The following is a 70,772-nucleotide window of genomic DNA, read 5'->3' as shown; positions in this document are numbered from 1 at the left end:
ACTCTGACCATCACCCAGGCCGTCATTTTCCTAAACACGAGAAGAAAGGTGGACTGGCTGACTGAAAAAATGCACGCCAGAGACTTTACAGTGTCCGCACTGGTATGAAAAAAACTTTTTTTTTTTCCCTTTGTTTTTTTTGTCAGGTTTGGCTTGTTGGGTCGGGTATGAAATGATGGCATACCATCTTTCGGGACTGACTACACTGGAGAGACTTTTCTTACTTTACTGATCATACCTCTGACCAACTGGCACAGTGTGCAGGAGGTAACTTGGGGTTGCACAGCAATAACGGCTCGAGGAGAAAAATAGGTTTTTCATTTCAAGTGTTCTCTGTAAACATTTTATAAATCAGGTTGAAAGTTCAGACTTCAGTACGTGGCCAAAAATTAATGTAAATTTATTTAGCTATTTAATCGTTTAAATGTCTTGCCGTATGCTTGAAACCTTATTCTTTTTCTGACTCGTATTTGATCAAACTTCAAAACCAGTTTGATTTGGGCTCTAACTTTGCCTCTACAGTTCAGGTTTTGTAGTAGTCCTTGATGTAGCTTCCGTGCTAGAAAACAAACAAAACTAGCATTGAGCATCCACGTTTTCCTCAGTGCTGGACATCTAAACTTAAAACGTCAAACATCACAGTGCAGGTAGTAGGCAGTTTTTTTCTCCAGATACGAACGGACCACAATTCTACAAACGATAGATGAGAACAAAATCGCGAACATAGCTCGCCTGTGTTGTACAAGAAATGCACTGCACCAAATACCAATATTTACAATTATATACAATATTTTCCGTGTATAAGTGAATGTATAAAATGTCTAAAGCCTGGGTATATTGTGAGGGAGAAATGAGTCGGCCTCACCTGTTTCAATGAATCAGTCCAGGAGCATGATGAAATGTCTGTCCTGTAATGGTGAATAATCCCGATTTAGTCTTTAACAAAACAGAATTCACAATGGGAAAACGGCTCTGAGTCAAAATGGTGCCTGTGATTCCGTTTGCAATTTAAATGCGCAGAGCCGACACGGTTTGTGAGATTAATTTCCTCAGGTGTGTTACAGCTTTTGGCCACATGATGGCAGTGTGGGGAAAGGAGACAATTAGTCTAGTGGATTGGTATTTACATTGTATATTCGTGTCGGATGCGCATAACTTTGAGTTCAGCACGTTCTTAAGTTGGGGACTATCTGTACTAATACCGCGCCATTGGGGTGATATGGTGCACAGCATTTGGGTCAGTTTTTAATTCAGAATCGATTCACGTTAAAATTAAGTTGACGAATTCCATAATGTATTTAAATATCTCACTTTTTCAGGAAGAAAAATGTTTTATTTATTTAAATACTTTAGGAAGAAACATAACAGACAAATCGGACAATACAGATCAAAGGGATCGTTAAAAACATTACTGAAGGCAGTAGAGCTGTGCATGTTTAACATCATGCTTTAAAATGAGACGACTCAATCTTTAACCTTTAAGGTTACATCACACCCATTTTGGTGTTTAATATTACATTGTTACGTTTTTAAAGCCGTCTCTTGATCGTGTGCCCCAAAAGTAATCTCCCTGCACCAAGATTGGTGTTTAGATGTAATTGATCCTAAATAAATAACCAAACAGCGCGCATATTTCTCTTACAGCATGGAGACATGGATCAGAAAGAGCGTGATATCATCATGCGAGAGTTCAGGTCTGGCTCTAGCCGAGTCCTGATTACTACAGATTTGTTGGTGAGTCTTGATGATGAGCTGCTTCCTGTACAAGTTTTTGTCTGTGGATCTGAGTAGATTAATTCAGTAATTTTTCCCCCCAATCTCCCAGGCACGTGGTATTGACGTGCAACAAGTTTCCCTGGTTATTAACTACGACCTTCCGACGAATCGAGAGAACTACATCCATCGGTAAGGAGCATTCTCTCCCGCACACAGCATGATGGTCTGTTAAAATGAAACAACAAAATGCAAATAAAAAAAATGCGCTCCCCTTCCCAGAATTGGCCGTGGAGGTCGTTTTGGCAGGAAAGGCGTCGCCATCAACTTCGTCACAGAAGAGGACAAACGGATCCTTCGAGACATTGAGACGTTCTACAACACCACCGTGGAGGAGATGCCCATGAACGTGGCCGATCTGATTTAGACCGCCGGAGATTTGTTTTGTTTGTTTGTTTTTTAAATGCAGGGATAGCTACAGAATAATCACTTGCATTTATTTTGCGCTTGTTTTATCGGAAGATCTAAAAAATATATATATATATTTAAAAAAAGCCTGTTTCTCCTCAATGCTGGCTGCGGATCAGACGTGCGAATTCGATACGTGACGTGTGACTTTCTCTTGCGGACAGCTGTGGGCGTCGTACCGGTGTCGACCCGGTTAGTGGCGTTTACAGAAGAAAAAATAAAATGGGTTCTTTAAATGTGTTCTTTATCAGGTATTTTCTTCCTAGTATGTTCAAGATATCTGTGTTAGACGTTCTTCATCGTTTAGTGATTTACTTGTGGACTAAAAGATACAAGTGCTGCATCAAGTCTGCCAATTATGTTATGCTAACACATGTGTGCAGTTTAACTTTGTTCTCTCTCTCTCCTATCTCACTCCTCCCAGTCAGTAAACGCAAAGGCACTTTTTATCCTTGTTTTTTCCCTCCTTTTATTTGTTTTCCTTTTTGAATGTATTAATTTAATTGTATATTATCTAGTACTTTGTGTGAAGTCCTCTTTAAAAGTGGGTCTTAAAAGATTTAAATGTTTCATGTCGTGTTTGGCTCATTTGACAATAAAGAGAGGATGGTGATCTCTTTCAGTATATTTTGCATTTGAGCTGATCAGAGTCTACAAGGTGAAGCGCTAAATGTAAGCTGCCTTTTTGATGCACTTTTATTAATTTACTTTATTTTTGTTTAGTTCCCAATTTAACAAATCCATCATATTGTGGACTTGGGATCCTTATGTTCTTCCCCATCAAAATGTCTTTCTCTCTTTTCCTCTTCAGCATGTGGTTTCACTTAAAAGGTTCTTTTTATTTCAAGCTTCATTCAGTTTGTTACGGTTATTTAGTGCACAAAGTTCCAAATTTATATATATATTTATAATGCATTTATGATAAATTTGCTTTTCCTGGGTGGAAACTTATGGCCCACCCTGTATAAAATGAGCAATATGAATATGCAACCAGAATATGTTTGAACTATTGATGCCAAAAAAATCTGACAAACTTACACTTGGAGATTTTTAACAATTAATCCTCATTTATTATATAAAAATCCAAGTTATCCTACAAATATGATAATTATTGAACATCTGGCAACACGCCTACATCTGGAGGGGTTCCTTTGTGCACTTTACAATGAGCTCGTTTCTCCAAAACCTTGCACCAGAATAGTGGCCACCTTCTTGCGGTCAGTGTAACACTGGATGCACTACTTCAGCTGTCCCTATTTGTGATAAATCCCTGGTAGAAGAAATGTCTTTCACGTGCTTATAATCTACGGAAGCTGATCTGAATCGAGGATTTTAAAGGGGCTGTGTTAGTGTGTGATTCCTTTGAAGCTGTTTTAGGAAAAAAGTTGAACTACATGAACTGAATGTTCTACATTATTTAACAGCAGTTAAAAATAGTGGTTTATTTTTTGTAATTGAATTTATTTAAATGGTACTAGAGTATTTTTTTTAATTTTTTTTCCCCCCTAGTATTTAGTTTTTATACTCCTAAAAGACAAAAAAAAATGTTTGTGGTAGAAAAATTTTTGTTACTAAAAGTCCACATGATCACGGGTCAGTTAGAGATGCAGACTTGGAATATGTGTACATGTAAGAAAAAACAGGATGTACAGGGAGTAAAGGCCTTGACCTATCCACGAAACTCGGTGTCAGAAGATGTAACTCGCCTGCTTATTAACACCAGAGAGAACAGCTCTGTTGTTTTCTTGAATGTTATGTGTTTTATAAGATGTCACCATGACCTGCTCCGTTAGAATATATAAGGCACTGTGAGATAAGGGGGTGTTGCATCTCTCTTGCAGACGCTTTTGCGGTGTGTAACAGAAATGTACTTAATGTAAGAAAGAATCTTTAAGCCAGTATGTGATGTGAGTGGATCGGTGTGGCTTTCCTGAGAAAGAATTTTTATTTCAAGACAGCTAGATTTGTTGAAATGTAAGCTGCAAAATGCAAAAATTGGAATGTGGAAAATAAAAGCTGAAAACAGAGAAGGGCTATCAGCCTTAGCATAAAAATGTTCATAAACTTGCACATAACGCTGGTTTGCAGGGTCCTAAGTCTGTTTTCGATCTTGACCTGAATGGACTGCCACCTCCCACACCGATGGCACCACCGCTACCCGTGGAGCAGCCGCAGCAGTCGCAACAAATACCTCTACAGCCAGCTCCACCTGCATATGATGCAAGTTTGGAGAAGAACTCACTCACTTCTGTTAGGAGTTCCGCCCGACCTCGAACGAGCTGGATAAACAAAGCCTTTCCAGTGTGAATGGACATGACAAAGATCTCAAACTGTACAACTTGACAAGTCTGATGGAAGTCCATGATGCGCACAGCGGGCTGGAGAAACCCCCCAGCATGACGGGGACCGATGTCACAGCTTATTAAGCAACACTTGAGAAACAGCTTCATGAATGGACTTGAGGACATCAAGAATAAGGACACGTGCGTCACATGGGACATGGGGAAACTTACATTGATTGAGCAACATGCCATTCATGTAGAGAAACTTTTAAACCTAGAAAGGCAGAAGAAACAAAAAACGCAATAATGGGAGTCATGCTGCACACCAGGCCCTGCTCTAGATGGTCACTATTCAAGCAGAGCAGAGGAAGTGGACAGGGAGGACCGTATTGATGCTGGGTGTGTGGCTTCAACAATGATTGGGCGAAAGACTGCGCCAACAAAGTGGCAGGTTGATGAAACACAAAATGGAGATTGGAAGGGGGCGGAGGGAGGTGCTCCAGAAAGGTTAAGTGCTTCGCAAAGAAGATGAGCTTCAGCGAACCCTTTCCTATCCTGTTACTTAAATAGGTCACATTTAACTCTCTAAGTCTCTATGTAAATAGATACCTGTCTCTGTTCTGGTTGATTCAGGAGTGGGCAGATCAGTGATTAAGTCTAGCGAGTTTGTTACAACTCCTAAGCTGAACAGACGATCCTTGCACTCTATAGGGGCATCAGGGGTCCCGGCGACTGTGCAATTCTCAGTACCACTTAAATGCGAATTAAGCGGATTGGAGCCCTTCAAACTTTCCTTTGTCATTTCTGATTGCTGTGCAGTAAATTTCTTAATGTGTAAAATTAACCTTTCAATCACTAGTGATCACAGAGGTCTGTCACCCATCCAGAGTAAGCTGATTACCACTGTGTGAAATATGACTCAAGAAGCCTAACTTATGTCTATGAATGGAAGCTGCCGCTTTGGAAGCAGTAAATCAGATTCTCACAGACAATGCACATGATCTTACTAACCCGTATATGCACCCCGAGAGTATGATACACTGAGTATGAGTCAGAGTGGGTTAGACACCTGCGGAAACCTGATGTTTTGTTGTTAAAAACTCTCATATGGAACGCTCACTATTGTGCAGTGGAAGTAGATCTGTCTCGTGTTTCAGTCAGGGCAGACAAGCCACACCCTTTCACAATCTGGTCATCATGTCCACATGTCACTCTATCTAAACCAGACACCTCAGAGTGGAAGGATGTTGGTCCCTGGTTGCTTGGAGTGATAAAGAAGTGGGACTGGAGACCCACTATGGATCCAATGATCCAATACAGCATAACAGTTCCATGCAAAATCTCTCCAAAGCGCACTCCAATCTTCCCAGTTAAAAAGATTAGAGCTTCAGAGGAGCCGGAGGAATGGCGTTTTTGTTCAAGATCTAAAAGCAGTAAATGAAGCTGTAATTGCACATGCACCGAATGTTCCTAACCCATGTACAGTATTAACACAGCTCACACCTGATTGTAAGTGGTAGGATCTAACAAACACTTTTTTTAGTCCTTCAGTACATAAGGACTTGCTTTTCTATTTAACGGTAAAACCTACACATTTTAATGTTTGGGACAGGTCGATTGTGAGTCACTGACCATTTATTTGACCTTTATTTTCATCAGGAGTTTGTTCTGTAATGAAAGAGAATTTCCCCACGGGATCAATAAAGTAATTCTGATTCTGATTCTAATGAAGCGCCTAGAATAGCCTAGATACACTTGACTTAACAAAAGGATCTCTTCTTGATGATTGTCTGCTAGCAGCACCAACTCAGCACCAAACACCATGCCCTGATATCTGCCCTTCTAGATGCCCAAAGCTATTGCCTTGTAAGTGCGTCTTACACTAACAAAACTGATTCCGTCTCAGGGAAATGCGAAAGCTGATGCAGTTGCCAAGGCCGCAGCCAAACTTCCTCTTTCCTATACCCATAACGTGTGTATCTGATACTCTCACCCCCACAGCTAACCTCAAAAAGCTGCAAAGCACAGACACTCCAGTAGAGAAAACAGTCTGGAGAAAAGTAGGATGTGTTTTTACAGAAGGAGAACTCGCATGACGTTTGCCATGTGCTGTAGACATGCCTTGGTAATAAAACAACAATGAAACAAAACTGTAATTGTACTTTGTCTTCACGTTATAATGCCCCGTTTAGAAAGTGCTAGGGCCGTCAGGACGCGTCAACTGGGTGCGACCTAAGCAGATGTCTCCGGAAGGTTTGGAGTTGCCGTGGAATACCATTTCCAGGCTGCGGAACAGATTCCACACAAATGGTTCCACTCCTGATCAACCTCTAGTCGTTGCAAAGTGAACACGTCAAGACAAGATTGCGGTGTCATTTGACAAAATTGTACAGAGAACTCTGCCGGTGCTGTTGCTGGTATTCTAGGGTTACAAATGAAACATCGTCTGACTGGTCTGACTGGTCAAGGATGCTTGGCTGCTGCTTTACGTGCAGGGAGATTGTACCGTGGCTCATGTAGGCTCTGTGTCATCCTCAACATTGTCACAACTTTCTTACTTATTCTAGAGAAAGCACTGTTTCTTTTGTCCTTGAGTATATATTAAATACACCATGGTTGTATGATGCCCAACATACAACGAACATTTCTTAATGTGGCCTATCAGAACTAATAGACTTCAGACATTTGTTTCGATGTCATCTTGTGTCTGGAATACAAAAAGAAGAGGAATTAATTTCATAAAATGAGAACAAATTGGCTATGGATCCAGACTTCTGTGGCTCCCAGGATAAATCTCACACACGTAGCCTTTTAAAGCCTGATTGCCAACAACGCGTCCCATTTTCTCCCTCCTTCAAGAGCTGAACGGAATTATAACGGCCCTCAGTGAGTTCCTCTGATTTTGCAAAACTCGACAAGGGTGTGGTAAGAAAATGTGTCGACATGAGGAATAAGAGGAATAAGGGAAAAGGAAATGTGTAATATAAAAGAAGAAAACATTTGCTGCGAGAGCTAATTTGAAATGCAAAAAGAAGGAATTTGAGCTGAGACGGAGCAACAGGCTCGAGCCCTGGAAAGTCAAACAGAATTTGCTTAACACATTTGACGGGAAGATGTGGAAGTACTTTTTTGACTCCAGGAGTCGTACTTTTTGAAACGCAATTGCGACAAACTTACTGTAGACAACAACACAAGAAATGTCAACACAAAGGCGCTAACTTTTGCCATTATGCAGGAGACGTTGAGACGTTGTATTTGTTCGGGGTTTAACCTCAAAATCACCATAAATGCTTTGAATACTTTATGAATCATTAAAATTATTTGAACAATGTCACTTGTCACAGTGGTGTACACACCCTGAACAAAAGTCTTGTCGTCTATTCTAGTTGTAGGAACAACAAATAATAACTTGACTTCTAGTTGATCATTTGGAATCAGAAGTGGCTTAAATGAAAGGCAAAGGCCTCTATATTACACTTATTTAACCAAAATAAAATCTCATCATGCCGTGATTTTCATTATTTAATTAGGACAGAAAGGTCAGACTTTGCTTAGACAAAAGTCGTCACATCTTTAAAGGATTCAACCGATCACAGATTAGTGCGTCACCCGTGACAAATGCTGTAAATAAAACAACCTGACAGCATACCAAAGATTTCACCACAGACCAAAGTGCTGATCATCAAGAATCTGAAGACCAAGTCTTCTGCGGAGGTGGCAGACATCTTTAATGTATCTAAACTTCAATTCGAGAGGATAAGAAAAAGATTTAAAGGAACCGGTGAAGTTCATCACAGGCCCAGGTCAGGCTCAGACTGTTGGTTCACAGTCCAGGGCAAGCCCTTTTTCAACTGCAGCAGAGCTACATAACAACTGGTCACCAGAAACCCCTGAATCTACAAGAACAGTTTGTCGAATTCTTTCATGCAGTGGTCTTAATGGCCGAATCAGTGCTCAGAAACTAGCATTATCAGAAGACAACTTAAAAATCAACAAGAAGACAACAAAAATCGTGTTGCATTTGCCAAGGCCCACAGCTTGCAGAAAGTATGGACTGTGGAAAAGTGGGAGAAGTTAGATTTTTCAGATTAATCATCTATTGAACTGCATCCCAATCTTTGCAAATACTGCAGAAGACCTATTGGAACCCACATGGATCCAAGATTTACAGAGAAAACAGTTAAGTTTGATGGAAAAGTCATGGTTTGGGGTTACATTCAGTATGTGGGCATGCGAGAGATCTGCAGAATGGATGGCAACATCAACAGCCTGAGGTAGCAAGATATATACGCTCCTTCTCATACTTTAGTACTGTACTGTACATTATTTCTGTTAAACGACGAGACTTTTGTTTAAGCAAAGTCTGATCTTTCTGTCCTAATTAAATAATTAAAACTCACAGCATGATAAGATTTTATTTTGGTAAAATCAGCGTAATCTAGAACCTTTGGCCTACATTTAAGCCACTTCTGATTCCAAATGATCAACTGGATGTCAAGGTATTATTTCTTGTTCCTACAACTTGAATAAGCGACAAGACTTTTGTCAGGGTGTGTAGTGGTTAGTACTGTCGCCATGCACCTCCAGGGTCCCGGTTCGATTTCCGCTGGTGTATGCATGGAGTTTGCATTTTCTCCCCATGGTTGATGGGTTTCCTCCCACAGTCCAAATACATGCAGATTAAGCTAATTGGCATCGTCATGAGTGTGTGTGTGCCCTGTGATAGATTGCCACCCTGTCCAGGGAGTACCCACCTCGATCCCAAGTCTCCTGTGATAGGCTCCAGATACTGTATGGGATTAAACGGTATAGACGATTAAGTGAGTAAGTGAGATGTGTGATGTGTGTGTTGGCCCAAAGAAGCACTCAAAAAACAAACTTTTACCTTAACTATAGCTTAAAGTCCAATTATATTTAAAGAAAGATATACATTTTAAATAAGTAATTAGAATTGATGTTAGTTATATTTACATTAATAATAATAATAATAATGGTTCGAGAGTGAGAATGCTCCCCCACACCTACACCTCTCAAACCATACAGAGTGAGGTAATGCAAAACCCGCTGTGTATTTATAGTGGGAGCTGTTTTTTTTTTTTTGCGTCATCCGCTGTACTTGAAAAGTGTAACCAAATACAAGAAGGGGAAGTGCGGGCAGAAGAACTAGACCTGAGGCCAGGAACAAGGAACAGGACAAGCTTTTATTAATTGTGGGGGGTTTATGCGTTCCTTAATAGTGCTTTGAAATTAGATAACATACATTTGAGGTTGTTAAACTTCAAGCTAGTTTGTTATTTACACATCTTAACCTGCTGCTAATCCTGACACCATCACCACCCAACTTGGTCAACTTGTGGATGGAGTTGTTTTTAGCTGTAAAATGCTTTGCACTGTATTTGAATGCTTTTATTTCTTTAGAAAATTTATGGAGATGTCTACACCAGTGTACAAGGTTCACAAGGTGTTTTTTTTGTTTTTGTTTTTTTCATCCTCTGACAATTTTCTGAAAGGAAAGGGCATGGTTCAGAAACTTTTGTATGTTTAATACAGATGTGGTCACACACACACACAAAATCCAGCATGCGGGTCCTACGGGATTCTTGCTATTTGATCTGCAGGTTAAAAATAAATCTGTCTAGCCAGAAGGACCTCAGAAAGCGAGGTTCTTCAATGGCCTACGTCACAACCAGACGCTACTCGAATGTCAAGCGCGACAACCTGTTTTCAGAGAGTACACAAATCCGAAAGCCTGATCAAACAACCTTTTATCACAGATGAGTACTAAAGTGAATGAACCTTTATTGTTCAACCGAATACACAGTCATGGGGCTCTCCGACAGCATCACAGACTTTCGTGCTTGAAATGATATTGGAACAGTTTGTTGTGATGCATTTAGCTCACAACACTTATTGTAAGTTCGTCCTTATTTCTAAGCTTATCGATTTGAGCTGGCTTGCTGAGAAACGCACAAAAATACATGTAGTGATCATTGTTTTAGCAGATAGTTACTTCCTGTTGATGAAAGGACTCGAGTAGAACAAAATTCGATCTGATTGTAGATGACCTCGGCTTCAACAACTCCTAAAGCCACTCTTTACAACCGCGTTGAGCAGAAAAACATCTCGCAACGCTAAAAATTGGCGCTTTATTTACATCATTATGAAGGTGATGTAGATTAATTCATGGTCGTTACATTTTCTAATTAAAAAAAAAGTTTTTAGTTAGCTCAAAGAAAAAAAAGCATATATTAAAAGAAAAAGACCACGGCTCGCGGAGTACCTGCGGTAAAGTATTAAAACCGCAAAAGATAATTGGCCAAGCTACAGGTGAGTCAAACTGAGACTTTTGATAACGGAACACAGTTCTGACTGTCTAAACTCCATTTTTTTCTCTATATAAACCATTGCTACACTTATGGACTGCTTGGATACCATTAAGGTAAAAAGCTTTCTCTGTACGCCAGAGCTATGAACACTAGTCCAGGAACTCCTTTAATCAGGATTGTACAATGTACGATATGGCAATAACTCAGGCGTACCGCCTTCTTTGAAGCGTTTGCACCGTTCAAATGTTATACCGCGGCTAAGAGTCTCATCACCGTACTGTGCCTACACTGAACGTCAATTGGTTTTACACCTTCATTTACCAGAAATTTTATCACTGGTCCCAGTTTGACTTTAACTGAACGCGCTTTGATGTACAAATTGAACCTTGAATGAAGGTAGATTTTGTTTGCCAGGGAGAGTCGAGAATCAAGAGTGTACGCATTAGATCAGTTTTTTTGATCTAAAAAAAAAATAAAAAATTCAAGAAACCCAACACAAAAATATGTCAAAACATTTATTTTAGTATGCATGTACAAATCCTAAATTGTAAATCTGAAAAAAAATTTTTTTTAAAAAGGTAAAGAAACCCATGGTGTCACTCATACCCTGGAAGAATGGCTTCACGATAAACTTTCTGCAAGTTGTCACACTGCTTGTCATCCAGATGAATATGTCACAAGCGTCTACAGGGAAACCTATCCAACCTAATGCCTAATTTAATTTAATTTGCATAGATTATTTATTTATTATAAATTATATGCAAATAATGTGTATGCCCCCAGCAAATTTGTCATTCGCCACTTCCCCAAAAAGGTTTTTATGCAACAATCATGCACAAATAAAAGGTGGTTCCTTTTTTGTACACATATACCATAGGAGTGAAGAATTATTTATAATGGGGAAGCAATGTTTAGCTAGATGTCATTTTTGGAACGTGGTATAATTTACACCCAATGTCTGGTGTACATGGATCATGTCAGGTATAAAATCTCAATCAATATTCCATTGCTTTAAATAGCACCATGCTTTAAATTTTACTTTAACTGCTGCCACAACGTAGCTTGATGTACAGTTCAAAATGTTCAAAAAGCTCATTTTTATCCCAACAATTCAGAGCACAGCCTGTGTGTGTGTCACCATTATAACCATTTGTGTGTTTTAAGACATAGTCTTCTCATTGCTCTAATAATAAGCTCTACTCATCTATGAAGGCTTCCCACTAGACTGTGAAGTATGTCTGTAGGGATCTGTGTATTGTAGTTGAATAAGGAACAATGCTGTAATGTTGAGGGGGCACTAGTCCCACTTCATCCCAAGTTTGATCGGGGCTCTGTGCAGGGCACTTGAGAACCCAAGAGCTCGCTTTGCCTGCGTTGAAAAGCTAGAATCGGGTTAAGTCCAGTAAAACCATTATGTAGCTTGTAGTTTGGGGAAAAACCATATATGCATGACAAAGGTTCCAAGGTTCCTGTTCTCAAAATTCTAGAGTATTGTTGTTGTTGTTCTTTTTAAAAGGTTTGGGGTAGTGGAAGAAAAAAAAAAGGTGCAACTAGAAGGTTTAGCAAAAAGACCAACACTGCAACGTATGTGCAAGGAAATAAATACATTTACTTAGGAGTACGGACGTTGTTGCATAGTTTACTAATCATTTCAACATGACCTAGCAAACCCTAAAGATCTTCTCCGAGCACAAAGGCAATGGTCTAAAATGGATAGTAAGGACAGGGAGGCTTTTCATACAAATTAATGTCTCATAAAAAGGCTGCTTTACATGGGTAGGTCTTTACAGGATGTAATAAACAGAGAAGCCTGATTTTAGCTATGGTGCAGTAGAGCTTTCCAAAAAGTCCAGAAGAAACCTGCTGCACCGCGGGATCCGTTGCAAGTTTCCAAAGTTCGTGGAAATCCTTGACGTGCCCATGTGATGTCATCATTTGGTTGTAGATGCAGATGTGGTTGGGGGCCCTATCCTCTCCAGAGAAGAAGACATGTTCCTGGGGCGAGACCCCGATGACGTTGGCGCAAATACCCATAAAGACATCGTCGATATAAATGGAGGCATTTAAGGTAAGGGAAGCTTGGTAGGTTCTTGAGGCCACATCTCTGGAAATGACATAACCAGCTCCAGGGGTGTAATCGGGATAGAGTGACCAGGGGTACATCTCATGAGACACATAGTACTTGCTGTCTTTCTTACGAATGGGTGGAGCACCTCGATGCACCTTGCCGATCCAGAAATCTTTGACGCCGGAATGGTCGACCTCCTGCAAGTAGCGGATCAAGTTAGGCAGGTGGACAAAGATGTCATCATCTGCAGACATGAGAAAGCGTGCGTGTTTACAGTAGGCATTTTTCCAGCCGAGCTGAAGGAGAAGCTTGATCGTGAGGTTGTGAAAGGTATCGAGGAAATCCTGTTGAATTAAATCCTGGTATATTTCGTCTTCCTGAAGCAACTTTTGCTGGAGCCTCTTCCTTGCAGTTGGTTGAGGGTGGACGCCGAGAGCAAATAGCACTCTCACGGTCACGCCAAGGTTCTTCTTGATGTAGACTTCGTTGCCCCATGTCGACCGGATGGCGTGCCTCCTTTCAAAGTTCTCTGGGGAGCTTTTTACAAGCAGTAAGAGTAGCACATCTTCCTCGACACATTTCTGCTCATGGTTTATCAAGTAACGGTGGTTGCTGAACTTCCGCGCTTCCTCTTGACTGATTGTTAGGTTAGCACTAATAAAGTCTAAACTGTTGAGCAGGCGGAAAGAGTAGGATTTGACGTGACTCGTTACATTGTTGTCAAGACTTTCCCAGTACACCTTGATCACTGATAACAAAAAGCACATCATAATCAGCTGTCTTAATTGGCATTTTCTGATCCGCCGGAAACATACAAACATTCTGGACCCTTATAGACATCCGGGTGAGGGTCCAAGAGTTGGGCTGAAACGAGCTCTGGCTATGTTTTATGCAAAACATTGTTTTTCACAATGTCCTGTTATAGTCCATCCTGCGGCAGAAACCATTTCAAGAAACTTCAAGCAGCAGCGTTGTGGTCATGTCTGAAACAGAAATATTAAATATTTTATCTAAATAATTCCCAACATAGATAAATACTGTGCAGTCCAAATACCATTCAGATAAAACAATATTCAAAAAAAAAAAATTCAAAAAGAAAACTGGTCACTTGTACAAACCCTCACCAATAGTGCTAGTCTTGCACCTGAATATTTTCCCCCCCTAGATGTTCAGCCTGACAAGTCACCTTGACAAGAAGGGGCCACTTTCTCACTGAACATCATCAACCTAAAATGAGTGTGATGTCTACTGTGAACTGAAAGTGTTTGAGATGCTTGTGTGAGAACTTTGAAAGAGCAAAGCATGCTGTAAGTTTACATTCCGTTCAGTGATGTTTTCTTGTTTTGGAAAGCTAGTAAGTGTTTAAATGTTTTGTAAACATTACAGAAGCTGTAAAAAGGAAACAATATATATATTACTGGAACGAGCAAAGAAGAGCAAAGAGATCCAGAAGCTTCCCGCAACAACTGACAAGACTAGGAGATAAAAATTGCTTGTTTTCACAATGCCATGTAATTCCTACTGTAGGTTGCAGGTTCCCAACTGTTGACCTGAACCTTTTCATGTTTCCCTGTACTATCACATGAAGTATAGTTAAAAAAAATGTTAATTGTCTGATTAGGTAGGTCAGGTGTATTGTGGGAAAACAGAAAACAATGATGAAATGGTTCATCTAGATGGATCCATGCAATCAAGAGTCTAATATAAAAACATTTAACCAAACAAAACAAACAAACTTCACCAAAATGTAGGGAGTAATGCTGTGTAGTCCTGTAAAACCCTTCACACTGTAGACCGGTTTTGTTGCATCAGTATAAAGTCAGAATACAAATCTGGATTTCTATTCTACGTCCTAGAACAACATTATTTTTTCCAAACTGTAAAATAACACACATGGAATTAGGTAATTAAGTAACAACTAGTCAGTTGTCCCTTTAACCTCTTTAGACCTAAATGTCATTACATCCATCTTCATTGTCTATATCCTCATATCAGGACTGTTAGGTTGCCACCATGATGAAACAGTCCCTCATGAAGACCTTAACTTACTTCTGCTGCAGAGGAGAAGTTCATTTAGAGTTTCAGTCTCAGAAATCAATTAACAAAAAGCACCTCAATCTGATCATTCATACATATTTTCTCACATTCCATACACACGTCCTAAAATTTCTTTTTATTCTGTAAGGATGCTTTGTGGCAACGACGTTCAATATATGTTTTCATTAAATATTTATTTCTTATATCATGCACCTTGATATTAAAAACATTCTGTTGAACTTGAACAGCTCTAGCATATACACCACTGTCTGTGCTTGTAGTTTTTTTGAACAATCCCTGCAATGTAATTGTTGACAATGTTATCAATGTAAAAGCCAACGCAGCAAACATGCCACATAATGGAGGGCTTTAAGGGCTCGGTGCAGTGAAAAACTGCTGAGCACGATGGAAACTGGGGACAAAGACCAGCATCTACCAGGCTTGTGAAAGAAAAACGAGGATGCAACACGCAAGAAATATTCCACTGTTCATGTTTCCTTTTTTTTTTTTTTTTTTTTTTTACACTAAAGAGCAAAATATTGCTGCAAACTTACATAGGCTGTTTTCACTATAGTTTTAATTCTCTTTGGTTTAGCTAATGGGAATATTTCTATACTCTACTAGCGAAATCACCCGTTTTGTGCACAGAGAGAACTATAACACATAAGAGAGGGTTTCTTACCATTTAACAATACAAAAACAACCATTGCACCATTGCAGACCCCGTGTACAGTCATTTTGAGAAAGATACAAATCCAAATTTGATTAATAATTATTAATTCACTCAATTACTTTAATTAAATTCCATTAATTCACCCTTATACATTTCAAGGAGGCAGCAAAGAAGCCACTTCACCCTGGAAAAATCATCAGGGACAGACTGATATTCTGCTAAAAGGTTTGGGGGATTGGAGTGCTGAGGACTGGGGTAAAGTCATTTTCTCATACGAATCCCCTCCCTGATTGTTTGGGGCGCCTGGAAAAAAGCTTTGAATAAAGAATGGTACAAAACCATCCTCAGAGAGCAACTTCTCCCAACCATCCAAGAACAGGTTGGTGATGAACGATGCCTTTTCCAGCATGATGGAGCTCCTCGACATAAGGCCAAAGTGATAACTAAGTGGCTCGGGGAACAAAACGTGGAGATTTTGGATCCATGACCAGGAAACTCCCCAGAAAACTCCTCACAAAGTCTGCTGCTTCAACTCAATTCAATTTAGTTTGTATTAGCGCTTGCTTCAGTGTCTTTAGATCTTTTTGTCAGATGTTACTCTGGTATACTCAAGTATAATTACAAGCATTTCATTTCAAGTCAATTAAATTAAGTGTTAAGTGTGCAAAGAGTCAATATTTATAGTGTTGACTTTTATTATTGACAAACTTTAAGCATTGATTATGCAAGAATGGGCTGCGCCATCAGTCAGGGTGTGGCCCAGAATTTGATTGACAGCAAGCCAACTGTAGAAAAATCTTTCTTGAATTGTAGAAATCTTGAGTGAAATCCCTTTAATTATACTTTAGTATATCAGAGTAACATCTGACACCAAGATCTAAAAACACTGAAGGAGCAGAATTTGTGGAAATAATTATTTGTTCAATTCCTAAAACTTTTGGCCCCCGGCTGACACATCAAATAATCCACGTGTACAGGAACGCACCGCATGTCTCGCACGTCAACAATAAATGCTGGTTTTAAGACTAAGATGATGATTTTTTTTGTAAACCGCGCTCGTTAGAAAACTCTTCAGACAATGTCCTTGCAAATGTGACGTTTGCGTGAGTACTGTGCATCTCTAAGCGCAGCTTTTCAATTTACAAAACCATATCGAACACCTACAGTATATGAGAGATGTGTGTGTGAACATTTCATATGTATGATATACAGTATATACAGTATAAATAACTGGTTGCACGGGTGGCAGGAATATGTACCGTGCCCAGCTATTAGCTCCACCTTATACAGGTGTAGAACATTCTTTTCATAACCAACAGATTCAAGCTGCCAAGTTTTATAAACCTGTTGAGAAATCCATTATGGAGTTACTAACATTCAGGCAAAATATAGCCACCTTTTGGATTAAACCCTGCAGCCCTGTTAGGTAGCACGCTTCAGAAGAGACAGGCGGCTGGTCACAGGAAAATCACCCGGCTGGTACAATGATAAGCAACAAGGCTTATGTGAATATAAAACACAGGGAAATTTAACTCTCATCATCCTCACACTCAATTCTGTCCTGCGTTCGCGTCCTGCTTCATCTTCTTAGGGCCCAAGCACCATGACATGACTATGACATCATCGCCACGGATTATTTTTCTTGCTTGTATACTGAACATGTCAAGTTCTTCGATGACTTTCTTTTCAATCATCCGGGACTTTCTGTGGTCTTAACATGCTCAAAGAAACCCGGCACACAGGTTGGAATCTGCTGCCATTTGGACACCTGCGGGTCTGAGCCCTGGGTGTGGCTCAGAGCCTTCACTGCTTAGCTCAAACATTCACATATACACATCAAACTCTTACACGCCTAGACCTCATTGAGCTGAGCAATTTTCACTTTGCATCTCATGGGCTCAACACGAGGTCAGAAATTTTAGCAAAGTGCACATTTATGACATCAGCCCTATTAATACACATCCTACACACACTACACATCCTACACACACTACACATCCTACACAAACGCACACATCCTACACAAACGCACACACCCTACACATTCTGCACAAACAATGACCGGCCCAAGCACCTGTGTCATCGCCACCCGGCCACACCAGAAAAACACGTCCAGCCGTTTTAATGGCTTAAACTTATTATACCCCATGTTCAGTGACATCAGCGTCCAGGTCTTAGCATGCTAAAACGAGGTCTTAGCGTGCTCAATCGGCACACAGGTTGTGCTGTGCACCCAGGCGGCGATGCCACAGATGCTTTTATGGTTGCTTTTCTTCTTTTCTGGGTACCTGATAGGTTAAGTTCACTTAATTCTTTTTCCTCCTCAAGTGATAAAAAATTAAACAAAGCTGGCTCTTGGAGCAGGCCTCTACTCAGGGGGTTTCCAAAGTGCTAAAGCTTTGTGGCTGCTCGGGAGAATGATGCAAATCGAGCGTGTCTCAGTCTAGCTGTCTGTTGTCTCCTTAAAGCTCCGGGCCGGAGACAATTGCCTGCATTGCCGGTCCTGTTGCTGCACCTCTACTCATTATGCATGTAACAAAAATATTGTCGGAGTGACTAAAGGCGTTCTGTCGGCTTGGCTCAGACTGACCGTTCTCCTCTGCTCATGCTGCATATACTCTACAGACATAAACCTATATAGATAGCGGAAAATCCTATGCGGTTTTCCAACTTTACTGCCGCCAAATGTAGCAGGTGGGTCACCCGCCTTTTTATAACAACGCCATAAAATAAACCTTTTTTTTTTGTCTGCTTCTGTCAAACGGGTCGCCATAGCGGACCATCTGATGCGAAATCGTCCCATTTTTCTAACCAGGCTAAACACTGCGTGCAGTGGCTGGGTGGTAAGGGATGTGGCAACCCAACGATGGCGGGACTCGAACTCGGATCCTCGAGTCCTCAAATAAATAACCTAAAGGCTGATGGCATGGTCATCGGTGTCTGATGCTTAATTGATCTTAATTAAACAAAGCTTCTTGCATGTCTTTCTTCAGTTGTCTAAATAACTTTAATGTAGTGGTTCATTTTCTTCCCATTTTAATGAATCACGAGAAGCAATCAAGTCAAAGCAGGAATTTTGATTGTGAAAAATAACACAATTCTGAGAGTAAAACCTCCCCAATCCTCTCTATATAATCACCTTCTACACTAATGGACTTATCCCAGTGTTTCACCAGTGCTTGTACACCATTACGGTAGAAAGTTCCCGAGTACACTAGAGCAATCATCAGACATGTTCATGTCAGAAATGTCGTCCTAAAACTCCTTCAAAAGCCCAAACACGTGGAAATGACTTGCAGCGATTTCAGGGCTGTACGGGGGATGTGGCCTTAACACCCACCTGGCTTGTATGAGGTGGAAATAAGTTATGAGACCAAAGTAGAGCTTCATGCGCATTACCCACAACCCTGAATATATCGTATTCTAAATATATAAGAAATCTGAAATATTCAGCCGTTAGTTAGCAAACCTAACGGTATCATGATGGACGTCTGAACTGCGCGGTGTCTTAGCGTGAGACGCACCTCAGATCCATTCATCTTCAGGGTTAATCCTCAAGAAAAAAAAACAGCGTTCCTCGACGCTCAGTGCTTTTTTATGATCAAGCCTTGAGCTCTGGACTTTAAAAGGATTCCCATTCACGTTACGCAACAGCACTGACGAGACAATATCACATGTCACGCTGTAACTCAATTCATCTCCAAGGCAACAAAGGCACGTGGACACGCTGGAAACATTAGCAGACCGGCGTCTTTCCTGATAAACCTGTAAAATGATACCGAAAATAAATTGAGAGAGTAAATCACAGAATAAATCCTCTCCTGTGTGTTTTATTCGCTTAGACTGATGCCCAGTAAGTACCAAGTAAAAGGGAATTCGAACAATAACGTTATGTGAAACCAGGGGACTGGGACTAAAAAGTGGCCCTGGACTTCCTGGCCCACAGCAGCCCACATCATAACACATCATTAATGTAGAGATATATATTTTTAGCACCAGTTACTAGTATAAAAAATATAACACAATACAGAAATCAATGCTATTTAAACATATTTGAAGTATCACTGAACATATATTGGGTCATATTAGTAAAACAAAGGAAAGGACAAGGCTCAAGACAAAAAAACTATAATTATAAAACTATAAAGGCAATATTTCAAAAAGAATGGCAATAAAACTGAATAAGCCGAAATAAAATCAGTGGCTAATCAGTTAATTATAATGGAAGTCAATATCAATTTAAAATAATGCTAAGAAACCTTATTTCGAATTAATATTGACTACCATAATAATTACTAGCACAAGTTAATGCTGCTACTGATTTTATTTCAGCTTACCTGTTCAGTTTAATTGTGGGTGGCGATTGGTTTGATTGATCATCGTGGCGTCTCTCGCACGCCGGCGGGTGGCGTCTCTCGCACGCCGGCGGGTGGCGTCTCTCGCACGCCGGCGGGTGGCGTCTCTCGCACGCCGGCGGGTGGCGTCTCTCGCACGCCGGCGGGTGGCGTCTCTCGCACGCCGGCGGGTGGCGTCTCTCGCACTGCATCATGATGCGAAATGTTCATGATATCTCACAAACAAAAAGGCCAATCTGTTTCAGAACACGGATAAAATAGTAACTACTTATAAAACTTATTAATATTGAGGGAGGGCAATACATGCGCGGTAACAAACACACGCTCTTTGTCGTCGACGGCGTCCATGCGATCGACGCACTCAAATTCTAATTCTAGTTTGATTTGTCACATACACAGTCATACACAGTACGATATGCAGTGAAATGCTTGGACAACTGCCCGTGACCTTAAAATAGAGACAATGAATTGAAAATAAATATGAAAAGAAAAACAGAAGGTAAATTTGACTAAGTAAAAATAAAATAAAAAATAAAATAAACTATACAGTATAAAATATACAATATAAGAAAAGTATTAAAAATATGGAAAAATAAGAGACAGCTGTACTGTACAGGACAAAATATACAATATAAGAAAAATATCAAAAATAAGAAACTGTTGTGCAATATAGAGATATAGAGTTTATGGACTTTTGTGGGAATGAAGCTGAATATAAATTGAATATAAACAGAAATGCCACATTTTTAAAGTGTTTAAAGTGACTTGTGCATCCGGGTAACAGAACGTCCAGAGGGTGTGCATTGAAATATGCTTAAAATGTGTAGAAAAGAGGTGCAATATTATGGTTTCCTTCATTTTTAAAATATATATATTTGCGTACTGTCTGCACTCCAGATGGCCAGTCCGCCACTGTATAAAACGATCCAAACTATAAAATGTGGTACCACAACTCGATGAAAATTTAACCATTATACTTTGTTTTATTCTTATTCTTTACGTTTATCTGTTCATGGTTACATTTACTGTTGTGGAACATCTACGAAACGAGATCTTTTTATCACTTAGTAACAATGAACAATTGCTTCCCCGCAACCTGCTCTTTATGTTTAAAATAACGTGTCAGGTTACCAAGGAACAAAAAAAAAAAAATAAATAACAACAAGAATTAAAAACCCTGACCGTCACAACGCGCAGTGAGGGATTGCTATGGAAATTACAACGCGCCTCCTAGCATATTCGCTCTTACCACACAGGGCGTCTGCTGTCTGAAACCACAAATGCAAATATCCAAAAAAAATATAGATAATAAAGAATTGTTATACATATACACAGTTATACACAGTATGATATGAAGTGAAATGCTTATACAACTGCTGATGATCTAAAAATTCAACAACAACAAAAAAATCAGTATAAAAAAAGAGAATTTTAGAAATAAGAAATATAGAAAAATATGGAAAAAAACTTTAGCTGTAAAAAGAATTTTACATTTACATTATGTACAAATAATAAAGTACAAAATGTTTTTTATAGTAGAATTGAATAGGAACCATGTCCACTTATGGGGAAGACCATATGCAGTGTCTAGTGTCATAGGACATGTCAGGAAGTGTCACACAAAAGAACTGTTATATGCACCTAACTTTGCATATAACCCCTCACCCCCACCCCCGACTTTAGTAGGATTTTTAAAGAATTTATTTAGAATTATTTATATAGAACTTAAGTGGCTCCTCTGTCCTCCATTCATTACCTGTATTAATGGCATCTGTTTTCAGTATAATTTTTACTATAAATACTTTTTTGTCCAACTGTTTTAAATATTCAAATTTTATTTGTCACATACACAGTCATACACAATACGATATGCAGTGAAATGCTTACACGACCGCCAGTGACCTTAAAAGTAAAAGCTTATTCATAAGAAATAAATATGAATAAAAAAGAAATACGGTAGAAAATAAAATCAAATAAAAAAAAAATTAACAAATAACAATGGCCAGTTTATAACTATTTTTTTTTATCCTAAACACTTTACAAGATTAGGACAATTTAACCTTTATGTTTCTCTTGTTTGCGTTAATAACTGCCATAATTTGCTTCTTTGCATATAACCAGGATATAAATAGGAACTTAACTGTGACAAACAAAAAACCTATTCAGAGGAAACTGACTCAACATTCAACAGCAGTAACACAGCTTCTATTCAGGTGTTGACTGAAGGGGAAAAAGTGCCCAATCAATAGAAGGATTTTTTAAGAATAAATAAAAGAGAAAGATTTTTTAGAATGAAATAAAGAATGTAAAGCATCTCTCAATCATGCAGAGCCCTGAGTGATCACATCACATTTTTTCCTAGTTTCCTAGAATGATTATTATTTATTTATTTATTTAAAATCAGGGAATAAATTGTATCTCTTGTGCTTAAAAATACCCGATCAAATTGCATCATGTAACCAAAATGCGGAAAAGAATTTGTATCATGTTTGCACGAAATAACAAAAATGAGGGAACAGATTGTATTTAGTAAAATTCTGTAACGCTATACAAATAAAATGTAATTTTATTTAAATCTCATGCATAAGTTTGGTGCAAAACCAAAACCTGGGAAAATACAGCATGTATCTCATGTATATGTATACCGAGTATATACTCCTCACGCCTTCACACACACCACCCCTCCTCCTCACGCCTTCACACCCACCACCTCTCCTCCTCACGCCTTCACACACACCACCTCTCCTCCTCACACCTTCACACACACCACCTCTCCTCTTCTTGCCTTCACACACACCACCACTCCTCCTCACGCCTTCACACACACCACTACTCCTCCTCCTCTCACATTCACACACCCATTTTGTATAAATTATTTTTATGTATTTATTTTTTTGGGCTGTTTAACGAATAATTTTCATTATTTCTTATGGAGAAATTCGATTTAGTTTACGAGTGTTTCGAAATACGAACACTCTTCTGGAAAAAATTATGCTCGCAATCCAAGGTTCCACTGTATTTTTATTTGTATTTATTTATTTATTTATTTATTTTATGAATATATAAAAAAAAAATCAGGCCAGTGAACAAGGGTGCACAAATTAACCAATTCCTGCCAACAAATTATATTTAGAAAATCACAGAATCTTCTGTGCACAAAATAAACAAATCCACCCCCCCTCCCCAACCCAAAAAAAAAAGCCCATTACAATAGTGTTTGACTGATGCTGCTTCTATAGTAATCTTAGAAACACTTTGTAAGGATCTATTCAATGACAGAAACTTCAAAGCACTTTTGTAAATCGGTCTGGATAAGAGTAAATATGTGTGTATATGTGTGTGTGTGTATATGACTGAATGACTGATTCAACAAATTAAGCTCTTCATCTATTCTTATATATATATATATATATATATATATATAAAACTATAAGTCACTGAATGTTAATAAAAAGTTATAAAGCAGTTTGTCTCAGGCTCTGTGTAATCAAGTCAAACAATCTGTCGCATCTTTCATGTTTTGATACAAACTAATATATATATAATGTGGAACTTATGTTGCTTTTAACAGTTTACTTATATATATATTATATATATTTAAGTAAAGTAAACTGTTAAAGCAACATAATTTCCACATTTCTGTAGCAAACACATTAACGTTTTCCACACACACACACACACACACACACACAACGTTGTAGGAGTCGCACTCACCGACTTTTCTGCTTATTTCCCGCGGGCGCGTGGAGCTGTTACAGCCTGGAGTTCCTCAGGTGTGTCCCCTGTGTCCGCTCTGTCTGCTGTCCTGGGCCGCGGGGACGCAGTAAAAGGCGGGTTTGTGGTCCTTCAGGATGCCTGAGGAGAAGCGCAGCAGGTTTCTTCCCCTCTGCCTCCTCCTGCCCCAGTGTTTGGTTCAGTGTGTGTGTGTGTGTGTGTGTGTGTGTTTGCTCGGCAGCCTAAAGCCTCCTGTATGGGCGGAGAGATCTGACTCCAAGTGACCCGAGCCTTATTTTCCTCCTCCTTACACACACACACACACACACACACACACCTCTAAACACACAAACACTCCAAGTGTAACAAACTGGGCAGTTTACATACTGTTTGCATGACCACACACACACACACACACACACTACTACTTCATATCAAATTCATTCAGGCGAAATCAGCCTCCGATCCGAGTGATGTCCTGTCCGAACATCAATGATTCGGTTCTTTGAGTCGGTTCGCAAATGAGTGAATCTTTCCTTTCAACTTTCTGTCTTTCTTTGTACAGGGCGCGCGCGCACACACACACTCAAAAGCAAGGGCATCACACATAGTGATGATAATGCGACTTACTGAGCCTAACACACACACACACACACACACACACAGTAATCCTGTATTCAGTCTAGTGATGTAAAGGGATTTTTTTTGCCTAATGTACTACAAGTCATATTTTGCTGATTTAATTATGAGCTTAAATAATCTTCATACACACAAATTATCATCAGTTCCTGTCAACTCTGAGTCTAATGACAGTAAATGACTTGCTTAAATAAACCTGATCTTTTCTCGTCTATCCTCAGTCATGATTAAAAACCATCTTACATTGGAATGACACATTTTTTTGCCCGAGTGTTGTTTGTCAACAAAGTAGTTTTTCATAAAATTCAGCTCTGAGCGATTTACACATTACAGTTTAAATGAAATTTTTTTTTTTTTAATGGAGCCTCTAATGTCGGTCTGTTTCATTCACGGTGAGGATTTCCCTAAGGTTTGCTGTATTCGTGTTAACCTAATCAGCTTAAAACAAGGACTTGGAAGGTAAAATTGTAATGTTATGCTAACAACTCAGACACAGTGTTTTTCATGCTGCTTTGCATAAATTTAGATGGCTTGTCCCTTTCTTTTAGAGGTAAGGTCTTACTTCTTCTAGACTCTCCAACAGGTTCCAGTTTTGGTTTGTCTTTTGTTTTTTTTAAACCAGAAGACTCAACACTCGGCTTGATTTTGACCGTACATACGTTTAACCATTGCTCAGACTAGGCTGCTGTGTATGGGGCCATTCACGTGTCGCATCTTCAGCGTGATAAACTGTGTTTTTAAAAGGAGATGAAAAGTCCCAACTTTTTAGAATGGCGCAACCAATCAATCAGCTTCACTCTTTCTGTCCTCCTGGATCAGCGGGTGAAATACTACATTTCCTTCCTCTTGAGAGATCGAAGCACCTGATCCTAGCACTCGTCCGCTCCTCCTCATGCACAAATAAAGATGGTGGTAGAGCTACTGCAAGGGATTTTACTTTAAAATCATTTTGCCATTCCAGTGACCTGTGGTGTTTTGTCCTTTAATTTCAGTTTCTTTAATTGTTTTATTCAGACATCAAACCAAACACACTTTGCTTATTTAGTTTCTTCTATTCTATTGTAGAATTTCTATACACAGTTTTGTTCCTGATCCTCCAATCATGAAGAATATTAACTTCTCCTGTTATACTGAACTTCCAGCCTCCTAACACACAGTATGAATGCAGATCAACCCCTGCTATCCGTTATCACCCAGATGAGGATGCGTTCCCTGTGGAGTCTGATTCCTCTCAAGGTTTCTCCCTATTGCCACCTCAGGGAGTTTTTTTTTTTTAATTAAATGCATGTTGCTGTTAAGGTATAAGCAAGTTTAAAAAAAAAGTATTTTGCTCATCACCAATCATTCCGAACCTTTGATCTTGAATGGAAATTGAACTTTGAATAGATTTAGTCTTTTGAATATGAAGATTGCAAACCATCAGTCCAGATTTTATATTTGTTGCTTTTACATTAAGCCTTTACAATCCCTGGTTAACTGCTGGGGTATGACAGAGGAGAAGGAGGATCCTGGGTAATTACTGGCAGTCGAACGCATTTTTAGACAACAAATGATCATCAGAGGGTTGAAACACCTTTCTACAAGTAGCACTCCGATTTATGGCAAGTTACTTTTGCTTTTACATTTAAATGCTGGAGGTGGAGGGTCCAAACATACCATGTCAGCTAGAGATAATCGTGGAAAAAGTGCTGGGTTTGTCATTGCTTTTCAGTCAGTCCAGAAAGCGAAGGCCAGCCATGTTCAGACTGCTTTGTGAGGGCTTGCAGGGATGGGGAACCAGTTTTTGCATATTTTACATGTCAATCTAAGTGGACAGATTTTAGTCATTAATAAAGGGAAGGCAAAGAACCCACAACTGGCACTATTATCAAAATATATTTTATTCTGGACTTTTTCCCATTTGATCGGGCTAAAAAAAAATTAAAAATTCAAATCACAGAAAGTCAAATCAACTTTGCAGGAAACTGAGCAAGAGGGGGAAAAAATGGGTGAGGGAAGATTAGGTCAAAAATGGCACAAAATGAAGGGGAGGTGTTGAACAGGTATTTATTTACATGGTCCACTATATTTACGATATGCCCGTGTTTGTATTTTTATTATTATTTTTATATATTTTGCGCAGATGACTACAAATAAAGCAGAATTACAAAACGATTCCAAAAGGAGTACAAAAAACAAAGGGAAAAAAAGAAAGAAAAGAGACACGGCGAGGTGAGTGCCAAGACCAAAAAAAGTCGCCGTGAAAAGCGTGTCTTTAAAAACCAAACACGTTATAAAATACCATTCCACTGTCATAGACAATATAATAAATAGGCGTCTTTATGGTACAATCTATGTAGTATCGATTAGTTCAAGCAAGCATCAAAATACTCATCTCTTTACAAAATTTTAGCGACAAAAAAAAAAAAATCAGCAAATTATGATTTAACAAAATAAAAAACAATTGGGATGCTAGAAGAGTTGGAAATGAACATCCTAAAGAACATAGCGTTCAAGTCAATACATGAGTGATAGATTTCTGTAAAAAAAAAAAAAAAAAGCATCAGGAATTAAGTGCTCGCCTGGTTTCTCGCGGGCGTTTTTTTACGCCCATATAAAGTGCAGAAAAGAAACGACTTTCCAGTCCGTCCCTTCACTTCTGCTTCTGGTGGAGGAGAGAGAAAAAGGAGAAAAAAAAAAAAAGACCGTCTAATGGTATTTTATAAAGAAACTCGCAAGCAGGTGATGTAAGCAAGAACGTCCGACTCACGAGTCAACTTCCCAAAACTCTGCATCATCAGAGTTGCGCTTTAGTCACGATCTCGAAGTAGCTCCGAAAAAACTTATTTACACTCAGAACGTTGAGTTCATAATGTAAACTGATTGAGATTTTATTTTAATTGTTTATTTATTTTTAGCATTCAATCTGTGGAAAAAGTTTTTTTCTTTTTTGGAAGAAGACATGATATCTGAACCGTGTTTACCGTGACAGGTAGCCAAAGATTTAAAAAGAAACCGCACTTGATGTTGAGCTTTAACAGCTCGGTAAAGATTAATGTTTTATTATTAACCGATTTTACTGTCTTTTTTGTTTATTTGCCTGAAATTTCAGTCGTGGGTTGTTTTCCGTATTCTAGCTATCGATATAACGTTTTTGTGGAATAGATCAGATAATAGAGTTAAAATGATCAACCATGTTTTTTTTTGTCTGCTCGTAATGTTGCATAGCTCGCATAAACAATAATAAGCTGTTTGATAAAAAACTAAAATCGGTACATAACGGCCGTCTTTAGACAGATCAAGTTATAAGGATGTCAAGTGTCTCACAAAAAAACAAACAAACAAAAAAAAATAAACAAGTCTAACTGCTTGGTGTTCAGTGTTATCAGAGGTCGGCCGGATGCTCTGTGAAGCTGGAGATCTGTCGCATCCTAACTTTTTGGATAAAAAAAAAATAAAGGGAAAAGTGATATTTTGGTGCGAGTTATTAGTCGTGTATCCCGAGTGAGAACGGAGAACAGTTCGTGTGATTTTGGCGAGGTGCACATTCCTTGTCGATGCACGGCTTCCCTCTTCGGCAGAGTCATTTCCGCAAGTCTAATACACAAACCTGAAAGACAGAATTAGCATTTGTAAGTTGAATGGTCACGTTTTTGATCAATTCATGATTAATAGTTAATCAGTGCGTTCTTGTGTAACATTACAGCAGTGACTGGAGGAGCCAATCACCAAAATTATTAACAATGAATGAAACGCTAACAAGACAGACATTATATTTATTTCAAACACTTTTAGTGGAACAATCAGGGGAAAAATAGTCATGTCAGACAAACAGAGTGTAAACAAACAATAATACCTGAAACTTCTATAAATACTGCTCGTCTCTCTGCTCTTATTTAGGAATGAGGCCACTAAAATTACAGCCAGTACTGCACACAAACTGAACTTCAAGGGCGCCCCCTGGTGTTCACATTGACTTACAGTATATGTTAAGAAATATTATAGAAATCATCATAGCTGTTTATCTTCAATCGTTGTCCTTTTGTTTTTTTAAAGCAAGTAATTCATAATTTATAATTCGTACATCAATTAATTAGTAACATTCCTTATGTGTGTCAAAGCTTTGATGATAAATAATGTAACTTTGTTTGGTGACTGTCAAAAGGAAGGTAAAAATCAACTTTTGCTTGCTACAATTATGCTAAGGGGAAATACTTGTAAAGAAGAAGATAACAAAAAAGATTAATTAATAAATAAGATCCACTTGACAACATGATCCAAAAATTAGAGACAAGTGAAAAGGACGAGTTAAAATAATATACAAAGATAAATGCATAAAAAAAAAAAAAAAAAAAAATTATATATATATATATATATATATATATTTTTTTTTAGGCATCTCTTTGGGCACCGCCTGATTCTGTACACGAATCAGTCGAGATTGTATAAAAATAAACAAACAATTTGGAGGCGTATAAAACCTGCCTAGGTTGCTTTACATACACTTTTGTAATATTTGTAAATAATAAATTGTAATAAAATATTAGAATCAGAATTGTATACAATCCTTGTAAAAATATCGTATCGAGAGGTGACAGTTATTAGGGACGGGAATCACTGATGTGGGTCATCGTTTAGAAAACACCTTTGACGTTTTGTCACTAAACAGGAAAGTCCACGTCCTTCCGCTTGACTCTCATGACCTTTTCGACAGCCATGTTGGATTTAGTCTTCTGCTAGGGGTGCAGAACTGGGAAGTGATCTGTTGTGTTTCCAAAACTTTCCTTGGGCGTGGTATTAATATGGACCTCAAAATGCCAGTATAATGATAATAATAATAATAATAATAATAATATAAAATAATAATATAAAATAATAATAATAATAATAATAGGAGTGGCCCCTAATAATGTCAGTGCACTAAACACTTTTGCATACCCAGGGTAAATTAATACATGCTGCATGTTCCTGTAAATTTGCAGAAACCTACCGAACCATCCGACGCACTCGCTCCTACTTTGTCTCCGCTGGAGTTCCAGCACACCTCGAAGATCCCGCCCGTTCCCCTGTAACTGTTCACTAGGGCGCCGCTCTGTGGGCACATCAAGAAATGCACACTCGAAAAATTATTGAAAAAAAAAAAAAAAAAGAATTAATGTCGAGTCTCGCCTGTAGAGGTCAGCATTACCTGTGTGTTCCAGATGTGGACGCATTTGTCGAAGGAGCCGCTGGCGAGGTGACGGCCGTCTGGACTGAACGCGACGCTGTAGACAGGCTCCTGGTGCCGCGTCAGCGTGTGTACGCAGACGCCGCGCTCTGCGTCCCACAGCCGCACCGTCGAGTCGAACGACGCGCTGCAGGAATGATGCGAGGAAAGGTTAGGTTAGGGTTTGCAGGAGCAGACGAGAAAGGGGTTTTATATCTATCGAGTCGTTTCAGCACATCTAGGGGGTTGTTTGGTACCTGGCCAGCATGAGATTGGCGTTCGGGTTGTTGGTCCCGGGTCCTGTGGGACTCCATTTGATGGTGTAGATCTCTTTGCTGTGAGCTTGCAGGTCATGAACGCAGGTGTCCTGCTTCATACTCCAAAGCTGCAAAGAAAGCCAAGTATGTAGCGTTACAGAGGAACATATACACGACTGTGTCTTATATCTCCAGGATGAAGCTCTACGACACCACCGTGCATGGAGTACGAGTAAGATTACACAGGATGGCTGTGAAAGAACATCTCATGTGTCCAAGTGATACAGATATAAAACGGGACGTTATTAACAGCACTGTGCCGTCACCTTTAGCGTCATATCGTCGGAGCAGGAGGCCAGAAGACTGCCGGTCGGATCCCACTTGATGGCGTTCACTTCGTTCTACAAAAACAGGGAAAAATTTTTTAAACAAGCAACAGGTGTGTTGACACGACAGACAGGTTTAAAAGCTAAATTTACAAAAGGATTGGAAAAAAAAAAAGCTGTAAAAGGCATTACCGTGTGACCCTGGAATGTTTTGACCGGTCGGTCCTGGCCCAGTTTACACACGTGGATGCACATGTCTGTGCTGCAGGACGCGAAGGTGTTATTGCTCTGCCAGTCCACGTCAAGGGCGGGAGCTACACACAAAATATAGACATTCGATTCATAAAGTAATTCTAAACAGATACGCAACATTACACAAGTTCACTGTATTCACAGACAACACTAAAATCAGATTCTTTTAGGGGGCGGAGCCACAAAAGAAACCACACCCACTCGTTTATTACAGGACAACAGTTTCCGTCAGGTGTTTAGATTTAGTTTGGGGTTAGTTGTTTTAAAAGAGACAGATGTAAATTCGCTTGGGTATCTTTTAGGTTTTGTAACGATACCGGTGCCAAATCAATATTTTTTAAATGGTGTCTGAAGCGATACTTATATCGATTATAAAAAAGGGCCACAACGAATGGTTGATGATATGTAATGTAAATACATTAACACAACTAATTTATAATCTACCTACTCCAAATACAGGTATTCCCCAACTTAGGAACGAGGTCCGTACTGGAAGCACATTTGCAAGTCGGATTTGTTCTTAAGTCCGACAAAGTGAGTCTTATACACCTTTGACACGAATATACAATGTAAAGTATACCAACACTACCACCATGTGGCCAACAACCGTAACCGCATCTAAGAAAATTAATCTCACAAATAGTGTTGTCTCTGCGCCTTAAAATCGCGGAGGGGAATCCCGGACGCCATTTTGTCCCAGAGCTGTTTTGTACTGTAAACTCTTTTGTTGATGATTTTCAGAAATTTGGATGATTCATGCATCGGGCTGTGTTGACCGAAACGTGAGCCATAAAAAAACTCTACATTTAATCTTTTAACCGAGATTCATGGCGTGACTTACCTGAATGGAATGGGAACTGCTGCTTCGCCTCTCCTGTGTGCGCGTCCCAAATAATTGTGGTCTGAAAGGAAGACAGGCGTTTTTTGCTTACAACACACAGAGCATCACTCAACCGATCATTTCTGCTCAGCACACAAAGCCATCGGTGTTACTGTACCTTATCGACGCCGGCGCTGAGAATAAAGTTGCCCTTCTTGTTCCACTTAAGGGCAAATATGGGTCCCTTGTGCTGGCCTAAAGTACTGGCGAGGTTACCTAAGAGGCACGTACGAGGGTTATTACTTATATAAAGGGCGTATGTTTAAACATTTTTATTAATCAATTTTTTAAAAAGTGGACGAATTTAGGTATGGTTTTGGAAAAAGACCAAAAATAAATGAATAATGAGTCTCATTGTGGGGTAGATAAATGGAGACATACCATCTTTAGTCCATATTCTGGCAAAGCCATCATAGGAGCCGGTAGCTAGCAGTGTACCTTCACTCTGGAGAGAGAGATAGAGAGAGAGTGAGAGAGACCGTGTGAAAAGGGAGATAGAGAAATACGAATAAAGCAGGAAAGGAGAAAGAGAGAGAAACATTTAAAGACAGACAGTTAATAATGCAAATCTGACAAAATGTCTGACTCTAAAATAATAGTGAGGTGGAGTGTGGAAAAAAAAAAAGCAAGCGAGACACATAACGTTGTAAAATTTCTAACAAATGGATCACTGCAAATCTACTTAATTTTTATCTCTATTCATTCACCCAACACACACTCTGCCTAGCAGGTACGAGGTTAACGTCCTGGCTGATTAAATAAACACACTACACAGTGTAAAGTAAAAAGGGAGGGGGGGGAGGGGTTTGGGCGGGGGAGTCGTGTGAAGGTTCTTCTCTCTAACCACGTTTCCTCTTCCAGAGAGAGGAGAGAAAGCTATGTTCAGCTTGTGCTGCGTCTCTCACATTCCAGTCCAGTGAGGTGACGTCTTTGTTGCTCGGCACGTCCTGGCCTCCCTCTCGGATGCAGTGGCGCAGCACCAGCTGGGTGGAGCCTCCCGAGCTGCTCTCGCTCAGGTTCCAGATCCTCGCCGTCGAGTCCCCGGACCTAAACACGGACACGGCACGAGTTAGCAAACAAGGTTTTGGCTCCGGTCGGCGTTTTTACCGTTTCTGTACGACGTGTGAATACAAAAGCGTGGTTTGTCTAAACGGATGAGACTGACCCTGAAGCGAGCAGGTCGCTGACCGGGTTCCAGGCGCAGATAAACACCTCGGATTCGTGTCCCCGCAGCACCATGGCCTTATGGGCCGGGATCTCCACCGCCCGGTCCACCTCCAACATGTCTGAGTGGTGGTCTGAAAAAAAAATACAAGAACGTGTGAATGCACAGAGAAAAGAAACGGATTATAAAAAAACAATCATGAAAAAAAAAAAATCAGATCATGAAGACCATCTCCTCCGTTCAGAGATTCTCATTTAGGTCACTATTTTCAGACCCAACTTCTCAAGAGTATTGCGTCCCCTCTTACTAGATAAGACGTGCGCGCCATTTCCCTCTCCATTCGCTGCACTCTCTCCATTCTTGGCGGCGGCGGCGGTAGTAGCGCTGCCTGCAGTCCCGGACGCTGCCTGTTGCTGCTGCTGCTGCGCCAGCTTGTCGCGATAAACCTGCTGACGCGTCTGCACCACGTCGGGCATCACGGCATCGATAAGGGACAGAGACTCGATCGGGCGACCGTCGAAAAGAGTGCCATCCTAAGAACACCGGAATGGATGATTAGTGCTAGATGAGGTGAGAGGTAGCCATAATGCTCACGCATGACTAGAAACGCATCAACATCATACAGTCGAATCCCGCAAAGTCGCCGTTCAGAGTTTGTGGCCTCAGTCATTCGCAGATTTTTCCTTACTAAAACCTAACTAAAAAAAAATTTGCGGAAAATATGCTCTAAATTTTTTTTTATGTACCAATATCTCATATTTCATGCGATTTGTAATGCTAAACGATTACGAACAAGATAATTCTGTAACAAATATTAACATCAATTCAGCTAAATTTCCAAATAAAATATAATACTGTATAAATTCCTTTGGTACTTTAGAGAGAACACAAAGCAAAACATGGCTTGTGATGGTGAATTATTACTGTATTTACCCTAAAGTACTGATACGAAAGAAAACGAAAGAGCATACCAAAGAAAACACGATTGCATGAGTTACAGTAAATATAAGGGCAACATCTGTATTTTACATTCTATTACTGCGAGAGACACAGCAGTACAGTACTGTTAAAGGTAAATGCAGTTTACCTTTACATTGTTATTATTATTATTTTTTTAAGTAATTTTGAGTACAATCAGGATATTTATAAAATCGTGATACTTATAGAATTTTTTACTTCCACACACTCACCTCGTTGATGCTGACCTCAGCCTCGACATACTGCAGGCCCTTCTGGATGATGGAGATGAGCGCGGCGGGGGGGACGAGAGCGCCGTTGATGTTCGACTGGCTGATGTGGCTCTCTATGCCAAACGTGAAAGCTGAGTGAGAGAATCCTGCAGAGAGAGAGACTAAGAAATTTAACTAGATAGTAAACATTTGTCTCTCTTGAACAAACCGTGCTCATTAGCATGCCGGATTAGTCACAGAGATGAATTTCAGATTAGTTAGTGATATGCCAGCTATAATTTGCAGCATGTATCGTCCTCATTATACTACTGAAAGTACTAGTAGTTTATTATTTATAAACGTTAACCTTCTGGACTGTACAGTAAAACTTTTAGCGTTGCAGCCCGACATGCTTTTTTTCCCCTCCTCCTTACCCGACTCCTGTAGGTATCTGTACACCAGAAAGTTGACCTCATCGCTGCTTATGCTCATTTTGGATCCTGGCAAAAAACCAAGACGTCAGGGCGAGAAAGGAGCCTGTGGAGAGCGGGATGAAAAAATAAATATTAATTAGGATAATATTTTTATAAAAGTAAGATATGAATCTATATTCGTGAATACATCACTGTCTGTGGTTTTGCATTATGGCGGGAAAAAAGGAAAAAAAAAAAAAAGAGAAAAGCGCATCTGTTTCTAACAATGTCTGAAATCACAGGTGATGAGAGGTGTAAGATCTTCCATGACTTGGTTTCATTCCATCAGTTGGTGTTCATCGAGAAATTATAATGAGATAGAAACCACACATCTTTCTTTAATTATTATTAATAAAAAAGTAAATTACAAATCGAATCACTGATTTACTGGTGGTGTGGAAATGAGGGCTGTTTGTGTGACCTGAACGGCTCTTAGTTGCGGGTATGATTAAAATCAGATCGTTTTTATGAACATCCCAGTCACGACCAATCAAATGGAAAACCAGACAATTCTGGTCACTGGCAGATCAGCCAGTTTATCTAATTATATTATTGAATTATTTGTCACATGTACATTACAGCACAGAATTGTTGTTTTTTTCCTCGTATCCCAGTTAGGAAGCTGAGGGTCAGGCAGAATACAGCACCTACTCATCTCCGGTGTATGTGGATGTGTGTTTAATCGGACAACAACGGATCAATTTTAGAAAATTAAATGAGCTCCAGGTTTTGCTCTAAGGAACGACAAGCGGTTTGTCGGCTGTGTTTGTTGAGGTCCAGAAGAAGAAGGAAGGAAGGAAGGCAGGAAGGCAGATGCTTCGCTTTAGTTGTTTTATCAGCTGTTGCTAGCGCTGCAAAGAAATCCCCACACTGCCGGCGCTGCCTGATGACATCAGCATGTGTCCTACACATGCTCAGAGCCAAAAAGTCACATAACTTCTGATCTGCCTGTTCGGAGTCTGGGTCACTTCCATATGTGGTCATTAGATTAGAATAAAAACAGGGAGATAGGAGTTTAAGTCACATGACCCCAAACAGGACGCATATCCCACCAAAGACCGCATACGAAAGTGATGGGATTTATGTCTAATAAACGATCTGCAATTATTGTGAGATATTGTATAATTTTTAGGATAAATAAAATGTTTTAAGTCACTCCAGGCTAGTAATGTGAGCGTAGCACAAAGTTCTTAAGTCTCAAAATACAAATAAATTTACACTGCCGTAGATTACAGAAGTGTGCTAGTTAAACTATTCAAAGTGGAATAAGTTGATAAAGGTTTACATTAGTTAGTGAGTGTTTGTACAGAAAGCATGATTCGGGAACTAACATATCTTTGGATCCTTTCTATCCCAAAATAATAGGATTCTCATGATTCTTTTAGAAAAGCGCGACAGTGTGTGTAAAACTCACCATGAGATCAAGCGTGGATCAGACGCTCACACATCTGAGGTCCATTGGTAAGCATGGCGGAAATTCTTCACCCTGATTGGTCAGATGTTAATAAAAGAAGTCAGAAAACATCTCATGACAAACAGAACAAATCTACAAATGCATACGGACAAACATAAGATAAAACAATAATGTTTTAGGTTTACGGATGGAATTGATTGAAGAGCCATGAAGTGAAGAACAACCTTAACTTTACAATATGCATGAAGATTTTCCATATGTGTTACATATAACGGTTTAGGCTTTAACATTATATAGTTAAAATCTGCGAGTCTATGCACAAGCTCAGGATTAATTAAAAACAGAAGTATTAACGAAAAGATGTTGGACACACACACACACTATATATATATAAAGCAAGTAGGATGGAATAATGCACAATAAGGCCACTGCCTGCATTGGTCACGTGGTCCACTTCTAAACAGACAGGAAAACAAACAAACAAACACGCCAAAAAAGTAAGGATGCTAAGGGCGGCGTCACAAATCACTTCAAGGGGAACAGAAAGTGTTCCAAATCTCAACCTGACACACCGTGTGTGTGTGTGTGTGTGTGTGTGCGCGCGCGCACAATAGTGCACTTCGGGATAGAGCACATGGAACAAATCAGCACGCCGCCGCTTCAATAACGTTAAAGATATAATAATACATCAAATTCTATATTATTTACAGATTATAGAACAGAGCTTAAGCTTAGCTTACACATTTGGCGCTCAGTTAGCAAGCAAATGTAAACTGGTTATTAGCTAAAATGACGAGCTGTTTTAATATTTAACCTACAAGTGTAAATTATTACTATTATTTTTGTAATGATTATTTTTGTTAATAGTGGTAGTATTGATTGTAGAAGTGGAACATAAGACAAATAAACAAGCAGCTACTTAGCTTGCTAGTTAGCAAGCGTTAGCGGTAAAGCCGGCTCTGCGAAAGAAGTTAGCCAAGTTAGCTAATGCTAAGCTAAATCTCTATTATAAGTGTAGTTTACTACCACAAAATGCGTTTACATTTGCAGTTATTACAGACGTTATACTGATATTAATTCGACATTAAACCTTTCTTTGGTCAATACCGTGTGTTTAATACGAAAAGAAAACTCGGAGAAACACCCATCCCCCAACTCACTACTACACTCCGGCTCGATCCTAAACACCTCCTCACTACACTACACAAGGGACGAGAACTAAAATGGCGTCGACGCCGGATTGTAGAGCACCTCACATCCCAAACGGCTCCATTCAGGACGCGACCCGAAGCAGACAGCCTTCTCGTGCACATGCTAGCACGGTTAGCAGACACACAAACTCTCTGAAACGTGACCTCGGCATCAACAAAACTTAAAAAAAAAAAAAAAAGTCTTAAAACATTAAAAGTGTAAATATGGAGAGACTAATTTCCCTACAAAATAACAGAATGAGAAAGAAAAACCGCGCGCGCTACCCACGGCTGCAGGGTTAGCCGTGTAGCTAGCGCACGAGAGCAGGCCTCGCGCACTTTGCGCTAACTTGAAAGTGCTTACGTTGAGATCCTGGGTCACGCGCCGGGGATTGTTTTTAATATATATTTTTTTAAATCCAGACGTCGCACGAGATCTTGTTTGATCTGTTTATACTCCAACGGCGTTGTTTTGTGTTTGTTTGCGCAGGCGCAATGAGCATTAATCTGTGTAATACGGAGTAAATCAGACTTTGAGAAAGTCGCACAGGAGAGCGAGCTAGTCGGCTCAGAGGAAGCAAAACTGACGTCACCAAAAAACTCTGTGACCTTCCGGGAGAAAATGAGGCGGAAGTTGCCAGGGCTACAATTGTGCTTTACAGTACACACACTACTGTGTAGTGTGCTAGAGTGATGTGTAGTGTGCTAGAGTGGTGTGTAGTGTGCTATCTAGTTAAACAGTATGCAGGATTATTATTTATTATTTTTAATTTCTTTTTTTAAATGTCAATGCTCAAATACAATGGGGTGTCGAGCTGGCAACCCGGTGCATAACTGCCACAGAAATGATGGGCAGAATCTCTCTCTCTCCCACACACACACACACACACACACAGTTATTTTAGTTGTAAAATATAGTTGCGAATCAACATTTATTGGGCCTAGTCACCTGCGCCATCACCGCCCAGGCGTGTGTTCACGTGATATGCAGCTAAATCTCACGTGAAGGCACTGTGCCACGCCCGGGGCCCAGAATCTCAGGCATCCTAATTGCAGCAGATTCCAACCTGTGTGTTGATGCTTTTGGCTTTTTGAGCATGTTAAGACCCACAGAAAGCCTAGAAGAACTTAGAACAAGAGAGCCCTTCACACACTATGATGTCATCGGATTGCTGTCATAGTGCTCAGGCACTATGTAATTACTTATACTACTATAATGATAACTAATTAACTTTGCACAGTTATTACAAGTGCCATATATAATAAAAGTCAAAGGGCACAGATTTTTGCCGGCAACATATCACGGGTCAGTGATAATCAAAAAATGTATATGTGCTTATGTGTAAGGCTTACTGGTGTGTGTGAACGGGAAGGCTTCAGACATCAAACTGTGCCATTGGGTTTTCAGATATATCAGGTAGAACTAAAGTTATCATTACTTTTATAAAGGGTAAATTTTACCACTACCGGAATATGGGAATGACATTGCAAATATGTAGGACCTAAAAAAATGAGTGTATCGTTGTTATTTTTTGGTCGTAAAAACAACTATCAAAACATGTGATCATGTGTATCTGTGCTATTTATTTTCTGCACAGTCAGGTTTAAATAGTTGTTTTAAAATAAAATAACACTCAGTGAGCCCTATATATATATTGTTTATAAAAAAAAAACTGCGAAACAAATGATTGCTAAAATTCTTTGAGTTTTAAGGGATAAATCCTTTTTTTAATTTTTAATTTTAATGTATTATTTTTTTAAGATTAGGTTTCTTGCATGTGAATGATGGCTCAGGTCTTCTTTCTAAATGTTATTTCTCTAAGAAATAAACAAACAAATAAATATTTTGTTCTTTTTCTTTTCCTTACTCATACATTAACGAGGGAATAAAATAAAATAAAAAAAAACTAAATCAATTGCACATTTAAGCCTCAGTTTCAAATTGTTGTTGTTACGGTTAGTTATTACTTGTTTTTTTTTAATTTATTGCGAGCTAGAGGTTTACCCGTGGCTTTGCCTGTGTGAAGATCCTGACGCCTGCATGCTATCATTACCTGTAAACAGAGTTCGGTGTCAACTCGCTGCTGCTCTTTACGGGTTTCAGTAGCTGTGAGCTTGGCCTAACGTACCCGTTTTTCACTTTTGTACAACACTTGTGACACGTTCACAGGATGACATAAAAGTTGATGATGATGATGATGATGCCTACAGTTACATTAAGCAAATAATGCGTTTGTGACATGCTTACAACTGACCTACCCGTGCAAACAAACAATCACTGCCCCGAGGGGGATTCACGGTTTTGCCGTAGACGATGCTGGCTTCTGTTACATTCAGTGAGGAACGCCTGCCACAGATCTGCCTGCACAAACAGACACCAACAAGAGAATTTCTTAGATAATAATGGCAAAATAGTCTATTTTATAGTGTGTAGTGACACACCAATAATAATAATAATAATAATAATAATAAAAATATAGTGCAGCCACCATGAAAAAACCTTTCTTAAGATATTTAATTAATATAACCCCATTATTATATTTATTTTATTCTGTATTTGTCAGTTTCTAAAACATTAAAGTTTCCAAGTTTTTCAAACAACAACAACAACAACAACAACAAACAGACAGCACTGCACCGAAAGCGATAATACAGCATAAAATAGAATCAATCAATCAAAAATTTGTTTGCACTGGTAGTCCTGTCACAGGTGTGTCACAGACGTGTTCCCCTCTCCCTAGAGTAACAGTATGCAGCATCAGCTTTTGTGTCATTCATTCCCCGCCGAATGTAACAGTAGACAGCATTGTCTAGAGCGGGATTGGGTACATCAGGCCGAGCTCAGGTAATGTTAGCACGCAGGAGTCAGGATCTGCACTCAGGTGGGGTTCCCCTCTAGTACTCAATTAACTACTGTCAGAGCTGCTGTTACTGAAAATCAATCAACTCCTTACAACCAATCAGAATCCAGAATTCAGCAGCACCGCAGTGTTACTCACGGCTCAGCAGTTGCAGTTCTGATCTAATGATCCAAAGGTTGTAAGTTCAAATCCCAGGATGACTCGAAAGCTACTGACCTTTAACTTCAACTGCTCTGCACTGTGCTTAAAATTCTGCTTCGCTTTTGAGAAGAAAAATAAAGAAATAAATAAACACCTGACTGCACATAAACAGGAAGGCAAGCTATCCGAGTTCTCAGGAAATGACTTAACTCCTGTTCATTATTCGTCTTGATTTCTTCTTAAAGTGTAAAGTGTTATCCATGAGCATAAGGAGTCACGTCATCATGTGTTCGAAAGTGCAGGGGAAATGAAACGTTGCTCTCTGTGTAATAGATGAGCATGATTTGCAGAAGTAGGAGCGCAGCAGGGGGCTGATGTGTGTTGTGGGAACTCAACAATCTCCTACACTTTAGTCCTTATTTTAAATGCGGGTGCAGAAAATGGAGCTCAGCGGGGATCCTGGCGTGTGTTCATGTATTAATGGCCACACACACACACACACACACACACACACACAAACTGTGTAAGCCTTTTATAGCCAACATGATGCTGTTTTATGTTTATGTTCTCAATGGCTTAAATTCTAACCACTGGCCATCGATCAACATTCAAATTATAAACACAGCAATATATGAATAAAAGATAATAGAATGTTACAGAAAAGTTAGAAAACCCTGGGACTGATAAATGTCTATAGTGATATATATAGAAGACAGGCTCAGATCATGGCTCGAGCGTACTGAGAAAACTTTCCACCTTGATGGTATTCAAGCACTGGTGAAACACTGGGATTAGTACATCAGGGGATTATAGAGAGATAAAGGGAGTTTTCACTCTCATAACTGTGTTCTCTTATTTTTCACAATCAAAAGTCCTGCTTTAACTTGAACACTCGATATAAACACCGGATTTAATTACGTACTACGATAAATGTTTTTGTACATGGTCTCCATCTCAATCCGACTCTATTATTTATTTGTTTTATCCTTTAAAATAGTGACCCAATACATAATACTCAAATATTACTAAAAATGAGTTGAACTACAGAACCATGTTTGCACGCCAACAGAGCCCCTCGGTGGTGTGATGCTGCATTGACCATCTGTGTACATGTTTATGCTGATTATTTATTTCACTATTTAAGTAAATAGGTTAAGCTACAGTATATTTAAATAACTTTTAAACATACTTAATGAATTACCATCATGTATTACTATTTTTCAAGAGTTTACTGCAGACTAAAATTTACAATATAAGGATGTGTACTATGTATAATACAATAATAATAATAATAAATGGTGGTCCAGGGTTGAGGGTTCGATTCCTGCCTCGCAGAGTTTGCATGGCTCACAGTCCAAAGACAGGCAGGTTAGGATAATTGGCGTTCCCAAATTGCCTGTAGTGTGTGAATGAGTGTGTGCAATGGATTGGTACCGAGTACAGGCTTGTGCCCAAAGTCTCCTGGGATAGGCTTCAGGATTCCCGCAACCCTGTACAGGATAAACTCTCAAGAAAAAGAGTGAATGAACGTACAATAAAAAGTAGGGTTACGATTGTTCGAAATACTGATATCCTGAGTATAAATTTTATTTATCTTAGTCGTCTAGGTAGCCCCACACGGAAAAAAACTATATAAACATATATGTTTTAATATAGGTTTTGATATAGGTTTTTAATATATGTAACCTATATAAAATTGGCCGTTTTCCTATATTATATGTACATATATGCATACATATATATGTGCATATACAGTATGTCCCTATATAGGTACATGTATTCACGTATATATATATATATATATATATATATGCATTACTAAAATATAGGTGCATATATGCACACATGTAGGCATTTGGCAGACGCTCTTATCCAGAGCGACTTTCCCTTTTTTTTTTTAATCTCATTACACATCTGAGCAGGTGAGGGTTAAGGGCCTTGATCAAGAGCCCAACAGTTGCAACTTGGTGGTTGTGGGGTTTGAACCTGGGATCTTCCCAACCGTAATCCAATGCCTTAACCACTGAGCTACCCCTGACCCATGCATACATGTACCTATGCGCATATATGCACCTCAATTTTGCAGCATATATATTATCATACATATGCATATATCCTCATATAGGTTCTTTCCATATGGGGCTTTATTGGTCATTCTCGCCTTTAAATAAATTAACAAACAAATAAATAAATAAAAATCCTATCAGGTTACGAGATATCTAGCTAACAAAGGAAAATGATAATCATTGACCAGATTAGTCAGTAAACCTCTGAAATCCCATCAGACTAGCTTATTTTAGCAATCCATTCTTACTACTATGAATTGTACAGAATTCTATAAATAAAAAGAGATCCAGTCCACTCAGAAATCCCCTGAGGCTAGCTTATGTAAGCTAGCAAGCATTATCAGGGAGCTGTAAAGAAATTCACATTACTGTAATTTAATTCCTCTGAAAAATTTCCTGACGTTAACATTTGCTAGCAAGCACTAACAAGAGGATTTATAATAAAAAAAAGTAAATTTCTAATCCTGTCAGAAATCCCATCTCATCATCTTTTTCATAGTGAGCTAACTAGCGATAGCATGGAAAACAAACAACCTCAGGTTAGCTTGTGTTAACTGGGTTACGTGCACAGAAGGCAAAATAGATTTCTATGAATTTCTACGCTAATAATTGCAGTCAGATTTTATTTTATTTTTATATATATTTTTTTACAATTTTTTATCAAGCGCTAACAGGGAAATTCACAGGCATCTATTAACAAGACACCTACAGTACTGTCTCTGAGGTTAGTTTGTTTTTGTTAACTAGCCAACTAGCATTATATCCTGGCAATAGGTGAGCTTGTCTTGTGTTTATTAGCTAGCAAGCATTAGCAGGGAGGTTTAGAATTTGAATAAATGTACAAGATTTCTAATCTCCTCAGAAATCCACCCAGATTAGCTAGCTAGCTAGCAAGCATTAGCAGGGAAGTTTATGATATGTTCCTATGATATCCATCATTCCTGTCAGAAATTATCTCAGGCTATCGAGTGGGTGCTAGCTAGCTGGGAAAAACTAAAACTCCACCCAAGCATCTGAATAACATTTGAAGACTTTTGAGCTGGTACAAGCAAATGGTACAAGGTTCAGCAAAATAGTTTTTTGTAGAGGGATAAGCTTAAAACTGAAAAGGAAAAATAAAATTCTAAATGGAACATTTTCTGGTGCGGATCCAGAGGCATTGCGAATGTTCAGAGCCGCTTTATCACATGCAAGCTAACAGCGAATGTAGATGACTACGCTTATGTAGAGGTTAGAGATCGCTCCCCTCTCTAACCGCCTTACTTAATCTTTTGATAATATACCTTTATAAAAAGGGCAAATCTAATCTATTTTTCTGTTCAAAGATCTTCATGCTCTTTTAACGTGTGTGTGAGTGTGTGTGTGTTAATATTCCTTTGCCAGAAGCAAATCCTTCCATGATGCGTCTTCACAACCTCCGCCAGCGACAGCGTTTTCCACTCAAGGAGAAAATAAGTGCTGTTATTGGGAAGAGCGAGTCAAGAACGCCGTTTCTGTGCACCTTTCAGTTCATAATCTGCCAGCTTTTTTATCCCGAGGAATGCCGGCTTTGACCGGGACTAAAGGCTTGATTATGATTTGTTGGTGAAGATGGTGATGGTAGTGAAAGACTCATCTATGTGATTGCCTGATGCTGTAACGCAGCCAACGGGTGTGAAAGAGAAGTGTGTGTATTTCTCTCCCTCTCTCTTTCTCTCTCTCTCTCTCTCTCTCTGTGTATGTGTGTACAGTATGTGTGTGTTTAGAGATTTCGAGATGCCATGGCGTGTTCAGAAATCCTCCTTTCTCCCCTTTAAATCGTTTGATAAATGGCAGCCCTCGCCTCGATTCCACCACAGGAGGCCTAATGACTTCCCATTAGATTTCTGACTTTGTCCGACGCCGACTATTTCAGTCCTGCGATTCTGATTTCTGAATCGTCCACAGGTACAGAGTGAGTTCTTTAATCTTCAAGGAGCATTCAAGTCAAAGTGGGACAGAAAACAGTTATGAGAGTCAAAACTCCCTTTATCTCTCTATCCCCTGCTGCACTAATGCACTTACCATCATCAGCGTTTTTTACTGGTAGAAAGTTTTCGGACTGCCTACTTCACGTCTGAAACGCTGGCCTCCTTGGAACTCCTTTAATGAGCCAAACAAGTGGAAATGTCTTGGAGCGAGGTCAGGACTGTACTGTATGTGGCAATAACTCCTGTAATGTGCAAGCTAGGTGATAGATAAAGCTTCTATCAGTTTTAAAAAGAGTTTTGTTAAGGGATGTTTTTTTTTTAACATTCATGGAAGAAGTTTTCTGTTAGTTGGAGTAGTAGAAATGATGCAGCTGCAAGCACTTTCGGGCAGTGAAGCATCAATTCATCAGCAGTGGACAGCGTGCCACATACACGCCATGCTGTCTCTTCAGAGAATGCTGAGCCAGCAAAGACTTTCCCTTTATTTATAATTTTTTAATATACTTTATATAGGGTTTGGGAAACGCGGCAGATGGTGAACAGGCTGCTGTTCATGCCGTGTCTTTGAAAAGTGATGTAATTACTCTTACTCTTCAATAATTTACATTGCCTCAATATGAGCATGAAGATAAAGAGTGTTAGGAGAGGACATGCGCCACCATTTGACTGAAACTTTGGAAAAATAACATGCGGTGGACTCTTTGGTGGACGTTTGGTTATAAAATGCTTGACGCAGTTGAAAGTAAGTCGTTCCTACTCGGAGCTGATTTTTGCACTCCAGCCCTGAATACACACGGGTCTTATAAAAGCCCTTTACGACGTTCGGCGTGCCGCTCTGGTTCAGCAGGAGGAAGAGGGACGATTATCGAGGTTGACTCAGCAAAGCAGGTTATTAGCTGCTAGCTTTGGATCGAGGGGATTTATTTAAGTAGACAGACCACACGCTGTGCATTTTTAAGCTGTTTGGCCTTCTTTTGAACTAACTTGTGTGTCTAATTAAGGAAGAAATAAGGAGAGAGAGAGAGAGAAGAAAAAGAAAGAAAGAAAGAAATAATGACAATATGAGTGACTTCTGAAACTTGGACACTGAGAGAGCACTCAGATTATTCCACCCAGACCTGCGTATAATGACTAGGATGTGTTTTTCCACTTGCAGTAGACCTAACACCTGTTATAGATCAGATCGGCGAAACCACTTCATCCTAAACAAACTTGTATTTCTAAGAACGATCAAAATGTTATGCTTTCTGCATCTTGCAGAAAATTCTTCTTTATTACATTTATCATCCTGATCCCTGTATTACTGCTCCATGATTTCTAGCTTTCCCAGCATACACACGGCTTACAATAAAAGTGTTGCACTTCTAATTTATAGGCTGTTTTGAATTTATACCTGAATAACTGTAATTATCTCCTTCTGTCTAGGGAAAAGTATTAACCCTAAGTGAGAACGGAATGTTGGGAGCTGTCAGGACATCACTGTCTTGTCTTTTTTTTTTACTTTTATTCCTCAGGCTATCTGAAACCTAAATATGTCCAAGAAAGTAAAATCTCAAAACAGAAACTGGCCAATTGATTAAAAAAAATTGTAAATAAATAAATAAATAAAAATCCTTAAAAAATATATGTAGATGTAAATGAGGTCCTTTGATTGAGAGGTCTTGCAAAACCCCCAGTGACCCAATGTACTTCTCGGGTCTTTTAAACTACACTTAAAATGACGTTTTTTAGTCCCACATTCATGCTCTCTCTTTCCAACCTATAATAGACGAGGAAGTTCTTGTAACCAGGCATAACGCAGATGATGGCATTTAAAAAAAAATTTTACACACTGACAATAAGATTAATTAAACATTGCCAATGCGGCTAATCTGCATGTCTTTGAACTGTGGGAGGGAACTGGAGAATCGGGGGAGAGACACCACCAAGCACAGGGAGAACATGCAAACTCCATGCACGCAGACCCAGAGGCGGGAATCGAACCCTGGAAGGTGTAAGGCAACAGTGCTAACCACTAAAGCCACTCTGCCACCGCACTCACTGTATAGGCATTTACTTTACAAAGAAATAAAAAGGTACTTGTCTAATAATGTCTTTTCTTGCACTGACCTGAATGCAATCTAAACTAATCTAATCTAATCTAATCTAATCTAATCTAATTCAATCTAATCTAATCTAATCTAATTCAATCTAATCTAATCTAATCTAATCCAATCCAATCTAATCTAATCTAATCTAATCTAATCTAATCCAATCTAATCTAATTTAATCTAATCCAGTCTAATCTAATCCAATCCAATCTAATCTAATCCAATCCAATCCAATCTAATCTAATCCAATCCAATCTAATCTAATCTAATCCAATCTAATCCAGTCTAATCTAATCCAATCCAATCTAATCTAATCCAATCTAATCTAATCCAATCCAATCCAATCTAATCCAATCCAATCCAATCCAATCCAATCTAATCTAATCTAATCCAATCCAATCTAATCTAAGCTAATCCAATCTAATCTAATCCAGTCTAATCCAATATCCTCCCACCTATCTCAGCCCTGACTGAACCCCCCTGTTTATTATTCCACTTGTACCACAGTAATTAGTTAATGATTGCAATTCTTACTTTATTAGCGATTTAATGGCACGTACAGGTTCACGCCTTCACGTAGGTTATAAAACTGTCGGCTCTGTCTTTAAGCTTATAAAACTAAAGTGTGGCGGAAACACACTGGAGACTCCTTCGTAAACAACTACGATTGATTATACTTATCACACCACTGTAAAAGTGTGAGAGCACATGGAACACGAATAGCTCTATGAGAATTCCTTGTGAACCTGGTTGGCCCGGATTAGATACGTTTCTTATAAGCTATATATCTAAACATGTTTTGACTTTTATCCCTCAGGCTAGCATTTTTCCCAAACATCTCACCTCCATTAGAAAACGCTGCACCAAGTGCTATCGTTCTTTCCTGCTCATCTTAAACAAGACCCTGTCACTAATGCCTTGCTTAAATGTTCAGACCGTTCAGTGTAATCATTAATGCTGTGTATACACAAGAGCAGGAAGCTTCATTCATCTGTAAATTGATTAGCCGTCCTGAAACGTGTGGTTAATTAACCGGAGCAGGTCGCATTATAAATATTAACGAGCTTGTTTTTGGAAAGTGCTCTGTTAGTGTCTGATAGGGAAGGATTAGCACTGCAAAAGACAAAGCTGCTTTGTCATAAAAACGAAAGCTGTACTTAGAGGGGAATTTAATGACACTAGAGGAAAGACAGATGGATCGGCTGATAGATGAGGACGAAGCAATCATTCACAGTCGGAAACGTATATATTCTGTTGTACAGCATGGAGAATGAGACTCAATAAAATACATTCTATATACTATACAAAAGTATAGTATAATGATCCTCGGAGATCATGGGTAGCAAGATCACCTTTAGCTAAAGACCGGATTGGGAAAACTATTCCATTTTTTATTTTCCCGCATCTGTAAGACGTCATGTGGACGTCAAGCCTCCAGAGCTTTCCAGAGGTCTCTACACTGACCGAGCTCAGGCAGACCTCAGCATGAACCCTCAGGAAAAAACGTTTTGGTTACAGCTTGAAAAGGTCACTAATTAGGTTGACTTGTTATATACTGTATGCCTGCTTGAGCAACACATTTCAACTAATTATCCATGTCCTTAGGTTATGGTTTACAGTAAGGGATTACATCACATTAATATGTTTAACGTTTGATACAAAAACATTTATTATTTACTGATTACTATTTACAGACAGTTTGTCACTTGAAACAGGATTTAAAAATGGTGTGGCTTACAGTACGTATATGTATTATTTAAAAAACAGCTAAAGGACATCCATATCGAATATAATGACATTCTAGCAATTTCCCAATCATAAATAAATGAATAAATAAGAACTCTTTTCATGGAGCTACTAGTATTACAGAGTCTGTGCCAAATCTTGTTTACCCGTATGAGAGCAAGTAAAAATATAGTTGCAGGCAATAATGATCGGGCCCAAGCACCTGTGCTATAGAAGCCTGGGCACGCCAGAAAAGTGGAAAGTGGACACAGTGGACACATGCATTTAAAGGGGACATACCAATACCATTATGATATAATTTTTGAATAGACCGACTTTTATGTTGAGACCTCCAAAAGCGACCCAGGAAATTATTATCCAAGTTTAATGCATCATCACGGCTGACCTGTTTGAGATAACAACAATTCCTTCGCACTTTTGCATCCTTAATGTCTTAAGATCATATTGGCCCAGTTTGGTAGTGATCATATAATTCCCCTGGGAGAAGTATATCAAATTCAATTGGGTGCATTTACAAAACACCCAAACTAACTGACTTCCTGTAGAGGAGAGCCTATGACACGCACAAGTGAATGTTCAGCCCAATGAGATCTAAATGTGTACTGGGTTTTGCATACAAAGTGTGTATGAGCTATGCAAGCACAGCCCCATGCCACGCCTAAGGCCCAGCTGCTCGGGCGTGTTAATGGCTCCAGATTCCAGCATGTGTGTTGACTTTCATGAATTTTTGAGTACGTTAAGACCTTATGATGTTTTAAGGGGCCTTTACATACTATGACATAATAGGAATAATTCTGAATGATTTCATACCAAGACACTTATGGTAAGGTTTCACACATGCCTCTTTATGAATAATAATCAAATGATATGTTGTTTATTCTATAGTTTTACAAAAAAAGCAAAATGTCTACTTAGATTTCTGAGTTTAAATTGAGAATTTAGATAATAAAGTTTCAACGTTTTAACTTTGCTCCTAACTATCCTCCGTACTTTTTAAACATAATTACTAACTAACTAACTAACTAACTAACGTCTTACAATTATACCAGCTTATGATGGAATGTGAGCGTGTTATCTGTATTTCTGCAAATAGCATTTTCTTCTTTATGGATTACTCTGCAGTGCCTCTACATCCCGAAAATGTCAGAGGGACCACGCTGCTATTCATGCTGGGATGTCGAACATCTCGGAGATGGCGCGGGAACAACGCCACATCCTGCGCTACTACATCCCTCTGATCACCAGGCCAATTTCCTCCTGAGCCGATTATATGGGAGCAGAGCCATGTCCCTCTTCTTTTTTTTTTTTTCTGGCCTTCTTGCATGCTAGCGGTTAGAGCCACCATCATCTTGTTTGTCAAACCCAGTACCTGTCCATCACACATGCGCAAGTGCTTTAATATGTTTAATATGAAACATCACAAAACTGTTAATATTAAAGAAAATAATCAGTCATGATGAATATGGTGGAAAACAAAGTCCAGTTTATTACACAGCATTTCAACAAGCTGAAGATCTAAAGATTTATATTTCTATGTATACGTTTTATCACATTTTTCTTAACATATTTTTATAAAAAATATAAAACATAAAATCTATTCGATTATAAAGCTAAAAAGGTTGAAGCACTTATTGATGCCATACTGATGAGAAATCTACCATGGCACAGTATTTTCTAAAGTTATAAGAAAATAAGAGACGAAATTTAGTTTGTCTCTAGAAACCTGGAAGTGAGGTTTATAAATACAGACGCGGATTAGGAGCAGCATAAAAAATATTTTAGTTTCAATATTCTGGGTTTAAAGTCAGACTAAAACTTTTATTTATGTTGGTCCTAATCCTCTTCTGTACACCGAAGATAAAGTGCTGAATAGTGTTATTTTAAGCCATAATGCCACCATCATGTCAGTCTTTTAGTAAAAATCAAGTGCTAATATTTCGAGAGACTACTGAAAACGTAAAAAAATAATAATCCAAAGACTTTCTTCAAACTTATGTTCATGTGTTGACGAATGTTAACAAGAGGCAGATTGTCGAGCACTGGTTTCAATTTAAACAACACAAAGGGCAAAACTGATGCAATAAGATGAACAGATGCTGAGAAAGCTTCCAGTAATGCAGCTCTTGACTCACTAGCTTGGTCTATTTGTCTTAAATTAAGGATCGGTACAAATTTTATTCCATGATAGTGTGTAGATTGCCCTCCCTAGTAATAGTTTCTTTTAGACCTTCTTTTTCAAAAGTCCTACTCTATTAGTATTACAGGAGCCAGGCTCTCAGTAGCATTCGAGTCACAAGCACAAAAACGACAAACCAGGTCACCAGTATTCTCTAAAATATGCAGCGAGGCTCATTTGGACTTGGCTAACAATCTCTATAGAAAAAAAAGAATCAAACTACAGACAAACAGTCCACACATGGTTGTACAAGAAACACCATGTATGAACTTTTCTTTATGTCATGATCAAATTCTATCCCTAGACAGCGAAGGCTTCTGGATATCAGATCATCAAACCGAGTAGAGCTTCTTTATAAGTACGTCCAGCTTTGACAGTTGGAGGTCTGATCTTTTCCTGGCACAATGCTGAAGACCAAAATAATACCAAATCCTTGGGAAAAAACAAACAAACAAAACTATCTATTGTGTCTCTGCTTAGATGCATAGATCTTCCCCCTCTAAGCTATCCTGGGAACAGCTGGTGTGAGGTGGGAATGAACCCTGGATAAGACGTCCACGTCTAGGCAATTTAGAATCACCAATCTGCCTGGAGATAGGACGTGACCAGAGAACCTAAAAGAAACCAACATGGATTCTGGGAGGACATGCGGATCTCTTTACAGTAGCACGAGCTCAGGATCAACCTGCAGACCCTGGAGCTGTAAGACACTAACAACAACCTGCTGCCCAACATCCTGCTTATCAGGACCATAGCACAAATGCACATAAATTCCTTTGCAAGATACTCTCACCTAAACAAGATGATGAAATTTGAAGTTAAGGCTAAGGGTGTTGCTTAAGAACCCACTCAAGGGGAAGCCCTGGGATTTTATCGCTAGGTCCAAACCTTAACCACAGGACTAAGGTTGGAGCTTGTTAATCTTCTCCTTCTAAACTGGGACTCCAGGGCCTGCAGGGCAGAAACCTGTACTGTTTGTTCTGCCCCAAAGTGCTCTGCCCGTCCCCCATTCCTTCGTCTTCTTCTTGGATGGTTTCATTACACATATAAGCAAGATATTGCGTGAGCATGACCAGACCGACCAGCATCGCTCCTCCAAACAGCATGAGGCTCGGCCACATCAGGCACTGCAGCGCGATGCGCAGGTTGTGTCGCTTCGTCAGGATGGCGTCCTCCGGGTAGCGCCCTTCGCTTAGATGGCACCTGATAGCCTGGCCTCGCAGTTTACCCAGGACTTCTTTGATTCTTTGAGCTTCTTCTACCACGTCGGATTTGTTTTGGTGGTTTTTCGGGGTGTAGAAACACTAAGGGGACAAATATGCAATCAGCAAAGCATCCAGGAAGTGTGAAGTGTAATCATGCCCATTTATTAACAGCAGTACCTCTGGGCTCAGGTTCACGGCGGCTTCATCGTAGCGCAGATGCAACGGTTTTTCAGAAGTCACAGCTGTGACATTCACCAAGACCTTCAGACACGGATAAGCGGTGCTTCGTTCATCAGACTCATTGAGAAACTCAGTCTGGATCAGGGAGCAGTTGGTGGCGTCTCCCCAGTCGCTGCAATGCGAGAGATAAACATCTTAAAGTCAGGCTAAGAATTATAATGGGAGTTTATTTTAGAAAAGCCTAAACATACCTGAATAATCGAGGTAACTGTCAAGGAACATTTTTCGACTGACATGTTTTAATAATTTAATTTAATTAGAAACCATTAGAAATCACATTTGCTGCCCCTAATTTAGTCGCATCCAATTCCCACCCGTCATTGGTGCAGTTCCTCCATCAAGGCTACTATATTCGGAGAACCCATGTGAGAGTCTTCAGCCCTCATTTTAAAACATTAGGTAAATATAACATTGAAGTTAATGAACATTTCATACTGATTTTATTTTATAAGAGTCAGAAGCATCACTTGAAACTATTTTATGTCCAACAATATTTTTTAACCCAACAGAAGTGTAACATTTCCAATAACATTCCCCAGCATTCCAGTGAGACGCCAATCGGTAACTTGCTTGTCCTCCGTTACCTGTGGATACACGGCTTTACCACAACGATCCCCACCACGAAGTACATGAGGATGGAGAAGGCCATCATGGTGAAGCCCAGGAGCAGTGCTCTCTCCTCTCCAACGCTGCAGACAGGAATCTGTGTTTTGGCCTTCTCACCAGCACCAGCACCAGCACCACCATGGTGTCTTCTCGACTGCGACTCAGGCAATGTGTTTGGGTGCTGAAGGATGTCTCTGCAAGAGCACGGTGTTGCACGATTGAGATGAAGGAATGAAAGAGAGAAGTATTTTAAGAGGACATCATGTTTTTTAAATACATAAATACAAACGATGAACTTGCATCAGGTCCATTTTTAGCATTTATTACTTAAGTTAAGTGAGTAAGTAGTAAACACTCCTATACTGCTTGGGTATGTAAAAGTATGTTCAGTTTGATGAGTATTCATCTTGATGTTAACTGTTAGCATCAAGCGTTGTCCTTTTACTTACCACCTGCCCTATGTGCCCTATGTAAGGTAGTAAGTTCATGGCTACCCTTGAAATCTATTTTATCAACTTTTATCGAATGCTAGTATGTCAACTGTAGGTCAGGCTAAGACACATGCACGCACCAGCTAGCAAGAGCAAAGTTGTCTACACTACAACATAAGCTCGCACCACATCAGCTATGTTCACACCGACCTACAGTACATTGAAAGAGTTAATGTAGCATGTGGTACAGTTTCAGCATTTGTAGCTTTTCCTGGCTCAGCACATGATGTAGTGGTTAGTACTGTGGACTTGCACCTCCAGGGTCTGGGTTCGATTTTCACTTTGGGTCTGTGTGCTTGGAGTTTGTTTGTTTTCCCTGTTCTTGGTAGGTTTTCTCAGGATGCTCTGGTTTCCTCCCAAAGTCCAAAGGCATGCAGATTTCTTCTATGAGGAAACTACACAGATCCGCAAAGCACTGATTTGTGTTTATAAGTTATGACTAAGTTAAGCCTTAAATTGTCACACATACTGTACATTACTGCAGAGTGGAATTCTTTCTTTTCGTATCCCAGTATTGGGGGCTGGGGGTCAGAGTGTGTGATCTGCCAAAATACAGCGCCCATGGAGCACACAGGGTTGAGAGCCTTGCTCAGGGGCTCACAATGGCAGCCTGGTGGAGCTTGGGCTTAAACTGACAACCTTCTGATCAGTACCCCAGAGGGCTAAGTATGTTAAGTGGAGCCATATCCTAAATGTTTTTTTCTTTTTTTTTCTTTCTAAGGTATGAAGGTTTACAGTGGCGATCATTTATAGCACTCATACTGTCGCTATTAATACCCCTGATTTAACTCACTCAGGTACAACCTCGTTGATCAAACACAGTTAATTTGACTTTCAGTCATTTGGATTTTTACAGATTCAATAAGCAGTAGATCATAAGTGGAAAAAATAAATAATGCTAGTTATTGGTATACAGTTCCCCAACTGCTTCATCATGACTGTACTATCATATTCCACTTCTCTCCGTATTACATTTCGGAATCTAGCTTACATCTTTACCCAAAGGTCCACCGATTGGTTCTTAATATATCTCATTAATGATCCATATGGTTCATATCGTCATAGCCCCGAGTCTATAACTCTCGCTAGGACTTTATCTATTTCCCCTGGATCGAATCCAAAAAAATAAAAAATAAATAAAATATGGATTGCTAGTTTCCTGCCAAAATCAGGCCCTCACCTCGTGCGCCGTCTCCGGAGGTTGATGTGAACAGGAATGCTGAAGGAACCTCGAGGGGACGGACTCAGAAGCATGCCTAATTTTGATTCGGATTCACACAGTTCCTGGCCTTGTTCGGTGCACACGCTTGTGTGCGGTGCCGCGGAGGGCACTTTGGGGACGGGCATCTTACAGCCAGAGTAAAAAAAAATAATAAAAAAAAATCAACCAGGCCTGCCTTTTGAGATCTAATGCCCCAGGCAGGGGTTTCTATAGGAACCGCCACCGCCAGGCAACATAATAATTATGTCCAACGGGACCATTATTTCAGCTGGATGTGTACTCGTACAGTACAGGCCTACGAGTCTGAGTCCGCGATCACCAGCTACATTATTTATCAAAAACTCTACACATCCTCAGTTATAATTTTTTTTTCTCTCTTTCCTTTTTTTCTTTTTCAAAAAAATCAATGTTCCTCCTGAATGATTTCCAAGTACCCTGTTCTCGTTAACGGACGTTGGCCAGTATCAGACCGCTGCGGTTTCTTGGACGGTTTCTACAAACAGACTGAGGGATAACATGTTCATCATGTCAGATTATACAATCAGGATCCTTGAATGATAAAGCTGCAATTAAAGATGATTACCGTGGTCTGATTACATCATCAATCCTGGTGATCTGTGTTTACAAGGTTTTGTTTATGATGCTGCTTCTTTATGGCTCTCCCGTGAGTTTTGCATCATCCTCCTCCCTCCTGTGACTGGTTTTATTATTAAAACTTAAAAACTTTCAGAAACTGGCTGAATTAGTTATAAGACCACAGATCTTAACTTAGAAACAGGAACACACGTTTTACTGCGACAGGCCGCAAAGTGCCTGAAGTGCGGTGAAGTGCTCGCCCTATCATCCGGAGAACGCTGGTTCGATCCCTGGGTGATGCTGTAGCCTCGCGCAGCTGAGGGCCTAGAGAGAGCAAATTGGCCGGGTGGGATGGGAGACACTTAGTGCCCACACATTATTCACGGCTCTACAGCCAATCAGGGGCGTCCGTGAGCTCATGCAAGCGGAAGGAGGGGATAGCGCTGTCCTCCGAGTGTGTTACACCGCCCCCCCCCCCAATAGTGTGTGAGCGAGCAGTTCGAAAAGATGTGATTGCCTGGCGTCACGTGGCTTGGTGGAACCACGTGATAGTCTTCAGCCCTCCCGATTGAGTAGATTATTGTGGGAGGAATTGTACTACTAAATAATATATAAATAAATAAAAAGAAAATCAGTTGTTTTTGGCACAATCTCAGTCAGAAGTGACCTCATTTTCCGTCTTGTATCTTAAGTTAGATGCTTTTTAATCATTACGTGATTTATAGGTCACTGTGTGGCTTAACGAACAGAAAACTGAAAATGAGAGCCAAAAATTCGCCAAAAAATTTGAGCCTACAAAGTCCTTCAGGAAGTCTGGAGAAATATTCCTCAAAACTATGACATATTAATTAATAAGTAGTGGCTTTTGTAAAATACTGTACATTATAAATAGTACAAATACAATAATCCAGTGAACACTATTAACAAAATACTGGAAGCATTCTATTTATAGCCGCTACTGTATATCATCTGCAATGTGTGCTCTCAATATCGCTTCAGGCCTTTATGCTGTACAGCACAACCCATCCTGTCCTATGGAGAATCTTTGATTGAAAAAAAAAAAGAAGCATCACTCGTCTTACCCCAAAATATGCATTCTCCTTTCTTCACGCGGCAGCGCGGCTCACGTCGGGATTTCTCATTAAAGGCTTTTGACTAGAGCACGGACCTCATACGGTGTTCACACTTGTTCGACTGCACTTTATTAACACGTCCATGCGTGAATAATGAACGCGGAATATCAAAATAGCATTCATTATTCACGAAACGCTGAGGTTAAAAACACGGAAACGTCGAAAATACAATGCGGCACACCTGCGCGGCTTGAGCTCCCGCGGCTAAAGGGCCTGGCAGCGCGCGAGTCAATCAACAAGCCCGCTATTCACAATGTTGAGTGTGAAGGCCTGAGGATACGGGATATTATCCAGAAAGATGCCTTTTGAAATTATTTATAGTTTCTCCTGTTCACTGTTCACTCTTTTTTAAAGGACAATAACTTTTTTGTTTCGGATGAACAACACATCTTGACATCAAGTCGGTTAAGGCTGTTGGTTACTGATCGGAAGGTCGGGGGTTCGAGCCCCAGCATCGCCAAGTTACCACTGTTGAGTGGTATGTTGCTACCATTTTTTAAAGTCTTTTTTTAATCCCACCATCTTGTAGAAAGCATCCATATTTGACTAGGACCAAATAAATCCAATGCAATGTTATCAGCTAACATGCTAACCCCAGCAATGCTCATTTGGAAACTAATATGCTGTTCATCTTTCCACAAATTGCCTTGAATTTAAAATCACTTAAAAAAAAAAAAGAATCAAATTGCAACTCATCTTTATTTTAACACGATTAATAATACATGGCCTCGTCCTGCTGCTGGTCAGTGTACTATTTCAGAGGCTTTGACCTTACGCGAGACGCGATCAGGCTCGCGAGATAGAAACCCCTCTCCTGCACAAGAGTGGTTTTGTTTATTTAATAAAAAAAAAAAATCTGGTTGTGTTTTTTTCCCTCTTGTGTGTAACCATGATTGAAAAATCAGCAGCGGGCGAGCGAGAGATGCATTGAGACGGCTTTCATGCAGGAGAGAAAGCCTTAAGTGAGAGCGGCACGTCTCTCCTTTATTCCTCAAACGGAGCGATGATGGCGCTTGGGTGAAAAAACGATCGTTGTAGGGAGGCACACTGATGGATTACAGACGAAAGAGGAAACTTTCTATGGTTACAATTGGACTGCTGTTTTTCCTGAGTGGTGTTGAGTATGGTGAGTGTCTGTGTTCGGGGATTTAGAGGTTAGAACGAATAGTTTGAAGACTGAATACAAATTGTGTGTGTGTGTGTGTGTGTCTGTTTGTGTGTGTTACCATTTCTCTAGGTGCCAAAAAAGCACTACTGAAAACAAAAAAAAAGCAAAAATGTGTAAAAGAATTTGGCAACCAAAAAACACAGGCTTATATGAGACTCTTATAATAAATTCTTCTTAATTATGATGAAATAAATGTGTTACTTTTTTACAACACTATCATAAAAAAATGTTATAAATTGATCTGAGTTTATAATATCACTGATGCGAATAACGTCCAGCCTCAGGTTCAGGAAAAAGAGGTGTGGCCTATAAAACTTTTATTTGTAATGAATGAGGCATAAATGGAAGGGTGTGTGGCCTGTAAACCTGCCAATCCCCAAATCAACAAAAAGGTGTAGTCGGGATTGTATCGATTCCCGACGAGTCCCTAATTTCTCATCACGATACTGTGCGACCTGCTGAGGGTAAATGAGGAGCGCAAACTTCTGCTTCAGTATACAGTTGAATGACTTCTTTAACCTGACCTACAGTAACCTGACCTCTCTCTCTCTCTCTCTCTCTCTCTAAGCGGTTATCCTCCCCACTATATGGAGGTATCTGCAGATCCTCGATGCACCGCCGTACTTCCTGGGACTCGGCCTGTCCGCGTTCAGTTTCAGCGGACTCGTGACGGGGCCGTTATTCGGGCGCTGGTCTGATAGAACCCGCGCGACAAAGACCATCATCCTTTTCTCGAACCTCTTTGAGATTGTAGGTGAGTGTTGAACGACAGTGCGAAAAAGTTCCATAGTAACATGTAATCGATCAGGAATAACACATCATTGGGGTTTTCGGTTATAGGAAAATAATTAACAACAGTGAGGTACTGTTACGCTTGATTAATTTACACGTCCTGGAGTGTTTCGTTTTTCTAATAACAAAGCAAACTGGCCACACTTTCTGCATTACACTGGAGTAGCAGGGACCAGTTCGGCGGATGCACCACATGTTCCGGGTCGAAGTAGGAAACGAAGGCGCTGCTCACATACAGTAATGATGTTCTAGGAAGGAGTCTCCAGTTCTAGAGCTTGTTAACGGTATTCCGTATTTTACAAGCTATCATTTTAAAAAAAATAATAAGTCGTATTTTTATATCAAGAGCCAAAAGATAAAAGTAATTCTCCCTATTGGCGTTCAAGTCAAACTGGGACTTTGAATTTTCTGTGTAAAAGTGATTGACATTTACAAACAAAATAAAACAGGCCATACGACCGTAAGTGACTATCCCGGCAAAGGGGGTTCAGAGCCCACTGTAGTCGTTCCCGTGGACATTCAGCGAGTGGAACGCCTGATCCTTGAAAACATATCCTGCACGCTACAGGAACTCAGCTGGGAGTTATTGCCACATCCCCCCATACAGTCCTTTATTCATTTCCTTAATAAGTAAAACGTAATCATCAGTCTGCACCGCACCACCCTGTAGTTGATTATTTTGCTTTAACCGAAATGGGTTTATTCCTTGCGTAGCTCATATTGTACAATATTTCTTCACGAAGGAAACTTCATGTACTTCATCGGCTACTCAAAGTGGCTTCTCCTGTCCAGTCGATTCGTTGCAGGTACGAGAGTTTAGACACATTGATTTCAAAACACTTATTATTAATTACTTCTCACACAGTCATTCGTCTTGTTGATCATTTTTCGAAACTCACACTTCGCAACACGACTCCTATCCGAAATGATCTCAGGAGTCGGCGCTGGCGCAGGTTCGTCCCTGTTCGGCTTCCTGACGAGGACGACCATCCCCGAAGAACGAGCCGGGGTGTTTGCCGCTGTGATGGCATCGCGCCAAGCCGGACTTCTGATCGGTCAGTCTGATATGATATGATCCTTTAGAGTCAGACTACATCACTGAGAACTGACTACATTGTCGTTTAAAACCTAACACGCGTTCCTCAGACAGAAGCGGACGGAAATGAATTGGAACCACAAAATAAACCTGCAGACAGAAGAGATGAGTGCAGATAGCGTTAGGACTTCCTCATCGTCAGCATCCTTAAATACAGTATGTTGTTTAAAAAACACGGAGGATTTGGCACAACCGCCAGCATATAGGTTCAACGTTTTTAATTTTAGAAGCACTTATTTGAGAACGTCCATTGAATTTTCAACAAGGGTCATTAATACAGCACATACTGTGGGTTCAGAAGGGCGTCTTGTCGAAATGAAAGAACGAATCGTATTTCTGGAACAATATCTTCCCACCCTAGAGTAGAGAGGATAGAAAGCGATAGAAAGCGATAGAAAGGGCAGGTCTGATTGTGCCAGTTCTCCCATAACGATGTACCTTATTGTTTTTTTAGGGCCTGCTTTTAACATTTTCCTGCGTTTGTGTGATTTTCACCTGGGGCCGTTCATCGTGAACAAGTACACTGCCCCTGGGGTAAGATTTCCTAAATGAGCAGTATTATTATCTGCTAAATTCTTTTTGTTTTTGTTGTTTTCATTTTTAGATTTGTTGATAAATCTCCAGGTGGCATGGAGCGTAGTGGTTAGCACTGTCACCTTGCACCTACAGGGTACGGGTTCGAATTCCCGGCCAGGTTCGATTCCTGTCTCTGTGTGCATGGAGTTTGCATGTTCTCCCTGTGATTGGTGGGTTTCTCCCGTGTACTCCGGTTTCCTCCCACAGTCCAAAGACCTGCAAATTAGACTACTGGCGTCCTCAACTTGCCTGTAGTGTGTGAGTGTGTACCCTGTGATGGATTGGCACCCTGTCCAGTGATTACCCCACCTCGTGCCGAACGACCCCCCCCCGAAATTGTTGCTCATCTTAGCTGTTTGCTCTGACTGTTGTGGCTCAGCAGTAGCTCTATTACATAGGGATAAAGGGAGTATAAGCTATAAAAGAATTTAATATCCGGGCGGTATTTCAGCTAGAGTATGGAACTCGTTCAAGAAATAGTAAAATATGGGACCTTTAAATATTCATGTTGAAGTAGTTATGGTCCATCACACCAGTCTGTCATGTTTTATACTTAAGTCGTAAAATACAATCGTCTATCATATGACAAATTTCCCCCTTCCTGCATATGTTGGCAAAATTCCAGCTCATATTGCATTTGGAACGATTCAATCCAGATGTTTAATAAAAGAAATAATAATAATGATAATGAGGTAATACTGATACACGACAACTCTTTCCCCTGTGCATGCTCCAGCTCTTCATGTGTGCCATGTGGCTGGTGCTCCAGGTAGCCGTGGTTTTGCTGTACTGGGACGTCCCTCCTCTGGACTCCGTGCCTGAGATGTACACTGCCCTCCGCTGTGTTAGGGAGGAAGTGTGCTCGCGGGGCGAGGACGATACAACAGGGTCAGGATCCTCCACCATGCTGCTATCTGAACAGACTGAGGCGCAGCTTTCAGGCGAACTCGAGCCAGACGAGCTCGGAGCAACACCTGCCTCAGATAGCCCTCGCTCCCTGGATGACCCCTTTGAGAAGTTCAGTGCCAGCCAAGGTGCGTTTGATGTTCGCAGCCAGGGCTGTGAACATATAATGATTTCATAATCTTTTTTAAATTCATTTATCTACAGTTAGTGAATCTAATGGACTATAAAGGGGGCCGTTAATATACTGTATACAGATCTTCTTGGTAGCTCCAATGGGAAAAACAAAAAAACAATACCAGGTTTCTCTTTAGGAATAATCTTGCTATAATAGCTATTCTGATGCAACTTTCCTGGCACAAGGGTTATTCTCAGCATGATGCTACCACTAACACACTTTGTGTGTTTCATAAGGACGTTCTCAAAGCATCCAGAATCCAACTGGAGCCTTCCAATTAGCCACAACGTGGGGGCAACGATGTCTTAAGTGGCGTGCTCCAAATGAGAAAATCGCAAGCCTTTTTCGCTCCAATTGCATCACCTCAGTCGACTATGTTTTGGCCATATTAAAATCTGCGCATAGCGTGGTACCCTGACATATCAAATAAAATGATTTCATAAACATTATAAAAAAGATTAAGATGGCTGAAGACGCATATTCCTACATTAAGACAAGCTTTTAAACGTTTTGGTATAATTTGATTTATTCGATTGATACTTACTGTCTTCTCACATCAAACTGTCTTTTTTTTTAAAGGTGTTTGTTTATTATATTTTGATGTGAATTTAAATGAAGAGGCAAAGAAAGTGAACATTTTGAAGTTTTTTTTCTAGTTTAAGGATCTAAAGTGCTGAGCGAGTAAAAGGAACAAAAAATTATTTAAAAAATAATAAATAAACAATAATTTCATTGCGAGATCATGCAAAGCTTAAGTTTTTGATATGTTCCAGCTAAAAATGTAACAATTTCAAGATCGAGGTTTCTAACGAATTAAAGATGAGACAGAATTCTTCCAACCAATCATAATGCAGAAGGCAGGATTTCGTAACCTTGCTCAGTTTTGCAACGTTTTTTTTGATATATATATAATTATTATTTTTTCGTTGATGTCAGTACAAACAAATATGTTGTAGCTATGCTGTAGAAATATCTATAAATGTTAGGGGGCGGGGTTCTCAGAACATTTCAGAATCTTTTCTGAATTGTCTTTGAACCCGAAACCCAAACAGTTTGCTTGCTGTCTCTCGGTCTCTTCTCTCATCACTTCCCCCCCGGAGTGAAGGGAGCTGTGGATTATACTGTAGATAGACCCTCCACCATTGTGTGTGTGTGTGTGTGTGTGTGTGTGGGCGGGATCACTCATCATCGATTCGTCCTGCTGTGACTGCAGGAGATCATCTCAGACCCTGGAAAGTCTTTATTGACCTGTGCACCTTTTTCACGTTCGTGTGTTTTGTAAGATATTGCGATAGCGCTTGTATTGATCCATGCCAGAGCTTTGTCTCTTTCACTTATCCATCTCTTTCTGTCTCGCTCTCTCTCTTTTCTTCTGTCTAGAGTTCCTCAGGGAGGAGGTGGTGGTTCTCCTGACTGCACAGTTCATCACGCTTTTTAATCAGACCGCACTCGAGGTGCGTTCTTTCTCATAGATGCTTTACTTGGGCCATCATTGATTAAACTATTATTGTTGGGGTGGGGAGGGGGGGGGGGGTCGTACGGATTTGAAATTCTTCAATCAGATAAAATCTTTTGTAAAGGTTACAAGGCAAATCACGATGCACTCCTTATAATGTTATTGTTTCTATGGCAACAGCTTACACCGAAACTAGACACTAGTATAGCAGCTGCATGATGTTTTACTGGTTGATGTGGAGATGTTTTCCGGTAAGGACAATTTCGGTTAAAATTTTACAGAAGGAGTCTCCAGTGTCAGCGCTTTAAGTTTTCTCACTTCTTCATCTTCATCTTTTGTTTGATCAGAAGACTAAAGAAAGCTTGCACGAGTTCAAAAAGTGCGAGGGTTTATATGACAAAAGTTTTTATCCAAAACTGTAAACTCGTTCAACAAATCAACGGAAAATTTGCAAGTTCGATTCCCGGATGATGCTACAGTCATCCTTAATATGGAGCCTAGAGACAGGGAGGGGTGGCACACCTGCACTACTGCATCAATCAAGGGCACGTTTCAGTTTCTGCATGTGGACTGGGCGGATAGCGCTTTCCTCTGAGTGTTTAATCTCGCTCCATTTATCGATGATGCACAAGCAGCAGTTTGATGGCTTCGTGTGCATCGGGGGAAGCCGGTGCTAAACGACACCCTCTCTGGTTTATAGCTGTCTCTGATGGGCCACGCCTTAACAACAACTGGACGCCACTTAGTTCGGACGAAAATCAGGAGGAAAAAAAACCTTCATGTGCTGTTGTAGTAAAAATACATTTTTAATCACGTTTAATTTATTGCTGTGATGAAGTCTCAAACTTACTACACTAAGAGATCTCACATCTCATCATCTCTATGGAAACAACCACTGACTTTGAAAAAAACAAAAACAAAATGTCTGCCTTTGGTTTATAATAGTATTTACATCGTGGCAAAGTGGTGAGGAATAATGCCGCCCTTTCCAGACCATGGTGACACCTTTGACGCAGAAGTACTTTGGGTTCGGTGAGCTTGGCAACAGCGTGATGTACGGCCTGTGCGGCATCGAGGTGATCAGCGGGTTCTTCCTCGTGCGCTGGCTGAGCCGCATCCTGGAGGAGCGTGTGCTACTCGTCGCCGGCCTGCTCGTGAGCTTCGTGGCCTGCATCTGGTGCCTCGTCTTCCTCGCCGACCCCAAAGGTAAGCATGCATGTGAGTGAGTGTGTTATAAAACGCGAGAGCTCTGTTGGCCACATGCCCGGACAGACTGGCACACACCTGCGTGCGGACAGCCACAATATGCTGGCTCTGTTTGATGCCAGGTGGAGCGTGTAGAGCGATGCTCTTTTCTTCCCTTTGCAAATATCAAGGTGTTGTTGGTTTTTTACTTTTTCATGAAAGGAAAATTTCATTTTGAATATCTTACATTAGGGTGCAGAAGAATTTCGAAGCCTGTCATATTGAAGATGTACAATTCCTCAATACGGTTTTTAATTATTTATGACTGCCTGCTGTGTGCGCAGCGAGAAATAAAACCAACGTAGGATAATTAAAAAGACACAGATGTTTGCCTGGATCACAAAAGTGTTCCATGACCAATAAAAAAAAAATCAAAGTGTGCCTCTTTTAAAACTTATAATTTTCCACTAACACTGAGTTTCCTTTATCTTGTACGGTCTTGTCATATGTGTGTGGATGTGTGATCAGGTGGCTTTGCTCTGGAGCTGACCGAGTTCATTATTGGCGTGTTCCTGCAGCTGCTGGGGCTTCCCTTCGTTGCCGTGTCCCAGGTGTCCCTCTTCTCCAAAGTCACCGCAGAGAAGACGCAAGGTGAGTGTGAGAATCAAATTAAACCAAATGAATGAAATCTTACAAGCTCTTGTTGCCAGGTGTCTTATTATGTTGTGTGTGTATGTGTATTTATATTTCTGACATGTAGGCTTTAGTCAAGGTGTACGGCGGTCTGTTGGAGGTCTTGCCACCATCCTGGGGCCGCTTTGGGCTGGTGGTTTAACTGGAAACTTGTATGTGATGCTGGGGATGATTCTGTTCCTCCTCACACTCATCATGGTCAGTGCAAGCTTTGGTAGATTTCAAGGTCAAAATGCGCCCTCATGTAGCTTAGAAATATGATTGGCTTAAAATTGTCCAATGGTTAGTCAGCTAGCATAAGGAAGCTAAGAACGTCCTGGGCGTAAGGCAACGTTTTGAATGTGTGAGCATAACCATCTCCAGACTATCTACCGTAGCCACTACATTGATGATTCAACCATGGATGGTGTGTGTTGTTATCGGTCAGATTATGATGGCGCTGTCCTATGAGAAACTGGTGGAGCCGCCCGTGGTGCAGCATGCAGACGACCCTGAGAGCGAAGCATAGCAGAAGAAGAAGCCGCACTCATCCGCACTCCAATCTGTACAGGTGAGGAAGAGAAGCACAGTTGGATTTTTATGTCACATGGTAACATGATTCATAGTTTTAGCTAGGTCGCTAGCTATCTAATTTTACTCAGACTTGCTAATCTTATGTAGCAACAAAACCTTTATTTTCCTGACTTTTTATGCAGACTGGTTACTTATAAGTACCTGTGTAGCTTGTTAACTTTTAGCGGGACTAGTTAAATCTATACATCTGAAAATTTAGTTACGCAGAGCTGTCCAGCTAGGTGTCATGGTTAGCACTGTCGCCTTGCACCTCCAGGGCCGGGGTTCGATTCCCGTCTCTGTGTGCATGTTCTCTCCCTGTGCTCGGTGGGTTTCCTCCTGATACGGCGGTTTCCTCCCACATTCCAAAAACATTCCCAAAAAGTGTTCCCAAATTGCCTGTAGTTTGTGAGTGTATGTGTGTGTGCCCTGCGATGAATTGGCACCCTGTCCAGGGTGTACCCCGCTTCGTGCCCTAAGCCTTCTGGGATAGTCTCCAGGTCCACGCGACACTGAATACAGAGTAAAGCAGTATAGAAGATGAGTGAGCTGTCCAGCTAGCTAACTTTCATCATGAAGGCTGGCTACTTTTATGTTAGCTCTTAAGCAGTGTGAGTCATGTATACCAGATTAGCTCCCTTTATATAGCTGACTAGGTATTTACCTATCATGCAGACTAGCTACTTTTAGACAGGACTAGCTACAGTAAACAAATAAGCTAATTTTATACAGCCAACATGTTGACCAGCTGGCTACTTTTACACAGTCAAAAGGGTAATTAATGGTGGGCCAGCTAGCAAAGTTTTAACTAAAGAGTTAACCTTTAAGCAGACTAGCTAATTTTACATAGGCAAACATTGTTAGTAGCAGAGTAGCTAATTTTATGTAGCTGACCAGTTGATTAGATTTCTTGCTACTTACTTTTTGTTTCTTCTTTAGCTGACAACTAGTTAACATTTAAGCCAAAAAGTTAGTTATGCATAATCAACCAGCTAGATAATGTTTATAGTTTATCTTTAAGCAGCCTCAGTAATCTGCAAAAGGTTAGTTTTGCTTGCCGAGCTGAACAGCTAGCTAATGTTTACGCAGACGAACTATTTTTATGTCGCTGACTAGCGAGTTAATTTCACGTCGACTACCAAGCAAATCAACTTTAATCTATATTAGGCATTTTTTATTGCTGGTATCCATTTAAAAATGATGTGTAATGGAGTAGGTAGTTAACTTTTACATGGGTACAATAAAAGCTAGCTAATTTAATGTAGCCTACAACTACTAGAAAATAACTATGTGTTGTTGATTAGCATATTTATTTATTTATTGATTAAAAAATTCCATTTGTTATGGATTTTTTTCCTGGTTATTTCAGTGCCATGTGCTGTAGTGAGGACACCCGTGATCTGACATTCGGAATTAATTCTTTGGAAAATTTCTTTTTCCACTTCAATATGTATTAAATGAAATGTTGCTGCTATGATACATAATTAAAAAAATGAAAATAAAAAAAAATCTGGTAAATTAGCGAAACAGATTTTTATGGTTTACACATACTGTATGCTCCAGCTTTAGCCATATCATTAACTACATTATCATCTGATACACGGCGCGGAGGTAGAGCCTAAGCATCACAGGTGATTTATGGTACCATTAGCGTATGTTGTTGCATTGGAGTGGTTTTCTGTAGGACGCTTTAAATCAGTAAAGATGACTATAGAACAATTTCTGCAAAAATGCTAATGCAGGTGATGTGAGTTAGCATTATATATGGCGAGCCATTCATCCTCAAGTCCTGGTCTGTCACCAAGAGCACTTTTCATAACGTTATTTATCAAACAGAGTTAACAGTCCTTTCAGTCATTAGAACTCACCATTGATAAAAAAAAATAAACATATCGACGAATTCCTGAGAAAAACATTAGATCTTATTTTGATACCAGATTAAAGAAACACCGCTTAGTATTGGACCAAGTGTTGTGGCCTGTTGACGACATGAACGAGACAAAATCCGCTCCGTTTGCGCCATTATGTCTCCAGATGGCCAAGTGAAATGAAAAGATGTACGATTTTATTTTATTTCCATTCAGGACGGCAGCTCACGGTGGTCCGTCTGGCCCGGGGTTGAGGTGTGTGTGGTGCTCGGTGGAACAGATGCCGGAGCGGTGGTAGTTACCTTCTCGTGCCAGGAGCAGCAGACCTCAGACAGCAAGAGGGATGGACACACACATGCACACCACTCTCACACAGCACACGCATACAAACGCCCACACATATGCTCTCACACACACACACATGCACACCTCAAACACACACACACACACACACATGCACAACTCATGCACACACACATGCACACCCTCATACAGCTCTGCTCACGGTATTTGCACAGATTGCATAAAAAGTGTACAACACTGAAAATATATAAATGCATTTGTTTGCATTTTTTTTTTTCCAGACATGCTTTGTGTTAATGTGTTGCTTTGATTTGTGTCTAGTTTGCAGTGAGTGTACAGATGAGGGCGCTATTCCTCCACAACATTGACTGTGTGTGTGTGTGTGTGTGTGTGTGTGTGTGTACGGACGTGCTTTTATATCTTAGTGGGGACCAAGTGTTTTTAAAAGGATTGTAATATCTGATGCTGTGTGGAAATTTATTTACAAGGCTTTTGTTTGTTTGTTTGTTTGTTCGTTCGTTTTATTAAAAAAAAATCTAAAAAACAAAAAAAGTTTTATTTTTCATTACTGAGGTTAGGGTTAAAATGATAGCGTGATAATATCAAAGTGGACATGTTTTTATTACTTAGTGGGGACCGAGTGTTCCAAGGATTGGAATATCTTACAGTTGGCAGATTTTACCAATGTTTTTGTTTATTTATTTGTTTGTTTTGAAAAAAAAATATCTGCATTTATTTAAAGGAAACAAAAAAATACAGTTTAATTTTGGGTTATGAGATTAGAGTGAGATTGAAGTTTTTGTTTTTTGGTCGTCACTCGAAGATCCTCATAAAGGTAGTAGGTCAAAAGTGTGTGTGTGTGTGTGTTTGTGTGTGTACAAATTTCATCATAAATATAAGAAGTGTCAAACTAAAGTGTTTTTTTTTTTTTCAATAAAACTGCAGCTTTTAATAAGAAAGAGTAAAACATCCAAAATGTTTTTTTTATTTTTTATTACCTAGGGTTATATTTAGTTTTTGGCACGGCGTTACCTTCATGAGTATGTTGATGGAAGGTCCTCATAAGTATAGTAAAGACAAAAATGTATGTGTGTGTGGGTGGGGGGTGTTGGTGTTCACTTACTCACTCACTCACTCAGCACCTATCCAGTTTAAGATTGCGAGTTAGCCTAATCAGCGTGTCTCTGGACTGTAGGGAGAAACTGAAGCGCTGCGAGGACACGGAATGTATCCACACGCGTACCGTCCTCCTGAGGACCTACTGCACCATTCACATTGACCTTTATTATAAATGGTCATAATAACAAGTAGTAAGACAAACACAAGTATGTTTATCATCTTTATGGGAACCTACCTAACCTTGCCACGAGGATAGAAAGATGTACCGGCTTTATTAGCCATGTGGGGACACGGGACTGGTGTGTCCTCATAAGGATTGCTCGAAAAATCTGTGTATGTGTGAGAGAGAAATCGAGAGAGGGAGAGTTGGGAAATAAGTTAACTAAATTATGATGAAATTTGGAATAACTCTCAAACAAACCTAACTACTCTGTAATTTGAATCTCCCCAGCTTCCATATTTACTTTTAATAACGGGAGACGTAGAAGCAGAATGTTTATATTTTTTCCGTCTTGACAAATCTCAGATTAAAGTTGATGAAATGGCAGAACCGGAAGAATCGGCGCTGAATGTTAACGATCCCGTCAAGCAGCTCTCGTTCACTCGCACGGAAAATTGATTTTCGCTATTTACGCACGTCTGTCTCCTGCGTGATTTACAGCTGAAAGCTGGACGAATGAGTGTTTAACCTCTCACACTTTAATCCAGATTATCTCCCAATCCATCCAGTCTCTCTGTGTGGCCTGATGAGTTGGAATCCCAGTGTCGCACATGCACAATCACATTTTCCCAGCAGACCACACACACACACACACACACTATATATATATATATATATATATATATATATATATATATATATATAAACCCACACACACACACACACACACACTCGGGGCCTGTTAATGTGCTTGAGTTAAAAAGAGTCATGACATTATTCATCATAACCCCCCTCATAATTCTGCCAGACACGCCGACCTGATGTTGAGTGACGGCTCGGTAATGATATCCCCTCAGCTCCTTATTGCGCCAGAGAAGGTAAATATTTATGATCCCTTGTGTCCCTGCTGTTAATAAACGCTTGACGAACGTTCCAGCTGCGTTACATTTCAGATTTCTACCTCACCTCTCTGACTCTCTGTTTTCTTGCATCGCCATCTTCAGAGCCCGGTACTTTATCAACCTGTAGGAATGGCAGTAGACCTGTAGAGACACTGATCCAGGATGGCATTTGTCAGAAGGATGTTTTGAAATCTAAACATCTTAATCTAGCGGTTATGCAAATGTAGCGCTGTGTTAAATACGAGGAGCGTTCAAGTCAACCCGGGATTTGTGGTGGAATGAAGGCGTAAAAGCGATTGACTTTTACAGGAGGCTTTAAACGCGGTACAGTGATGAGACTCTTAGCCGCGGTAAAACATTTGATGGTGCCAGCGTTTTAAAGGAGGCCGTATGTCCATGAATGACAATCCTGGCCAAGAGCCCAATGCAGTCATTCTTGTGAACAGATAACTTTTAGCACATTACATGATCTAGGCTGGGAGTTTTTTGCCACATCCCCCGTACAGTCCTGACCTCGTGCCGAGCCATTTTCATACGTTTGGCCCATTAAAGTGCTGGTTCCTGCAAGGCCAGCACTTCAGATGGAAGCCGGAAGTCCGACCATGGCTCCAGTATACTGAAAAAAACTTTCTACCTTGATGGTTTCCAAGCACAAGTGAATCACAGGGAAAAGTGCATTAGTGTAGCTGAGGATTATATAGAGAAATAAAAAGAGTTTTTACTGTGTTCTCTTATTCTGCAAAATCAAAAGTCGTGCTTTGACTTGAACACCCCTCATAATATTACTTACTACAAGTCATATTTATGGTGCTGCTGTGGGGCCATTAGTGGTTCTGTGGTATGGATCTCGCACGCCATGTAAAAGGCCCCAAACTCCGCCCCCCCAGGGGTGCAGATCACCCTTAGTGCTGGTCATAAGCCTGGGTTAAAAAATGTCTGAGTCACATCTGGAAGGGCATCCGGTGCAAAATCAAATGTGCAGATCATAAACAACTCCTTAATGTGAGCAGCCAAACAAAGAGCAACATCTGTTGTGTTCCAGTGCTTGCTTGCTTGCTGGCTGGTCTGAATGAATTTGGAAATGTCTTAACGCCAATGGTTAACAGACATAACCAAGATGCAGACGAGATTAGTTTATTTTTCTAAATAAGTGGCAAAATGAAATATCCATAAAGGAAAAATCTATCGTTAACGAGAGGCATGTTGATAGTTATAATCAACTGCAATGCTCAAGATTTATTTTATTGTGTTGTTAGGTTTTATGCCACATGCCCTTCCCGACGTAATCCTACCATTTTATCCGGGCTTGAGACGAGCAACGCATCCAGTGGCCGGGGTTTGGTCGCTGGGTGGGAATTGAACCCAGGGCTTATTTAATATATTTTGCAATGGAAACTCGCACCTTTAGGGTCGAATGTTTGCTTACATTCTTGTGTCTATGCTCATGAAGTTTGCATCTTCAAATGCTTGTTGGGTTTTAGATACTCTGCTTTCCTCCAACAGTCCAAGGACATGCAAGTTAAGCTAATTGGCTTTACAAATTGCCCATATTGCATGAGTGAGAGTGTGAGTGTGCTTGTGTAAACTGCGATAAGTTGGCAACCCATCCAGGGTGTACCAAACCTAGTGGCCCAAGAGCCCCGGGATAGGATCCAGGCCTGCCTAGTGCCCAAAGTGCTCTGGGACATGCTCCAAGCCACCCTTAACCCTGTACAGAAAAAAGCCCTATGGAGAATAAGTGGGAGAGAGTGAGGGTGGTTTACATATTGGTTTATTTTCACTTTGGTCAACCACTTCCTACATCACCCACAACAGGATTTCCACGATAGAAGTACCAGTAGGATTTATCCCTCACTTCATCTCTACATAAACACAATGATGTGATGGTGCTCGAATCCTGTAAACTGTGCTCAAAAAAACTGTGCTTTCTTGTGAACTCCACCATCTTCGCCCTTGTGCTCTCCACAATCTCTGCCGTAGCACACCTGCGTCAAACAGCTGCATTGCATTCTGCGATGCATTTATGTCCAGGGTTTGGATTTCTCATTACGACAGTACTTAGAAGTTGCTGGTTTGTTTTTGGTGTTTAGCAGTTAAATGTCTTAGAGAACACCAACCCACAAATCAGCACAAATTAGGTACAAATATTACAATATAAACATATATGATGTGGTTCAGGGTGAAGATCGGGTAAGTTTGTTTGTGGACTACATAGCGTTTAAGTTAAATAAAGGTTTATAAATGGCATGAATCTGAAATCTGATCCTGTGTCATGATCTCTTGCAGGTACAGAAAAAAGTTACTCTCTTTTATTTTTTTAGATTTTCATGCACTCGAATGTCCCAAATGTCATTTAGAAGCAGTGTGTGGTGCCCATGTTGCACTCGAAATCCTATTTGACAAGCACGTCAGACGTCACAGAGCAGTCTTGGATTAAACATGTCGGCTGAGCATGCCGAACATCAAAAAAAACACCACGGAGGGCAGCTGGAGGGCAAACTGCGGCGATATAAGAGCAGTGCGACAGCTGCCTCGGTCAAGACCGGGGTCGAAGGGCGCACACCGTAGTGTTTAGTGAGCACGGATATTGCATGGCTCGGCATATGGTGTCGTTCTGAATGAGAGAAGGATCACTTCGTGGACATGACGTTAAACGCATACATACACACATTTTAAAAGGTTCATCTTTGTTTAATCTCGAAGGATGGTACATGCTGAAATCGCTCTTTATAT

General features: G+C 40.0%; 6 protein-coding genes and 1 non-coding gene across 8 annotated transcripts in view; 4 read left to right on the top strand and 3 right to left on the bottom strand.

The window, feature by feature from the left end:
- Window positions 1–2,798, top strand: part of eif4a2 (eukaryotic translation initiation factor 4A, isoform 2) — an 8,082-nt gene extending 5,284 nt beyond the window's left edge. Inside the window, exons 8-11 of the mRNA XM_053497070.1 lie at window positions 1–102; window positions 1,645–1,734; window positions 1,826–1,905; window positions 1,996–2,798. The exon at window positions 1–102 is cut by the window's left edge and continues 36 nt beyond it. Of these exons, the coding sequence (XP_053353045.1) occupies window positions 1–102; window positions 1,645–1,734; window positions 1,826–1,905; window positions 1,996–2,140 (417 nt within the window). The 3' untranslated portion in view covers window positions 2,141–2,798. The remainder of the gene's footprint in view (window positions 103–1,644; window positions 1,735–1,825; window positions 1,906–1,995) is intronic.
- Window positions 166–238, top strand: LOC128532126 (small nucleolar RNA SNORD2). Its single transcript, XR_008361272.1, has one exon. It is a non-coding gene; the product is annotated as a small nucleolar RNA SNORD2 (small nucleolar RNA).
- Window positions 2,799–12,378: 9,580 nt separating the features above from the next.
- On the bottom strand, window positions 12,379–23,926 carry b3gnt5b (UDP-GlcNAc:betaGal beta-1,3-N-acetylglucosaminyltransferase 5b). The gene is made up of 2 exons (XM_053500823.1): window positions 23,637–23,926; window positions 12,379–13,840 (listed from the first exon to the last, which is right to left on the bottom strand). Exon 2 carries the CDS (start codon window positions 13,676–13,678, stop codon window positions 12,542–12,544), a length of 1,137 nt encoding a protein of 378 aa, XP_053356798.1. The 5' UTR covers window positions 13,679–13,840; window positions 23,637–23,926; the 3' UTR covers window positions 12,379–12,541.
- Window positions 23,927–26,137: 2,211 nt separating this feature from the next.
- tbl1xr1b (TBL1X/Y related 1b) lies at window positions 26,138–37,147 on the bottom strand. Of its 2 annotated transcripts, none has more exons than XM_053501122.1 (16): window positions 36,951–37,147; window positions 35,397–35,468; window positions 33,944–34,046; window positions 33,531–33,676; window positions 32,648–32,873; window positions 32,341–32,473; window positions 32,081–32,222; window positions 31,557–31,620; window positions 31,294–31,391; window positions 31,137–31,197; window positions 30,236–30,357; window positions 30,044–30,118; window positions 29,718–29,845; window positions 29,443–29,608; window positions 29,245–29,346; window positions 26,138–27,864 (listed from the first exon to the last, which is right to left on the bottom strand). In XM_053501122.1, exons 3-16 carry the CDS (start codon window positions 33,999–34,001, stop codon window positions 27,838–27,840), a joined length of 1,548 nt encoding a protein of 515 aa, XP_053357097.1. In that variant the 5' UTR covers window positions 34,002–34,046; window positions 35,397–35,468; window positions 36,951–37,147; the 3' UTR covers window positions 26,138–27,837. The 2 variants fall into 2 exon arrangements, with proteins under 2 accessions (XP_053357097.1, XP_053357106.1); XM_053501131.1 differs by lacking the exon at window positions 36,951–37,147 and adding an exon at window positions 36,504–36,534.
- A 9,881-nt stretch (window positions 37,148–47,028) lies between these two features.
- On the top strand, window positions 47,029–49,960 carry kcnmb2 (potassium large conductance calcium-activated channel, subfamily M, beta member 2). The gene is given in 7 exon segments (XM_053495565.1): window positions 47,029–47,032; window positions 47,125–47,204; window positions 48,562–48,576; window positions 48,578–48,665; window positions 48,668–48,738; window positions 48,741–48,804; window positions 49,920–49,960. Coding segments are annotated over 7 exon segments (363 nt in total).
- A 572-nt stretch (window positions 49,961–50,532) lies between these two features.
- On the bottom strand, window positions 50,533–55,172 carry kcnmb3 (potassium calcium-activated channel subfamily M regulatory beta subunit 3). Its single transcript, XM_053495564.1, has 5 exons — window positions 55,142–55,172; window positions 55,038–55,077; window positions 51,645–51,860; window positions 50,998–51,172; window positions 50,533–50,919 (listed from the first exon to the last, which is right to left on the bottom strand). Exons 1-5 carry the CDS (start codon window positions 55,170–55,172, stop codon window positions 50,533–50,535), a joined length of 849 nt encoding a protein of 282 aa, XP_053351539.1.
- Window positions 55,173–56,138: 966 nt separating this feature from the next.
- Window positions 56,139–63,679, top strand: mfsd8l2 (major facilitator superfamily domain containing 8-like 2). Its single transcript, XM_053504270.1, has 11 exons — window positions 56,139–56,214; window positions 56,825–57,010; window positions 57,792–57,854; window positions 57,984–58,103; window positions 58,599–58,678; window positions 59,457–59,754; window positions 61,182–61,255; window positions 62,250–62,463; window positions 62,971–63,093; window positions 63,203–63,333; window positions 63,563–63,679. The coding sequence occupies exons 1-11, from the start codon at window positions 56,139–56,141 to the stop codon at window positions 63,641–63,643; spliced, it is 1,446 nt and encodes a 481-aa protein (XP_053360245.1). The 3' UTR covers window positions 63,644–63,679.
- Window positions 63,680–70,772: the final 7,093 nt, after the last annotated feature.

Source organism: Clarias gariepinus, chromosome 1 (assembly GCF_024256425.1).
Source record: "Clarias gariepinus isolate MV-2021 ecotype Netherlands chromosome 1, CGAR_prim_01v2, whole genome shotgun sequence".
Lineage (NCBI taxonomy): Eukaryota > Metazoa > Chordata > Actinopteri > Siluriformes > Clariidae > Clarias > Clarias gariepinus.
The sequence above is the reverse complement of the archived record's forward strand: the minus strand, read 5'-3'. Positions and strand labels throughout refer to the sequence as shown.

Coding starts and splice junctions, on each gene's coding strand:
- tbl1xr1b (XM_053501122.1), bottom strand. CDS start 34,001: ATGAGCATAAGCAGCGATGAGGTCAACTTTCTGGTGTACAGATACCTA. Junction 33,677..33,943: donor CAGATACCTACAGGAGTCGG/GTAAGGAGGAGG, acceptor CTCTCTCTGCAG/GATTCTCTCACTCAGCTTTC. Junction 32,223..32,340: donor AGCGACCTGCTCGCTTCAGG/GTCAGTCTCATC, acceptor GTCCGTGTTTAG/GTCCGGGGACTCGACGGCGA.
- kcnmb3 (XM_053495564.1), bottom strand. CDS start 55,172: ATGGACGTGTTAATAAAGTGCAGTCGAACAA. Junction 51,861..55,037: donor AGGAGAATGCATATTTTGGG/GTAAGACGAGTG, acceptor GTGCTCTTGCAG/AGACATCCTTCAGCACCCAA. Junction 50,920..50,997: donor CCGTGAACCTGAGCCCAGAG/GTACTGCTGTTA, acceptor TTGTCCCCTTAG/TGTTTCTACACCCCGAAAAA.
- mfsd8l2 (XM_053504270.1), top strand. CDS start 56,139: ATGGATTACAGACGAAAGAGGAAACTTTCTATGGTTACAATTGGACTG. Junction 63,094..63,202: donor CACCGCAGAGAAGACGCAAG/GTGAGTGTGAGA, acceptor TCTGACATGTAG/GCTTTAGTCAAGGTGTACGG. Junction 63,334..63,562: donor TCCTCCTCACACTCATCATG/GTCAGTGCAAGC, acceptor GTTATCGGTCAG/ATTATGATGGCGCTGTCCTA.
- b3gnt5b (XM_053500823.1), bottom strand. CDS start 13,678: ATGTTTGTATGTTTCCGGCGGATCAGAAAATGCCAATTAAGACAGCTG.